This window comes from Equus quagga, chromosome 10 (genome assembly GCF_021613505.1).
Source record: "Equus quagga isolate Etosha38 chromosome 10, UCLA_HA_Equagga_1.0, whole genome shotgun sequence".
NCBI lineage: Eukaryota > Metazoa > Chordata > Mammalia > Perissodactyla > Equidae > Equus > Equus quagga.
This window is the reverse complement of record NC_060276.1, coordinates 83,730,905-83,802,235: the sequence shown is the minus strand read 5'-3', so window position 1 is coordinate 83,802,235 and position 71,331 is coordinate 83,730,905. Positions and strand designations below refer to the sequence as shown.

Here is a 71,331-nt window from a genome sequence, read left to right as displayed (position 1 = left end):
TTATAACCATAAGATTTAGGAGCTGAAGAAATACAACTCTATAGGTAAGTGATGTAAATCCCCAATTGGAAACCACTGGCCTAATATGTACTGGATTTTAAAGAGTAAAATTGTGACCAAGTTAACATTTTAAGAGTAATCTAAATTATGACTGACAAAATTGTACTGTTACTGCCTAATATAAGGCAAAGCAACACGAGAACTTGAATAATAGAAACATATCATGGACAGGGAGGGCAATGAAAAACCTCTAGGAATTTTATATAATTTTTGAAATATTTATATTAATAAAATTTTACCCAAACAACTTTAATCTAGAGAAGTTTAAGTATTTGTTGACAACACTTCCCATACAATTTATATAATAATTTATACAATATTAAATAAACCTAATTATTTTTAGCACCTATTTTTACAAGGTGAAAGAACAAGTCTTTTGTGATTTTCCAGTAGCCTTCTGGGAAATCCCAAAGTCAGTTTTAGGTGTAAAAGATATTACTTAGGATTAGATTTGGGAAAGGCAAGATGTCAAAAGTTGTCAAGATATTTGAATAATTTGGTAATACCATCTGAAGTTAGGAATATATCACACATACATAACATACTTACATAAACACACAGATGCAAATAAAGCTTTATTCTAAAGTTTTAGCCATGATTCAGGCATAAACACAGAAAAAACTCCCTGGTTTATAAAACAGAGTTGGCCCCTGTCTTTGCCCCACTTTATATTTTTATCAGGATTGTGTTTCTGGCAGATGTGACTAGTTATCTGTTCAATATGAGGGTTAAAGTTTCCCATCATATTCTCTGACATCTTACAAAGGCTGTGGAATAAATTTGGGATGAGGGACCAAAGAGACCCCAAGCAGCAATCTGGGTGTCTCCAAAGAGATCGGAGTAGATAAAATCTCCAGGCTGTTTCCAGTTAGCTTTTTCAACCTCAGGGGGTTGATTTTGGGGTCCCTGAGCCCCTCAAGAGTCCCCCAGTGGAGGAAGGAGGCGTAAAGCTCTAGTGACTATAGGAAGTTGAGAAGCTGGAGTGGGAAGGGAAAGGTCTGGCAGGGATGTTGCAGGGAGAAAGATCAAAGGATTTAAGGGAGCTGAAGGGAAGATTGAAGGTAGTCAAAGGATGAAGGAGTCAAAGAGATGAGAAGGGACAGGTCCTAGATGAGCCACTTTGGGAAGACCTCAAGTTTCCAAAGAGGTCATTAAGGTTCCTAATTGCCTTTGGTAAACTTTTACTATTTATGAAGATATTAAACTAAGTAAGTGCAGCGGTGGCAAAGCATGTAGTAAGCAGGGAAGGAGAGGAGCAAAGTCACCTGAAAGAATGAGTTGCCCAGGGAATTAACAGATAGTTAAACTGAGATTGGAGAGCTGAGGGAACCCTTGACACAGTCTCCAGGGCAGAGAGCCAAGGGAACCTTCGTGCACAATTTCTGGAGTGAAGAGTCAAGTGAACCCCCACATGTAGTCTCCAGGGATTGGGGAGCTAAGGAAATTCCCACACCAAATCCACGGGTTTGGGGAGCTGAGGAAATTCCCATGCACAATCCCCAGTCGGGGGGACCCAAGGGAAAACAGAAGAGACCTCACAGAGAAACAAAGAAACATCTCTTTGCCAGAAAGAAAAGTAACTCCTTACTGTCGTGCTGCAACAGACAAATGTCCAGAGCACCGGACTAAATGAGGAGGTGTGACTCACCACCATGGAACCCTATTTTCCAGAAAGAAAAGGACACGAAGGGTCCAAGAAACCAGCGTGAACACCTGAATGAAGACAGCAGGATCTGACAGTAAATACAGCCATATTACTAGTGGTCAAAATAGCCCACTAGTTCGGTATCCATGTAACCCTACCCCATATGAATGGGAATAGACTGAGGGGGGAGGCGTTGCTAGACTGGTATTGCTGTTGGAATCTGGACCAGCACAGTGGCTGACCTTAATATTCCTTCCAAAGGTGGAAAAGTTTGGGCTAAAATAAATGACAAATGGGGAGAAAGAGAAATAGTAGCTGAGGGAAAAGGAATGGATAAATGCTTTTTACAATGAGGGAAATTCAATATTACATTATTGCCTTAAGGGAGGCTCAGAGCGAAAGAATGATATTGTCTCTTAGTACAATTATACCAAATGCCTGAAAAGGTGAAGCCATATGTTTGCGGAGACCACCCCCGATTCTGGAAGCTGACAAGGTCAAATAGAAGCCTGCAAGCTGAGTGGCATCACTCTGGGATACATTTTGATCAAACTATCTGATGATGAGCTGGACCAATTGTTGATGCAGTCAATTCTATGTGCCAGTCTCTTTTGACTCTTGTTTTTAAGGATACGTCTACTACAAAATATATCATTTGAGAAGGAATTTCAGGGAACTACTCCCTACCAGGCCATCAAATTGTGTGCTGTACAGCTCCTGGCAGACTGATTTCTGTGTCATTATAAACCTTGATGATAGAATGCTTAGAAAAATCCCTGATCATAATGGACAAAATATAGCAGTGGCCTGCCTGACATGCTACAGTGTGTTGTGCACAAATATACATCACCCTTGTTTCTGTGGAGGAAAGCTATTAAATGGAATAGAAAAAGCAATGGGTTTCAGATGAGATTAAAGCAGTAGGCACTACATGGTAGGTTCAAATTCCCTGGAGGATAGCCCCATCCTGAGATGAGGAACACTATGGGAGGCCTAATGGCATACTTAGACTAAATTACATCTAGGTGTGCCTACCACTCATCTAACACTGGAGTAAGTCCCAAAATTTTTGTGTACAAAACATGTATGCACTCAGGCCATTAGTACACAATGGCAACAATATGCATGGTGGATTAAACAACATTGGCCCACAAGACAGAAAAAAGCTTTAGGGGAGAAAAGTGCTAGTCTAGGTATCATGGAACAAGTTGAACTCGCTTTTAGCGAGGAGCAGCATTCAGAGGAAAAGAATTTGTTAACTAGAATAAGCAGAGTACAGGGATTCTCTTCCAAGAGGAAGACAAAGGATGGGAATCAGCCCTTTAGTGAAGTAGATCAGGCCGACTCAACAAATAATGCTGGATGATGCTAGGTTCAGTATGGGAAAAGTGCTCATACTTTAACCTGACAGGACCTCGTGACTGTTTTAATACAAATGGAGGCTAAAATAGCCATGGGGCAATAGCCCTTCATCCAGCTGCTGAGGCTCAAGGAGCACACCTATGTGAATCTTATGGACCTTCAAACCTATAAAAGGTCTCTGGGGACCCTTGTAACATATATCAATTTACCATGACTGCCAATGCCACAGGAAGAGATCAGAATGAGATATTTCCTGTAGTACAGTTAGCAGAGATAGGAACCTATCCTTGAATACTACCTGTGTCCTCCCCATAGAAGGGAGGTGGGCCCTGCTATGTAACAGCATACAAAGCAGCATATAACAGCATACAAAGGAAACCAGTCCCAGTCCCATGAAATAAGATGACTAGTTTTGTCCCTGAATAACTTGAAACTCAGAAATAACCGAATAATGACAAATTGTAATGATGCCTGTCAAGAATAATATCTGGTATATGGACAAGAGCCGATTCTGTTTAGAAAGCCTAGCAAATACCTCTGTAATTCTTCCTGACTTGAAATGAATTGTACCCTGACCATACCGTGATATGGTGTAACACTGGCACTATTGGTAAGATTCAACTGCCTTATGTAAATAACTCATGTACCAATATTGATGATCAAATGTATTGGGAGATCGAGTTAAAGCCTCTTCAGGATGTAAGACTGATAGAGAATGACTAACCTGAGGAAAAACTGAATTTAGCTAACCATCAGCTAATTTCTATGCCAGATAGTTCTGTACAAGTTTATCATAAGGTACAAATAGCAGTAGATTGAGAGGATAAATAAGGAACCAAATTAATTTTAAAAATGTAATAGCTTTATAGAATGAATGAGTTGTTTCTTTAAATCTACCCCTACCCCATACTGTCTCCTCCAAATGTTAGGAATATTCATACTGATGCTACTGCTGTGCCTGGTATATGCTCTGTTAAATACTACACTAATTGTAGATGCTCGGACAAATATGATCATTTTGCTGTGAGAGAGCCTAGGCCAAGGTCCAGGAGGATGGACTATGCAGTAAATAGTTAACTCAGCAGGCCTGGGCTGACCGAACCCTGCGTATTCCAAATGTCTTCAGGGCTGGCTCTTGACCAGTTCCTGGGAGACAACCTCTGAGCTCTTGGAATATCTTGCCTGAGAAGAGCGTCGTTGTATACCTGAGATCTTAGGTCGTGCCAGATAGTTTATGCTAATGATGTGATTTATGTGAAAGCCTGTTTTTGTATGCTTGGGGCTTTGAGCTACACTGTATCAGCTAGGCCTCTGGGGAGCTGGAGACTGAGTAGCTAAGGTCAGTCACACAGACACTCCATGCCTACGTGACTGACCCCCAATAAAAACCCTGGACATCAAGTCTCAGGTGAGCTTCTCTGGTTAGCTACACTTCTTACATGATGTCACACATCATTGCTGGGAGAATTACACGCAATCTATGTAACTCTGCTCAGAGAAGGTAACTGGAAGCTTGCTTCTGGTTTTTCCTGGACTCTGCCCTATACATCGTTTTCCTTTGCTGATTTTAATCTGTATCTTTTGCTATGATAAACCATAACCATAAGTATAACAGCTTTTCTGAGTTCTCTGAGTCCTTCTAGTGAATTATCAAACCTGAGAGTGGTCTTGGGGACCCCCAACACAGTATCCCCCACTTATTTTTCCACACAACAAAATTGGAAAAGGGAAAACAACTGAAAAACGAGATGAGAGAAATTTGGAGAGAATAAAGAGATGATATGTAAACTGCACACTTGTCTGTGAACTTCCTGTCAACCACAGGGAAAAGGGAAAACATGATCAGCTACATGATTTGCATTCTCCTTTTAGAGAAAACAAATCAGCTCCTAAGGAAGTAAAGATTTCCAGGCACTTAGCCCTGTGAAATTTTATTGTTGGTTCTTTCTAAAGGTCAGTGATTTTCAGCTCAGAATTCTCCCAACGAGGTCATTTTTAGTAAAAACTGTCTAGCACATGCTTGCAGGGTAGATGGTGGGCTTTCTTAATTTTCCATGGCTTCTTTGCTGCCATCTCTGTTTGTGAGTTCATGACCTAACTCAAGGCAAGTTCCTTCTCCTATGCTCTTCCACTTGAGAAGTATTGTTTTTTCCTCCCCACAAATATAATCTATACATGGAGCAAAAAATGTTAACAATATAAATAGATGAACGTTAAGAAAGGAAAAGTCTCTGTAAAAGGAAAAGGAGGGGCTGGCCCAGTGGTGCAGTGGTTAAGTTCGCGCATTCTGCTTCTTGGCAGCCTGCGGTTCACCGGTTCGGATCCCAGGTGCGGACATGGCACTGCTTGGCAAGCCATGCTGTGGTAGGCGTCCCACATATAAAGTAGAGGAAGATGGGCATGGATGTTAGCTCAGGGTCAGTATTCCTCAGCAAAAAGAGGAGGATTGGCAGTAGTTAGCTCAGAGCTAATCTTCCTCAAAAAAAAAAAGGGGAAAAGGAAAATCCTCCATAATACATTTCCTGACCCCCAACCCAACATAACCACAATTATCTGAAGAAAATCTGACCAGATTTTGTTTAATACACATATAAATCCACCTATCTGTGTGTAGCTTTGCATAAAGTGAACGTGTTGCTTATTGTATTCTGTATTGTCCTTGACAAAAGGTCTACTCTATGTTCTGTCCTGCTATTTTCTTTATGGTAGATTTTGGCATAATTTTAAAAAACTGTTAATAGAGAAAAACTCACAAATCTTGTCCTTCATGTTATGTAGGTTTTATGTTTTTGTTTTCGTTTTGTTTTTTTGGTGAGAAAGATTGACCCTGAGCTAACATCCATGCCAATCTTCCTCTGTTTTGCATGTGGAGCACCACCACAGCATGGCTTGATGAGTGACATACATGTAGGTCTGTGCCAGGATCCAAACCTGTGAACCCCAGGCCACAGAAGCAGAGCACACGAACTTAACCACTATGCCACCAGGCTGGCCACTATGTAATGTTTTAAAAGGACTTCTCCACTAAGAATTTATAAACAAAAATTCTCTTGATTCTCCTGTATTTATTATTGTTTTTCTCTGTGTTTTATGGTTTCGATATTTTATATTTAAATTTTTGTCACATGTGGAATTATTGTTATGTAAGGTGTGAGGTAAGGGTCTGACTAGATATTTTTTCTCATGGCTACTCGGTTTTAAATAATCTACCTTTCCTCCATGTATGTGGAATGCCATTATATCATATTATTAAATTCCCATTTGTATTTGGGTCTCTTTCTGGACTCCATTCTGTTTCAATTACTAGTCTGATGATGGCAGGATTTTACACTGTTTCTCTTATAAAGTACAACCAAAATCCATGTGCATAGTACACATTCTACACACTTTAATATGGCAATAATGATGAGAATGACCAATTCAGTCTGAACAGGTATGTGCTGTACAGGGATCAGTGACATTCAAGAACAGGACTGTGAACTTCTCCCAAAATGAGTGGCAGAAACTGGGCCTTGCTCAGAGGGCCCTGAATGAGGAAGTGAATTGTAGATTTACAACCACCTGGTCTCTGTGGGTAAGGATGGCCACCCTCTGTAATTTAATAGACCTTATCCTTTTCTCTGTCCTTCAGAGCTGTCAATGCCAAGATCTTTATGTTTTTCCCATGAAAGAGTGTTTCTTCTTTTATTAATTTTATGGGGTTTTTTTAATGTTTACCTTTTTGTTACATCTGGAATTTACCTTTGTGTATGGTGTGAGTTAGGGATCCATTTCTGATGAGAGGCTAGTGGGCAGCTTCCTTGTGGGGTCCCTGAGACTGTTCCTTCTCTTCATAAATTTTTGAACTGTCAAGGCAAAGACCTTTATGATTTTCTTTTAACAGGGTTTCTTGTTTATTAATAGAAACATTTTGGGCTATTGAATTTCATTTAAGTACTACTTTAACTATTTGTGATCCAATCTGATGGTATTCTGGTTTTTAATAGGTAAATTTGGTCATATTATATTTATAGATCTATCTAGTCTTATACATGTTAGACATACCTTATTACTTATATTATTTAATTCTTCTCTGTTTTTGTTTCTGCAGTCAATCTGTTATAGATCAATAGATGAAGTCTCCTATTTTTAACATGTTTTGAGTATTTCTCTTATTTCTTGTATTTTTTGTTTTGTTTTCTTATAAACATTGATGCTATGTTATTTGGGGCACATACATTTACTGCTACTTAGATCTTCATTCTGAATTTCATACTTTATAATTGAAAACTGCCTGTTTTCTCGTTTGTTGCTTATTGCCCTAAACTCAACATTTTCAGATGTTAAAATCCTCTTTCCACCTCCTTTTGTTTGCAATTGTCAGGTATGATTTTATACTTGTATTTCCATTTCTAATCTTTTAAAATTGTCTCTTATGTATTGGGATTTTCTTTGTAGTTCAAACTGAGCAAACATGATCTTTCACTAGACAAGTTTACCCTGATTTTGTTGGTACATATGACAGATCTATTTGGTCTTAGATGTCCCAGCATATTTTCTGTTGTGCACCCTATTTTCATGTTTTTATGTCTTTTAATCTTTTGTCACGTGGTCCTGGTTTCCTTTATATTATTGTGGGCATGTTTCTTCTCTTCCAGGGCATAACAAAGGGAGGGACACCTCCAAAGGGTTTTTCAGGGAGCTAGGATAATTCTAACACACAAATCTGAACAATATGGACAAAAAAGCAAACTACAAATCAATTTTATTTGTGAATATCAATGCAAAAGTACTAATTAAAATATCAGCCAAGTGTCATCTGCTGCACTCTGGTTCACACCATAAACAAACAGAGTTTGCTTCACTAATGCAAGAATGGTTCAATATAAGGACGTTTATTAATATAATTCATCGTATTAATGGATCAAAATGAACAGTCATATGATCATCTCCACAGATGCTGAGAAGGTAATTTGATAAAATTCAACATACATTCTTGATTCAAAAAAAGAACTCCAATAAAATAGCAGCAAATGGATACTTCTTTAACAAGATATGTTATCTCTCAACTAAAAACCTACATAATGTTTTGTGGGGAAACAATATATGCTGACTCTGAACAATATGAGGAGCCAAGGGAGAAAAAGCACTATTGTTTAATGCTGTTCTGAAAATACTTGGCAATGTCTTTACACTTTAAGCGTGTCTTTTGAAACAGCATGTAGCTGGATTTTATGTTATATAGTCTGACAATTTTGTCGTATAACTGGTGGGTACAGTCATTCATATTTATATGATTGGTGATATATTTTTATTTATTTCTACAGTCTTATTTTGTGCCTTTCATTTGTAACATTTTTCCATATTTATTTTTGTCTCCCTTCTTGTCTTCTTTTGGGTTGATTGGCTTTTTATAATCTACCTGTGACAGGCAGAATAATGGCCACCAAAGATTTTCATGCCCTAATCCTCAGAACCTGTGAATATGTTACCTTACATGGAAAAGGGATCTTTGCAGATATGGTTAAGGTTACAGACCTTGAGATGGGGAGATTATCCTGGATTAGCAAAGCAGGCCTAATCTATTACATGAGTCCTTAAAGGGGGAAAAACTCTCCCAGCTATAGTCAGAGAGCATGTGACAACATAAGAAGGGTAAGAGAGATGCAACATCGCTGGCTTTGAAGATGGAGGAAGGAGACCACGAGCCAAAGAATTCAGATGGCCCCTAGAAGCTGGAAAAGGCAAGGAAATGGATTCTCCCTGAAAGCCTCAAGAAATGTAGCCCTGTCAACACTTTTATTTAGCCCAGTGAAACTTGTGCTAGACTTCTGATCTACTGTAAGGTAAACTGGAGTTGTATTAAGCCACAAAGTTTGTCAACTTGTTACAGCAAGAATAGAAAACTAATATACCACCTATTTCTTAACTGTATTAATTTGGAAGTTGTACACTTTTAAAATTATTTTAGGGGCCGGCTCCATGGCCGAGTGGTTAAGTTCACACGCTCCACTGCAGCGGCCCAGGGTTCAGATCCTGGGCGCGGACATGGCACCGTTCGTCAGGCCATGTTGAGATGGCGTCACACATCCCACAACTAGAAGGACATGCAACTAAGATATACAACTGTGTACGGGGGGGGGGGGGGGGGGGGGGTGGGGGAGATAAAGCAGGAAAAAGAAAAAAAAATTTGCAACAGTTGTTAGCCCAGGTGCCAATCCTTAAAAAAAAAGGGGGGGGGGGGGGGGGATTGGCAACAGTTGTTAGCCCAGGTGCCAATCTTTAAAGAAAAAAAATTATTTTAGTGGTTACTCTAGAAATTTTGGAATTCACTTTAACTTACTAAAGCCTAAACTTAGCCAATATATTCCTTATTAAGTGTCAACTCCCCCTTTCATTCCTATCTTGCTCTTATCCCCATGATTTATCATTACTGGCTTTTTGTCCTTAGTGTTCATTTAGATTTACCCACATATTTATCACTTTCTTTTCTCATCGTTCTTGCATCTCAGACTGTTCATTTAGGATCAGTTTCTTTCTGTTTGAGATACATCTTTTAGAATTCCCCTTAGTGAGGATATGCTGGCAGCAAGCTTCCTAAATGTTGATATATCTGAAAATGTCTTTATTTTCACCTTGCTCTTGAAAGATATTTTTGCTGGCTATGTAATTCCATGTTGACAGTTCTTTTCTCTCAGCATATTGAAGACATGAATCCACTGTCTTCTGGCTTTCAGTGCTGATTGTTGGGAAGTCACTTGAGAGTCTAATTGTCACTGTGGATTGATGTCTTATCAATTTTGGAAAACTCTTAGCTATTATCTTTTTTAATATTGCCACTGCCCCATTTTCTCTCTCATCTTCTACTAAGATTCTGATTAAGACATATGCTAGACCTGCTTATTCTATCACTCTATCTCTTAACTTCTTTAGAATTTCCATGGCCTTGGCTCTTGGTCTTGCATTCTCAGTTATCTCTTCAGAGCAGTCTTCTAATTCATGAATTCTATCTTCAGCCAACTCTCATCTGCTGTTAAACTCACCTCTTAAGTATTTATTTCCAATTACTATATTTTTAATTTCTAGAAGTTCTTTTTTTTTTTAAAGATTGGCGCCTGAGCTAAAATCTGTTGCCAATCTTTATTTATTTATTTTTGTTTTCTTTTTCTGCTCACCAAAGCCCCCAGTACATAGTTGTATATTCTAGTTGTGAGTGCCTCTGGTTGTGCTACGTGAGATGCCGCCTCAGCATGGCTTGATGAATGGTGCCATGTCCGCACCCAGGATCTGAACCGGTGAAACCCCCAGCCACTGAAGCAGAGTGCATGAACTTAACCACTTGGCCACGGGGCTGGCCCCTCTAGAAGTTCTATTAGAGTCTTTTTAAAATCTGCTTTGTCATTTTGGATTTTCTTGCTCTTTACTTATATTATATTAAAATTTTTATATATTTATATAATATATAATGATCTATATTATATATATATATATATATATATAATATATATAACCCTTTTGTCATCCATCTCTCCATGAAGGCAGGGACATTTTTGTCTGCTTTGTTAAATGCAGAATCTTCAGAATAGTGCCTGCCACGCAGCACATGCTCAATAAAGATTTGCCGAACATGAAGAAACAACATTCACCCATACTCTGGGACATTTTTAGGAAATTTCCCATTCTTGCTATGGCTTGCTGTAAGTCACTGACTCCACAGGAGACCAGACTCCAAAAGCTTGGCCACAACAACCTCAGCAAACACAGACACTCCACTATTGCCTGCCCTTCACTTCCAGTGCATCCAGCAAACCAAAGTTACTCATGCTGCAGTTTTCAAGAACATGTCCTGCTCAAGGTGAGCAAAGACTGCTGACACAAATCTGGGAACAAAGAAGCTTCACTCTCAGTCAAAGAATGAGCTAAATATAAAACCACCTTGGCCCAAGGGACTATGGGAAATTATCTATCTTAAATCTTGGCATTAAGTAGAAAGGTAAAAAAGTCCTCTGAACATTTATAGCCATAGGCCCACCATCATGCTTCTTTGTAGCCTCAAATCCCAACTCCCAGGTATTATGGACTATCAAGATTATGGATATCAGGATTATGCTAGCTTCCTGAAAACTCTTTGGAAGTGTCCCTTCATTTGCTATGCTCTGGAACACAAGTAACATATCCAAAACAGTACAAAGGAAATCAGGACCACATGATGAAAAATTAAAAGACATAAAAGCAATGAAAACAGGATGCACAACAGGAAATATGCTGGGAGACCTAAAACTAAATAGATCTGTCATACCTACAAACAAAATTGGGCTAAACAATAGAATTTACCTACTGAAAAACAGAATACTCTCAGATTGGACCACAAATGGCTAAAGTAGTTCTCAGACTAATATATAGCTCAAAATACAACTATAAATAAACCAGAAAGGGTGAGATTAATTGACTTGAACATTCAACTAAAGAAGTTAGAAAAAGAAAAAACAGAAAAGCAGATAGAAGGACTTTAATGAAATAAAAGCACAAATGAATGAATCAGAAAACAGAAAAATGATATAAATGCAAGAACTGGTCTTCAAGTGGGTGGGGGACATAAAACAAATAAAACATCACCATTAGTTTACCTAACTGAGAAAAAAGAAATCACAAATACACTCTGTGAGAAATGATACTGGAGAAAATTAAATGAATCATCAGAAACTACTTTGCTCAATTTTTTACAAATATATTAAGACTCATGAGGAAATGGATGATTTTTACAAAAATTACAAGGACTGCAGATATCTATATCTACATATTTATGGATACATCAATATAAATACATATAGAATCTAAACTGAGAAAACATGAGGGAAGAAATAAAGAAAGATGACAAAGAGGTATCATATCTTCAAATAATCCACCATGCCCAAATAAATTCAAAGGAAAATTCTACAAAACCTTTAAAAACCAAACAACACCAAAGTGGTGCTCATTGTTCCAGATGCATTTAGTCTGCGAAGTGGGCTGAGATACTCTGAGGGTGAGCAAATCCACTCCATATTTACAGTGTTGAAAAGCCTCTGTGGGCCTGGCCAGATTATTCTGTGGAGAGGTTATCAGACATAATTAGGAACATATGAGTCTACTCTACAGTTGAGGAGTTGCCACATTTTTTCATGTCCAACATATCCATAGGATTTCTATTCATTGTGAGTTCTCACACACAATGAGGTCTTACTTCTGGGAAAAGATGTTCCCACAATCAGTACATATGTAAGGTTTCTCTCCTATGTGGATTCTGATGTCCTGTGAGGTATATATGCTGGCAGAAGACCTTCCCACAGTCACTACATTTGGAGGGTTTCTCCTCTGTGTATGTCCTCTGATATGTGATCATCTGTGATTTCCAGGAAAAGTTCATCCCATACTCAGCACATTCAGGGGATTTCTCCCTAGTAAGGCTTCTCTGATGGACAACTAGTGGAGACTTCTCACAGAAGGCCTTCCCACATTTGCTGTATTCATATGGTTTCTCTCCAGTATGAGCTCTCTGATGTATAATGAGATGTGACCTCAGGGAAAAGGCCCTCCCACACTCAGTACATGCATAGGGTTTCTCCCCTGTATGAATTCTCTGATGAATAATAAGGGGTGATTTCTGGGAGAAGGTTTTGCCACATTCACTACACTCATAGGGTTTCTCCCCTGTATGAATTCTCTGGTGTATAATAAGAGGTGATTTCTGAGAGAAGGCTTTTCCACATTCTGTACATATATAAGGTTTCTCTCCAGTATGAAGCCTTTGATGTCCAGTGAGGTGTGACTTCTGGGAAAAGGCCTTCCCACAGTCAGTACATACATAAGGTTTCTCTCCTGTATGAATTCTTTGATGTCCTATGAGGTGGGACTGCTGGCAAAAGGTTTTCCCACATTCATTACACTTATAGGGTTTCTCTCCAGTATGCGTTCTCTGATGGATGATGAGCTGTGTTTTCCGAGGGAAGGTCTTCCCACATTCAGTACATTCATAAGGCTTCTCCCCAGTATGAGTTATTTGGTGTATAGAAAGGTGAGACTTCTCACAGAAGGCTTTCCCACATTCACTGCATTCAAAAGGCTTCTTCCTGATATGAACTCTCTGATGTATAGTAAGATGTGACTTCTGGGAGAAGGTTTTTTGGCACTCAAAACATTCATAGGGTTTCTCTCCAGTATGGACTCTCTGATGAACGATGAAGGGTGACTTCTGGGAGAAGGCCCTCCCACACTCAGCACATTCATAAGGTTTCTCCCCAGTATGAATCCTCTGATGCACGCTGAGGTGTGATTTCTCACTGAAGGCTTTTCCACAATCTCCACATACATACGGTTTCTCTCCAGTATGAATTCTCTGATGTATAATAAGCTGTGACTTCTTATGAAAGCCCTTCCCACACACACTACAAAAATTGGGTTTCTCCCCAGCTTGAAGCTTCTCATACTGAATATGGGTTTGCTTATGATTGAGAACTTTCTCACATTGACTATGTTCACAGAGTTTCATTCCAGAGTGAATTTTCTCAGGCACAGAACAAAAAGCACTATAGCTAGGTGGCCTCCCATATCCTGATCTGTCAATGGGGCTCTTTCTTGCATAGCTCCTATTACAAGCCAGTGAGTCTAAATTAGATTTCAAGTTCTTTTCACATGAATCAAAATTATGGAGTTTTTTACTTGAATGATCAAAGTCTATGCATCCACTGAATATTTTTCCAAATGTATTATATTTGGGGCTTCTCTTTTTTGTCAATGTTTCATGACTGATGACTGTGATCTGCCTCAAAACTCTGTCTTGTCTTCCTTGATATCTATCTATTTGACCATCAATATGCCAGACTTTTAAGACAGAGCACAATGAAGTATCCTTTGGGGCTCTTTCTGATATCTCCTTTTGAAATGAAAGTTCTCCAGAAATGGTCTGCTGGGAAGAGTCAAGGCTTTTGTCCCTGTCTGAAAGACGAAGAAAAAGGTAAAATCAAATAGACACCAAAAAGAAAACAGCAGTGGACAGAAGTGTCAGGAAGCTGGCTGATGTAGGATGGATGTTATAAAGGGGGCCTGATGAATTTTAAGGAAAAGGAGGCTGTTGATGTCAGGGAAGAAGAAAACGCCTTCTCAGCCATCTACCCAAGTCTCACTTACCTGAGTTGGACCTTGACAACTCACTCTCTATGATCCACGAGTCCTCTCCATGTTGCAACTTGAAGATTACATCTGGTTTTATACCCAAAAACCCTGTTAAGGGAACAGTATAATGGCCTTAGCCTTGGCAGCTCAGAAATTCATGAAGAGAAGAAGTTTCAGGGGCCTCCCAGCAAAGATGGATCCTTAACTCACAAAAATAAATTCCAGATATAACAAAAATATAAATGTAAAAAACCAAAACTATAAAAGAAAACACTCTGTCAATGGAAAATCATAAAGATCACAGTCTTGACAGCTCTGAAGGATGAGGAAGATTTAATTCATTGTTACACAGGGAATTTGCCCTTACCCACAGAGACCAAGTGGCTATAAATCTCCAGCATCACCTCCCTGTGCAGGGTCCTCTGAGCAGGATACAGCTGCTGCCACTCTTCCTGGGTGAAGTCCACAGTCACATCCTCAAATGTCACTGGTTCCTATAATAGCACATTCCTGTACAGTCCGCTCATTCTGATCATTTTTAACACAGCAATACCTGTAGGATGCGTACTTTTCACTTTGTTTAGGATACTTAATGAGAAAAATAATGTAAAATCCCACCACTAGCAAGAATAGTTAGTGGAAAAGAATAGACAGTCTAAAAATAGATGAAAATAAAAATGGGAAATTTAATGTATAATAAAGGTGGCGTTTTAAATAAGTGCAGAAAAGATGGATTATTCAAAACTGGGTAGCAGGGCCATCCAAGTGGTGCTAAGTTTGCATGTTCCACTTTGGTGGCCTGGGGTTCGCTGGTTCGGATCCCAGGTGCAGACATGGCACCGCTTGGCATGCCATGCTGTGGCAGGCGTCCCACATATAAAGTAGAGGAAGATGGGCATGGATGTTAGCTCAGGGCCAGTCTTCCTCAGCAAAAAGAGGAACATTGGCAGCAGATGTTAGCTCAGGGCTAGATCTTCCTCATTAAAAAAAAAACCTGGGTATCAAAAAATGTAAATTGGATTCACTATTTCACACTATACACAAAAATAAATTTGATATATAACAAAAATTTAAACAAAGAAAAAGAGAAGCCATAAAGACAGAAGAGGTTTTTTTATTTCTTTTTTAAAATAATTTTAGAGACTCTTCTAACTAAGCATGTTACCAAACCCAGACACCACAAAGGAAAACACTGATTAATTTGGCTACTTTATGTATTGCGTGGCAAATGCGTCATAAACAAACTCAATGGACAAGCAACTAACTGGGGAGAAGATATATGCACAACACATATAATGGGCAAACAGCTAATTTCCACACTATAGAGAGAGAGCTCCTACAAAGCAAGAAGAAAAAGACCAACAACTTAACTTTTTAAAAAATAATCAAAGGATATGACTATCGATTCACAGAAAAGAAAATGCAAATAGCTTCTAAACATGTAAAACAATGCTCAATGATGCAATCTACACAGAAACTGACCTATAATAATGTACTCCTGAAATTACACACTGTTATAAACTAATATGACCTCAATAAAATGTTTTAAAAATTTAAAAGTCAAAAAAATAAAACAATGCTCAACATCACTTAGATGAAGAGAAATGCAAGTTAAAACAAGACATCTTGTTTCCCTTAGATATTATCAAAGATTAGAGCTTGATAAATCACTGTGAGTTGGTGAAGATGTCAAGAAAGGAGCACGCTCAAATTTACACTGGTACTTTCTATTTTGAGGGCAATTAATTTGGCAATATCCCTCAAAATGTTAAATGTACATATCCTCTAACTAGCAATTCCATTTCTAGAAATTATTCTACATAAATACTCATATATGTGAGTAAAACAACACGTGAAGATACCGCACTACAGTACTGTTTATAATAGCAAAAGAATGAAAACAACCTCATGGCGGATTGCAGGAACCAAGGATGCTTCAGTTCCCATAGGGAATATCATATGCAACCATAAAAAGCAACAAGGAAGCTCTACATGGATTGATGTGCAACAATCTCTCAGATATACTGTTAAGTGCAAAAAGGCATTCATCCACTCAGCAAGCAGTTATTGAGCATCTGCTGAATACCACGCACTGTCCTAGGGACTGGGGATGCAGCAGGAAAGAAACTTGGCAAAAACACCTTCCCTCAAGGATCCTATATTCTAGTGAGGGGAGACGGACAACAAGGTGGAAAGACAAATCACCACCCAGCCCCCCCAAAAAAGAGTTTGCAATATGTACTTCAAAATTCGTATCACTCATATACGGAAAGCTCCTAGAAAGCAATAAGCAAAAGACAAAGAAGGAAAGAGGGATTTACAGAGAAATACAAAATGGCAAATAAATACATGAAAAGATGCTGGTGCTCATTTAATCATTAAAGAAAAGCAAATGAAAATAAGATATAATGCTCACCCATAAAAATAGCAAGAATGAAAAATACTGATGCTATTTGGTAGTGAGAAAAATAATGGGAAATGGGCCTCCTTGTAAATGATTTGTAGTCGCATGTGGAAGCTGATTACACAATATCAAAAGACAATTTGAGAAATATCCTTTAAATTTTAAACATGCTTCTTTCTGACCTAGCACATGAATGTCTAAGAATGTGGCCGACATAAATACTTGACAAATATACAAAGATGTATTTATAAGGTTGTTTCCTTATTTGTGACTTCACTGCTTTAGAGTCCCGGCTAGACAATGTACCAGCTGTGCCTCGGTTTCCTCATCTGAAAAATGGGGACAATAATAGTACCTAGCACAGTGTTCCTGGGTAAATTAAATGAGTTAATTCCACTATAATTTATTATAATGGTGCCTGGCACACCGTAAGCATTCAATAAACAGTAGCTGTAATTTTTCTTATTATTATTGCTATTATATATCAGAGAAAAAACTAGAAACAATAAAAAGGCTCATCAACAAGGGGCTGGTATCCTACAAACATTAAAAGGATAATAAAAGGATACTATGAACAATTTTATGACAAGAAATTTGACAATGTAGATCAGGGCACTGCAAAGTATGGTCCGTAGGCCAAATCTGGCCCACAAGCTAAGAATGGTTTTTACACGTTTAATGGTTGAACAAAAAGTCAAAAAAAGAACATTTTCTAAGACATGAAAATTATATGAAATTCAGTGTCCATAAATAAAGTTTTATTGGAACACGGCAATGCTCTTTGGTTTATATATTATCTACAGCTGCTTTAAACCTACAATAGCAGATTTGAGTAGTTGCAACAGAGACCATAAGGCCTACAAAGCTTCAAATATTTCTATCTGGCCCTCTACAAAGTTTGCTGTCCTCCAACTTAGACAAACTGGACAAATTCCTTGAAAATCACAAGTTACCAAACCCGACATAAAAAGAAACAGAAAATATGAATGGTACTATATCTTTTAAATAAATCAAATTCATAATTAAAAATCTATCCACAAAGGACAGTCCACATCCTAGTGACTTCACTGGGGAATTCTTCCAAACATTTAAGCAGGGAATAACACCAATCTTACCCAAACACTTCCAGATAATTCTTCCCAAATTGCTACGGGAGGCCAACATAACTGTGATGCCAAAACATGACAAGAATAATACAAGAAAGGAAAATTACAGGTCAATTATGTCTCATGAACATAGTAGGAAAAACCCTAAACAAATAATCAGTAAAGCACTGGTCAGATGATGATGATGACAGGAGTGGGTGAGGATAAATGATAGCTAAAACAAGATTGGCCACCAGTTGATAATATTTGCAGCTGGCTGATAAGTATAAAAGGATTCACTAAAATCTATCTTTGCGTGTGCTCAAAATGGAAATTTCCATAATAAAAGGTATAAAAAGGACATTTGGGTCCAGCCCCATGGCCGAGTGGTTAAGTTCGCGCACTCCACTTTAGCAGCCCAGGGTTTTGCCAGTTCGGATCCTGGGCGCAGACATAGCACTGCTCATCAAGCCATGCTGAGGCAGCATTCCACATGCCACAACTAGAAGGACCTACAACTAGAATATACAACTATGTACTGGGGGGCTTTGGGGAGAAGAAGGAAAAAAAAGAAGACTGGCAACAGATGTTAGCTCGGTGCCAATCTTTAGGAAAAAAAGTACATTTATTGGATACATTTTATTGACAGGTAAAAAAGAAAGTTGCAGAACAGAAGATATAGTGTGTATACTTTTGTGTATGGTAAAGAAAAATGCATGAAAATAATAAGATCAATTTACACCTACGTGCATAGATGGGGTTATATGTATAGTCTGGAGGGATCATCCCCAAACTACATAATACTATTTATGCCAAGGAAGAAGGCAGAAGTTAGATTACAGAGATGATATTTCATTTTCTAATTTTCACTTGGCTATATTGTTTACATTCTTTGTCCCATGTATCCTTGCAAGGAGAAAAAAATACAGACTAGAAATGGAAGGGCAGAGGAGATGGCCTTGAGTTGGCCCATGACCCCACAAACTCTGGGATGACAGCAAAGGAGCCATAGGAAACCGGGAAACCACCCACGCTCCAAGTCTCTGCGAGAAAATTTGAACTAAAAGCTGCCTCTTTGGAACAACTTTGATAATATCACACTGAGCTAAAAACGACTGGCCTTTAGGAAAACTCAACAAAAAATGTCTTAAGCTAAAGGCCCAGAAATCTTGACTTGCTGAGGAGCTGGACCGATGAACTGATTTCTCTTGATGGAGAATGCAAATCATCTCACTGATCATCTTTGCCCTTTTCACTGTAGCTCCCAGGAAGCTCGCAGATAAAATGTGTAGCCCAGTTGATATGAAGTAAGGCCAGATGATATGTGTATCTTCACAGCAACATTATCTGCATCTTGATCTTCTGTTCTCTAAATTGTTCTAACTCATTTTCAGCTAATTGCCCTTTCCCATTTGCTTTTGGGAAAACCAAATGGAAAGCAAACAACTTACTTGGGGCTCAATCATTTTCTGTTTCTCTTTGGAAAGCAATTGGGGGTGGGGTGGGGTACAGAGGAGTCTTCAGAGACCAGGCTGGGTTAACCACTCTTCAGTGGCTGGAAATGTGCTGCTTGTTAATTCACTGATAACTTGCATTTCTCATCTGACCACTAACTCCATTTCTAGAATTTTATCCTAAGGTAATAATCATGGATGTGTGCAGAGATTTAACTTCAAGAAGCTTTATCACAGCTTTGTCTTTAACACCATAATACTGAAAATAACCTAAATGCCCAATCACTGAGGACTGAGAAAATTAGTTATGGAACCTCCAAAGGATGGAAGGGCAGGCGACCATGGGAAATAACACTGTACATGATGAAGAGGCTGAAAAAACACAGCAACCACATGTACAGTATGGGCCTTGTCTGGATCTTCATTTGAACAGCCAAAAAGTCTTTGAGATAATCATTAAAGTTTGAGCCCTGACTAGATATTTGATGATATTAAGGAATTTAACCACTGGTGATCTGAAGATATCATTGTTAATTATTTTACCTTGAATAACAGTATTGGCCTTTAAGTCTTTCTCTTTTACAGATACCTTATATAATAGAGCATTTACGAATAAAATGATATGTCTGGAATTTGTTTCAAAATAAGGACTACATATGTAAAAATTCAATGAGCTTTATACTTAATATTTGTGCATTTTATGTTATACCTCAATAAAGAAAGAAGAAAAAAGAATCTGGAAGGAAGAAATAAATGGATGGTTTAGATTAGGGTTGGTAACCTCTTTCTTAAAGGGCCAGACAGCAAAATTTTAACTTTGTGCAGCCTGTGGTCTCTGCCGCAGCTACCCAGCTTCGCCGTTGCAGGCCGAAAGCAGTCACAGACAGTATACAAACCAACCATGTTCATCGGCTATGTTCTAATAAAACCTCATTCGTGGGCACTATAATTTGAATTTTATATCATTTTCACATATCACAAAATATTCTTCTTTTGATTCTTTTCCAACTATTAAAAAATGTGAAAACCATTCTTAGCTCACAGCTGTATAAAAACAGCAGCAGGCCAGATTGGCCCACTGCCTGCAGTTTCCCACCCCCTGGCCTAGAGGAAACCAGACTGACCATGAGTTGATGATTAAAGAGCCTGGGTGATGTGCATAATGGGGGTTCATTACACAGTTCCCTCTATTTTTGCGAATGTTTGAAAATTTCCATAGAAATAGACTAAGTAGTACTATGGAAATAAAGTTAATGGCATGGAGAGAGAGCCACGAAATGAAGAAGAGGCAGACCACAGGATCACGCTCCCAACTGTTTAATAACCAATAAACATCTGCGCGCCAACATATTACACTAGTCTGTGGCCCTCCAAAGCTCAACTCTACCTGACAAACTCTTATTCTTGGGGATTTAATTTCTTTCATTGGAGTTTCTTGGGTATCATACAAGTAGCACTGACCTTGAGTTCACCTTAGATCCATGAAATACATACAAGATCAGTGCTACAAAACCGTGGTGAATAGATAACAATCAGGTATTGACTCCCTTAGCTATCATCCCAAGGCTCACAGGATAGGCCCTGCTATTGTCCTGATTTCACAGTGAGGAAACTGAGGTCCACAAAATTAAGTGACTCCTCCAAGATCACACAGCCAGGGAGGAGAGGGTGAGGTGGTAGGAAAAAAAGCAGAGAACTCCTCCCTAGCAGCCATGGCATGAAGGTTGCCAAGGATACAACTCTCCGTCCACTTCTGGATGCCCTAAAAAATTAACTCTCTTCCTAAATTACACAGGACATTGTTTTCTAACTCAAGAATAACAAAATATTAAATTTACATTGTGCTTTACAGTTTAAAATTAACTTGAAATCTTAATATTCAAAACCATGATAAGGAAGAGAAGCCAAGAATTAAGGAGCTATTTGCAAAACACATATCACTGATAAAGGAGTGGTATTAGAACATATACAAACAATTCCTACAAATCAATAAGGAAAAGGCAGACAACCCAATAGAAAAATGAGCAAAAGATCTGAACAGGCATCTCACACAAGAGGATCTCCAAGTGGTCAATACATACATGAAAGGTCGTCATCAGGGAATACAAATTAAAACCTCACTGCCTGACTCCTCCATTGGACTGTTGACACCACAAGAACAGGGATTTTTGTTTATTCATGGATGTATTATGATCTCAAAGAGCCACCCATCATGGACCCCAGAGAATCCCAGCACTGACTCTACACAGCTCCATTCGCGTTCCCACGGACCCGCATCACTCCCCCTAAAGGACTCTCATTGCTCACCCCACAGATCTCCCAAGACTCACCCAACAGACTTTCCATCACTCACCCCAGACTCCCTTCATTCACCCCACAGATGCCCTTCGCTCACCCGCTTGTAACCCCATCATTCATCCTACAGACACCATCGCTCAGGGCACAGACTCCCCATCACTCATCCGCATAAACTCCCCATCGCCTATCTCACATACAGTTATCCCTGATCCTACAGACTCGGCTATCACTGTTCTCCACACCATTCAGTCCAAAGGGCCCCTCGTTAGTGCTTCCACATGTCCCAGTCACTGACCACACAGACCCGCATCACTCAGCAGGCCCCTCACCCTGGCTCTGCTCTCAGGACTCAAAAGCTCCTTCTCAAGCCGAGCTTGGCTCCCCGTTTGCACAAATGGGCTCAACATCCCCCGAAATTCCCTTTCCCTTCCTTCCAGCCCTCCTTGGTGGGTCTGGACGCCGCCTTGGCTGCTCTCTCGCGTGCTCAGAAGCAGCCGCCCAGCCGAGCTCCACCAGTAGCAAAAATGGCGCTCTGTGCCGGGGACTCTGCGGCCGGCCGGGAGACTGGCCGGGGCCTCCCCCTGCTTCTTGAGGCTCCCATTCCAGCCAGAGGAGATAGGCGTTTGGGAGCCCGGGGGGCGCCCGTGATACTTCCGAGGCAGGCTATTCGGAACTGATGCTTGAAAAAGCTGTGCGAGACTCGGAAGCGCCGCGACTGTCCCGGTGGGTGAATGGGCGTTCCCGGCCTTCGGCAGAGGCCCGGCCCGAGCAAAGGCGTGGCGGCGCGGCCGGCGCGGGGCTTCGCTGGGAAGCGGGAGAGCGGTCAGGCGGGACGGTGGACGCACCGCCCGGGAGATTGCTCTGCGGAAGCCGCGTTTCTAAAGCATATAGAGAAAGTGAAAAGTCCTTTGACATACTGTATTCACTTAGGAGCTCATGCACACCCCCCGCCCGCCACTCGCAGGCTAGCACCATCGCCCTCCAGCCCTCCTACCGTTCTTTCAAGTGGGGCGGGGCCCGCCCCGTCTGTCACTCACAGCCCTGGCTTCTCCGAGCTCCTGGTCTTTCATTGGCTCCTTCAAACATGGAAGAGCCCGCCCTCTCCTGTCATTCACAGCCTGGACTTTCTGCCCGTGTCGCTTAAAGTGGGCAGATGTGGCCTTCTGCCGCCCATTAAAAACGCTAAAAGAATTGATAGAGTCAGAGGTTCGAGGTAAAACCTAAGGGGCATCGATTTTAGAAGACTTAACAAAGAACTAGATTGGAGTGAGCCCAGAATGGGATTGAATAGTTAACAAAGGCTCGGGTTCTAGATGTACAAAATAAACGAGCTCTGATGGTGCAATAGTTAAGAAAGTGCTAGGCATAAGGACCTCTACCAGGGTGTATGGATGGAGAAAACTTAACAAAACTCTCGCTTCAAGGTCAAGCCAGAAGGGCACTGATGGTGGAATAGTGGCCCATTTCCAAAGGCATTCCACAGAAGCTTTGAAAAATGGAAATGTTAACTTAGACCCAGATCCGAGAGATAGACCAGAGGAGCATTAATGGTGGTATAATTAACAAAGGCCCACAATTTACAACCTATCCCAAAGGGGCGATGATGGTGGAAGAGTTAACCAAGACCTGACTTCAAGGTCAGACCAAATGGGCATTCAGGATAGAAGCATTAACTGGGGGCTAAGGTTGATGCACATAGGAGAAGGAGCACTAACTGCGGAAGGTTTGATTGTCTGCACACACCAAAGGAGCATCGATGGGGAGGGCTTAACTGAGGCCCGCAGCCAATGTGCAGACCTGAGAGGCAATGACGGGGAAGGAGTTAATAGATGCGAGAAAAGATTCACATGTAAATTGTCCTGATAGTGGAAAAGCGAACAGACCTCCAAATGCAGTACAGAGATACAAAGGGACTGTTAACTTTCTACCCTCAAAACTCTAGATTCTATACCTAGATCAGAACCCATTAATGGTGGAATAGACAACAGATGCCTGAGTTCAGAGTAAAATCAGAGGTTGATTCAGGTTGGAAAGGTAACAGAGGCCCAGGCAGGAGGACATACATAAGATTCATTATTACTTCGTGTTCAGGCTCAGGATGAAAGTGTTGGGCCTGGGGGAGGGGTTCTCTGTGATTCTATGCTCCAGTTCCCTTCTGTAGTAAATGTCGCCAAAATCCTGACTGCAAATGTCCCTGCCCTTTGGACTCCCTGGGTGCGATGTGTTGAAGGATGGTGGGATTCACCCAAGCTCTTGGTTGTGGAATCATTCAGTCTGAAGACCCCGAAATTGAGGAGTTTCACTATTTTATTTAATTTAGGTTTAAAAAAGATAAAGTTGGTCCTGTATGCCACTGTGGCCAATATATAGTAATTATCTCTAGAGTCATTGCTACAATGGTAGGAAATAAAAGTTTACAGAAAATTGTTTTTCTGACTAAGAAACACGAATTAAAGTTATTCTCTAAAGACAATCTAGTTAATTATGCAAAATAAACTTTAAAATTTTTGTTTTGCAAAAGAAGCTTGTAGGTATCAGTAAAGGCAAAAAACCCATCGTTATGAAAAGCTGCAGAATGGGGAGAGGGGAGAGCTGAGCAGATGGGCCCTTTCCAGTTCAAGATTCATGATCCAAAGTGGAAAGATGATGCTGAGAGTTCCTCATCTTCCCCTTACTGCCTTCCCTGTGGCTGACGCCATATCTTCAGGGGTGGTTTGCAGTGAATTGTTTCATTCAAGGCTAGGAGTGGACAGTGTACTGGTAACCTCAGTAGGATGTCGGGATCCTGCTGGGGTTCCCCAAGATGTGACAGCAACAGGTGTTTAGTGCTTAAAGGCGATGTCACTGGCCCTGTTTGTGCTTGTGTGAGGACTTGGACATCAGCTAGAGATACTGCAGCCAACACCTTTAGTCAAGAGATGAAGAGGAGAGATAGACAGAAGAAAAGGGAGGGTGTGGGAGAGGGAGAGAGGAGTCTGAGTAGCTGTGTGAGAGAGAGAGAGAGTAGAGAGATGGAGATGAAAAGAAAGAGAAAGAGATAAGATAAACGGCAGAGACAGAGTGGGTGACTTGGTGAGGCAAGGAGGGAGGGTCTCCTGCCCTAGGAACACCCACTCAACTCACAGGCCAAACTGGAAGGGAATCAATGGGAATCTAAGTCAAGGATCTGGCTACCCTAGCCTCTCTCTCTAAAGGAGCCCTTGCCCTGTCATCCGTCCCACTGAGACCCCACTGTCCCCCTCCTGGATAAATTCACACGTCTAGTGGAATCTATGCAGAACACTCCCAAGGAAAAAGATCGGGAGCTGCGGGCTGATGCCTTCCTCTCACCAGACAGGCCTAAAGAGGGCCTTGGGAGGGAATAAAGGAAGCAGAGAAACTGCCCTTCTTCCCAGGAGCAGCCAGGGTATCCTCAGGGCAGGAGTGAGGGACTCACATCTGACATCCTTGGGACCAGGCTGCAGAAAGTGTCCCCTCTCTGTACTGTTTGCACCCCAGCAGGTCATTTTGTCCAACCCTCTGCCTCCAGATAGCCAGGTACCAGGACATACCAGCAGCACCAGCAGATTCAAAGGCCTCAGGGTAGGACCCTGTGTCCCAGGTTTCTCAGCAGATGGCCTAAGCTGCTTTGCTTTGCAGCTCCACAGATTGAAAGGAATTAGGGTCCAGGGGCAAATGGGGCCCTGAGAACTTCTGGGCCAGAGGAGAAAGAACACCTGATGAACTATTCAGGGTTTGATGAGCATTGGCATTTGGATTTTGCTACCCAGAAGCAGCGTGGATCTCAGCATCCACCTGGAAGAACATTGGCACTACCCTTCAAGGGGACTGTGCTTGGGTTGCTGTTGTAGGAATCCAGGTTACACAGCCCCATTAACACATAAGTTCCACTGGGAGGTTCAGACCACAGGGCTGGGCCAGCACCTGAACATTGAGCTACCAGGTGCAGAGGAAGCTGCTGCTGCAGCGAAAGGAGGGACAAGGTCATTGCAAGTAGAGAGTGATTCAGCCATGGCTGCTTGTGAATTGGGGCCTTCACTCAGCTTACCCTGCCCACCCTTCAGAGGCTTAGCTGAGAAGCTCATCACCTCCACTCTCATGCCACCAGTTTCTGGACCAGTCTAGTTACCCAGAAACACACATCAAAACGGAGAATCTGATTCCATTGCATGAATTCGTTCTAGCTAGATCAGCCCAGTAGCACCAGAAACAAACCTGTAGTCCAACAATGTCAAGTTTATTGACCCTTTGCCAAGAGGAAACTGCACACCAGAAGAACCATGGGACATCTCACTACACAAAGGAAAAGATAGAGTTATTTGTATGAAATTTAAGTGAACCCTGCACATCTGTCCACACTGTGTTGTCTGCATAAGTACATTTATTGTGGGGCTCACATCTGTGTATGCACCTACTTCTAATGTGGAATTTCTCAACCCCAGCACGGTTGACATTTGGGGTTGGATCATTGTGCATTGTTGTAGGAGGCTGCCTCATGCATTGTAAGATGTTCAGCATCATCCCTAGCCTCTACACTAGATGCCAGGAGTCCTCTCATCCCAGTTGTGACAAATAAAATTTTCCAGATGTTGTCAAATGCCCTTTGGAGAGCAAAATCATCCCTGGTCGAGAGCCACTGTCCTAATGATTTATCGATAGTGAGCATGGTAGTGAATACTCAGTAAAATGTTTTGTGTAATGGCTTCTGTTTTCACTTTTCTATACTATATTTTACGAAGAAGTATTAAGTGAAGGGCACGTTAAAATGACACATTTGTGGTTAAAGGCAAGTTCATTGTTAAAAACAAAAATATCAGAGACGATGTGATCATCTGTGTAGGAAATCCGACAGAATTTATTTAAAAGCTACTAGATCTAATAAGTGAGTTTAACAAGGTTGCAAGATATAAGATCCATATAAAAAAACAATTATATTCCTGTATTCTAGCAACAATCAGAAATTGAAATTAAAAAACCAATACCATTTATAATTTCATAAAAAATATGAAATATTTAGGGATACATTGGACAAAGGATGTGAGAGACCTGTACACTGAAAATTACAAAATATTACTGAAAGAAACTAAATAAGATCTAAATAAATGGAGAGATACACCTTGTTCATAAAGCAGAAGAGTAAATATTGTTAAAATGTTAATTCTCCCCCAAATTTATTTACAGATCTAATGTGATCTCAATTCGAACCCCAGCAAGATTTTTGGTAGAAACTGATGAGCTGATTCTAAAATTCATACGGAAATGCAAAGGATCTAGAACAGCCAAAACAACTCTTAAAAAAGAAAAACAAAGTTGGAGGGTTTAACACTACCCGGCTCAAGAATTATTATAAAGCTGCATTAATTGACACCATGTGGTATTGGTGTAAAACTCAAACGATTAATGGAGCCAAGTAGGCTCCAGACATAAACCCACACACATACACGGACAATTGATTTTTTTTAAGGTACAAAGGCAATGTAGTGGAGAAAGGATAACCTTTTCTACAAATGTTGCTGGAACAATTGGATATCCATATGCAAAAGAATGTGCTTGGATCCATACCTTGCAATATATTCAAAAATTAACTCAAAATGGATCATAGACCTACATGTAAAACCTAAAAGTATAAAACTTCTGGAATAAACCACAGGAAAAAAATTTTGACATGGGGTTATGCAAATATTTCTTAGATTTGATAACAAAAGCACAATTCACAAAAGAACAAATTGATAAATTGGATTTCATCAAAACTAAAAAATCCATTCTTTAAAGGACTCAGTTAAGATAATGAAAAAACAAGCCACAGACTGGGGAAAGTCTTTGCAAAAATATATATCTGAATTTAGAAAATTCTTGCAAAACTCAACAATAAGAAAATAGAATAGCCCAATAAAAAATGGGCAAAAGATTTGAGCAGAAAATATACAGCTGTCAAATACATACATGAAAGGGTGCTCAGCATCATTGTCATTAGGGAAATATAAATTTAGAACATAAAGACATACCACCACACACTTATTAGAATGGCTAAAATTAACATGACCGACTGTAGCAAGTGTCAGCATGGATGTGGAGGAGCTGGAACTCTCACACACTGCTGGTGGGAATGTAAAATGGTACAACCTATTTGGAAAACGGTTTTGTAGTTTCTTTAAAATCTAACCATATGCCTACCATATGATCCAGCCATTCTACTCCTGGGTTTTTACCCAGGAGAAAAGAAAATATATGTCCACACAACGACTTGTACAAGATTTGCGTGGCAACTTTATTTGCAATAGTCAAAAACTGAAAACAATCCAAATGTCCATCAACAGGTGAATGAATAAACAAATTGAAGTATATCCATACAACACAACATGGGTGAAGTTCAAAATAATTATACTGAGTGAAGGAAGCCATACAAATAAGGGTGTGTAGTGTATGTTTCTATTTCTTTTGCCAATTTTTTTTTTTTGCTTCTTCTCCCCAAAGCCCCCCAGTACACAGTTGTATATCCTAGTTGTAGGTCCTTCTAGTTCTGCTATGTGGGACGCCGCCTCAGCATGGCCTGATGAGCAGTGCTAGGTCTGTGCCCAGGATCTGAACCAGCAAACCCTGGGCCGCTGAAGGGGAGCATGCGAACTTAACCACTCAGCCATGGGGCCAGCCCCCTGTATGTTTCTATTTCCATAACACTGTATAAAATGCAAACTAATCTTTAGTGACAGACAGCAGGTCAGTGGTTGCTTGGGTATGTTAGAGTGGGGATGAGAGAATGATGACTATGTTTACTATCTTGATTACCGTGAATATATATATGTATATATATGTTATATATAAACTTAAATTGTATAATTTTAATGTATGCAATTTATTGTAGGTCAATTATATCTCAATAAAGCTGTTTATTTTATTTATTTATTTATTTTGCTGAGGAAGATTAGCCCTGAACTAACATCTCTTGCCAGTCTTCCTCTTTTTTTTTTTTTTTTTGCTTGAGGAAGATTAGCCCTGAACTAACATCTGTGCCAATCTTCCTCTACTTTATACGTGGGTCACTGCCACAGCATGGCTGATGAGTGATGTGGGTCTGCGCCCAGGATCTGAACCCACGAATTTGGGCCACCAAAGCAGAGCTCACTGAACTTAACCACTAGGCCACAGGGCCAGCCCCTAAAGCTGTTTTTTAAAAAAAAAATCATAGATAACATCAGTCTGTATGGTTAATCACGCCAGAAATACATGCAGGAAAGTCTAAGTTGTTGAACCATAAAATTGGCAGATATATTTTTCTGATCTCATACTCAACAGCAATGATTTACCTTGAGGCAAATAATGCTAACTCTCAAATCCTGAGTTCCCACATTTCTCTCAAGTGATGTAGTTATGATTTGTGCAAAATTCCACCTTTATGCTATACTTCAATATAAAGTTTACTTTTTTAAAAACAATAAGTGGAAATACACCATGAAGCAAAAGAATTTCGAGCTCAATGAACAATATTCTTGAGGAATCACAGGAAATTCCCAGAGCCAGCTAATGCTGGCCTTTTCATCTGTCCATCCTGGAATCAGTAGGTCCACAGCATCCTGGGTCCTGGTGCAGGCCTTGCTCTCACACTGGGGTCTGTCACCACCACCACCAGCGCAGAGAGTCTCTTATTCTCTTTGTGGAATAGCGCTGAGCACAGAGACTGTCACCATCCTGGTTTCCCACACCACAGTCTGCAGCCCTGACAGTCGGCAAGTCCTTCCACGCAACTGGCCCCAGACTTTCCTGTTTTCAGATGTGTCTGTCATTTACACGTGCTCTCCGCAGGTGCTGGGGTTTACAGTCTCCTCCTGTGGTGGAGACTAACAATGTGGGGAAGGATCAACCAGACATGGTCTTCATTCCTTCCTCTACTATTTGTTAACTGATTTGGGCAAATCCTGGCCTCTGGAATCTATGTCTGTGACACGGGGCAATAAGACCATCTATATCACATGCTCCTGGGAGGGTATGTTAAGATACCTTGCCTATACAGAAGCTGAAATACAATGATGTACACCTGAAATTTACACAACGTTATAAACCACTGTGACCTCAATAAGATAATAATAATAAAAAGATTCCTTGTGAACCCAGAACTGAGTAAGCACAGAATAAATGCACGGTATTATTATTACCATGTTCATGATTTAATAATAACAACAGCTAATGTTTGTTGATCACTCACTGTGCCTAGCCCTGTGCTAGGTGCTTTATAAGCACAAGTTACAATAGCCCTGTGAGGGAGGGGCAGTTATTACCTCATTTCACAGAGGAGGAAATGGAGAGTCAGGGAGGTTGAGTGACTTGCCCAAGGTCACTCAGTCATCAGGTGTTGGGGCTGGGAAGTGAGCTCAGGTCTGTCTGACTACAGAGCCCACATCGCTCCCACCAAGCTGCACTGCCTTCCACCCCATGTAGTCCCAAAGAGCTCCAGTCACTCCTTTGCAAACCCTGTGACCCCAGAACTTCAGAACAAGCTGTCTGACTTATTGCTTGTAGTACGCTGAATAATGGCCCCCAAAGATATTAGGTCATGCTCCCTGGAACCTATAAATGTTACCTTATTTGGAAAAGCGTTCTTTGCAAATATGATTAAGTTAAGGCTGTTGAGATGGGGAGATTATCCTGGATTATCTGAGTGAGCTCCAAATGCAACCACATGTATCCTTATAAGAAAGAAGCAGGCCAAGTTGTTGCTGAGAGCCAGGAGCGAGAGGAGCCCAAGCCAGAGTTGGAGTCGAAGCTGCTTTCGCTAAAGGAGCAGCAACTAAAGAAGTTGAAAAGATGCTGATTATCTTGGGACTGCTCACCTCCATCCTTTCTTTCCTGTACGTGATAGCTCCATCCATCAGGAAGTTCTTTGCTGGTAGGGTTTGGAAAACACATGTGCAGCTTCCAGAGCCAACATGGGCATAGACAAGGAGACGGTCAGGGTGCAGAGGAGTATGCATTGCCTGCTGAGATGTACTGAAGTGGGAGTCTGCTGCCAGTGAAATCCAAGCTGATACAAAGAACTCTCAGGTGATGGTGCTGAAACTGGACCTGTCCGATAGCAAATCCATCCAAGTCTTTGCTGAAGGCTTTGTGGCAGAGGAAAAGCAGCTCCGTATTCTGATCAACAATGCAAGAGTGATGATGTGTCCATATTCCAAGACAACCAATGGCTTTGAAACCCACCTGGGAGTCAACCACCTGGGCCACTTCCTTCTCACCCACTTGCTCCTGGAGTGGCTGAAGGAGTCTGCTCCTGCCGGGTGGTGGACCTGTCATCGGTGGCCCACCATGCTGGCAAGATTCGTTTCTACAACCTCTAGAGTGAGAACTGCTACAGCCGGAATTTTGCTTACTTCCACAGCAAGCTGGCCAATGCGCTTTTTACTCAGGAGCTGGCCAAGAAGCTCCAAGGCACAGGGGTCACCACCTACTCAGTGCACCCAGGCATCATCCACTCTGAGCTGGTCTGGCACTTCTTCCTGCGTGCCTGCTATGGTGGCTCTTCTTCCCCTTCGTCAAGTCGGCCTAGGAGGGGGCACAGACCAGCTTGCACTGCACCCTGGCTGAGGGCCTGGAGTCCCTGAGTGGCGAGCACTTCAGTAACTGCGAGAGGACCTGAGTGTCTCCAAAGGCCTGAAATAACAAAATAGCTGAGTGCCTGCGGATCGCCAGCTGTGAGCTTCTAGGAATCCAGGGAGAGTAGAGCTGGTGGAAGAGCCTCGGCTTTATCATGTCCAGTCCATGCCATAAGGAAAGGGGACCAAGGAGAAGGTCCAGCCTGAAGGATTGTCCTTCTGGCTGGCTACTGTTGCAAATCCTTCCCTGCTCTGATTCTCCTGACCCTTCTGGAAGCCTTTGTACAGCCAATTTTCTTGTAAAGCTGGCTCATGGCACAAGACATTCATACCTACAAAGCATTCTTCTCCGAGACTTGCAAGAGTCAGCTGTCCTCTTGAGGCAAGAGGACTGGACAGATCCCAGGCTGGCCATGGGGAAGGCAGAAGAGCCTGGGAAATTGGGGCAATTTCCTCGCCAATATCAGAAATGCCAGCCAGCATGTTCAGCTGAGGTGAGAGGAGCATCAGCGTTACACATTTCCAGGGACTATGAGACTTTGGTTCCTTCCTCTGAGCATCCTGGAGCCACTGCATGAAGCCAGACCTTCCCATTTTCTTTTTCCAGTTCTTTTTTAAGATTAAAATTTTTTTCCAGCTTTATTGAGATATAATTGACATATAACATTGTGTAAGTTAGGACCTTCCCATTTTCAATCATGCAGATGGTTTCTTTTTCCAAAGAATTCCTTTACCTCAATTTTTAGAGGAAATAAAGACTGCACACTCAAAACAAGAGGAAAAGAAAGAGGCAGAGGGAAATTTGAAGAGATACACAGAGGAGAAGGTGGTGTGAAGATGGAATAGAGAGATCTAAAGATGCTGGCCTTCAAGATTGGAGTAATGCCACCAGAAGCCAAGGAATTGTAGCCACCAGCAGCTGGAAGAGGCAAGGAATGGATTCTCCCTAGAGCCTTGGAGGGAACACAGCCCTTCTGACACCTTGATTTCGGCCAGTAATACTGATTTCGGCCTTCTGGCCTCAAGAACTGTGAGAGAATAAATTTCTGTTGTTTTATGCCACAAAGTTTTTGGTAATTTGTTACAGTAGCCACAGGAAACTATGGGTAATTATAGGAATTATGCAGATTATGTCAAAGGTCCTTTGTAGTTTTAAGATGCATTCATTCATTCATTCAACCAACAAACAAATATTTGAGGAAACATAGAAGCATGATTGAAAGTACAGACTTTGGACTCCATCCAACTTGGGGGTGAATTTCGGCTCTGCTACCTGCTGATTGTGTGACTTTGATCAGGTTGCTTAACTCTCTGAACCTCAGTCTCAACACCTGCACAATGGAGATGATAACAGTGCTTAACTCAAGGGGAGTTCATAAAAATTAAATGGGATGGCGCACATAAAGGGCTTTGTGCTGGGTACAGAAGTCATTGCACTGTCCCTGCCCTAAGAAAGCTCTCTGTCATTCTAGGAGGAGCGACTTAGAGAGATCAGGGCTGTGGATGGGAAGCCCAGGGGGTATTGGGGACCCATTAGGGGCACTGGGGTGGGGGCAGGAAATTCTTTTTTTTTTTTTTTTTTTTTAAAGATTGGCACCTGGGCTAACATCTGTTGCCAATCATTTTTTTGTCCTTTTTCTTCTTCTCTCCAAAATCCCCCAGTACATAGTTGTATATTCTAGTCATAGGTCTCTCTGGTTGTGCTATGTGGGACGCCACCTCAGCACGGCCCAATGAGTGGTGCTAGGTCCGTGCCCAGGATCCGAAACGGTGAAACCCCAGGCAGCAGAAGCAGAGCACGAACTTAACTACTCGGCCACGCAGCAGTCCCAGGAGATACTTTCTAGAGAAAGTGACCTCTGAGCCCCCTGAGGGACACAGCAAGCCCTAATTACATAGATACTCTTTTTAATACTATTGTTGTAAATATCAGTATTAAAGGGTATAACACGTTTCTGATTATTCGGTCTTCCTGAAAAAGCGCATGTCAAAAAAGCACATTTCTAAAACCTTTTTAAAAAGTTCAAAATTCTTAAGTTACCAGGGAGGTCCTAGGAAAGCCCTCCTATCTAAGGAACCAGGAGACTGATAGGAAGGATTTGAAATGGCAGCCTGCGTCACACATACCATTTATTAAAAAAGAAACAACAAATACACAGCAGCGGGTAGGAAGATCTGAGCATGCGTGCCTACAGAACCCGGAGCGGCCAGTTCTCGCAGAGAGCAACCTCGCTTCAAGCGGGAAAATTAGAGTCTCCACCCAGTTTGAGAAGCATTCCTGTCCCTGGAAACTGGACTGATAGACCCCACTCCTGCCTCACTTGCCCCGCCCACTTTCCTACCTCCGATTGGCCAGATCAAATTTACTAACCGTTCTGGTTGGTCGATTGTTCTTGGGCAGTTGCGCTGCAGGATTTCGCGTCGTCGTGGACCTGCTGTTCGCCGCCGCCTCGCTGCTGAGGTAGGTTTTTTCTGCGGCTCTCCCTGGACAGGTTAAGGGGTTCAGGTAGAAAAGCTGGCAGGCTCTTCACAGCGCTCAAGCGGTTGGGTCTTTGCTTTGCGTCCCCCCCGCCCCTCATCTTCAACATCCTTAGGGCTAAGAGACAACTGAAAGCCTTTCGGAGCGATCCTCATCAGGCAGAGATAAAACTAAAACTATCTTCAGTCTCTGAGACTCCCTAATTGCTGTTCCTGAGGGAAGCAAAACTCCCGTCAGCCTGAGAAACCTCCAAATCAGCCAGACTCCCCTAGGTTTCCTCAACCAGAGATGATAGCCTCTGCCTAAGGAGCTGCTTTCTTGCTTCCTCTGGGATAAAGCAGCAATCTTCTGGGCCTCAGAGACCCCTAAGTTTCCTCTCCCTGAGAGACTCCCAATGCCGTCAGTTTGGGGAGCACCAGATTGCCGCGTTGAAACTCCCCACATTCTCAGCCTGAGTGGTGGCTGGTCCTGTAGTCTCCAAGATTCCAGCTCTCTTCACTCCAATAATTTTCAAATGACCTAGTAATAGCTTCTAAATCCGCTGATATTAATGATCCTCTTTTCTTTTCAACAGAGCGAAGCCCCGCATCCTTCTGCCTGAAAACTCAAACCCATCAGTCAGAGACACCATATGATCTCTGGGACTAACCTCCCCCCTCCTTTCCCTCAAAACACCACCCCCCCAAATAAAACTATACACTCACGTCACTGATTCCCCAACAAGGGTCTTTATATCTTTCCTTCAGGATAAGCCAAACTCCGGGCAAACTACTAACAACAGTAACCAACCCCCTTCAAAGGCTCAAGGCTGCCTTGATCATGCTCACAGAAAACCTGTCATCCCTAATCAATACTTTTCCCAGAGGCCTCCAGCCCCCTATTCTCATCTGACTTCCCTCCATGTCCTTACTCAAGGACAAATATGCCCAGGATGAAGAAAAGTAGAACCTTGATTCCAGGTGACTGAGTATGGCCTTCCCTCAGTGCTTTCTCTCTCTACAGGACCTTTGCCCTTGTGGTTGGAGAAACACAGGCTGCGTCTCTTTGAGATCAGACCGTTCCCAGTGCCATGAACAGAGACAGTTCCTTTGCAAAGAGCCTTAAGAAGGGTACCTGGAAATCGGAGAAGGAATGCAAGGTGAGGTGATCTAGAGAAGGTCAGAGGAGAGGCCCAAGGGACAGGGTAGGGTGACTAGATTTCTGAGGAGGTGAGGTCAGAGGTACTGGGGACAAGGAGCAGGGTGTCAGGCGGCCATCTGGAGCCTCGGGAGCTCCCCACCCTCACTCGGTCCTTGCCTGACATCCCTGGAGACGGCAAGGTCTGTGAATGTCAGCCGTGTTTAGCTGAGTTGCTGCCCGGATTTAATTTTCTTTGTTTTCTAGGCCTTCGAGGATATTTCCAAATACATCTCTAAGGAAGAGTGGGCAAAGCTGGGATACTCCGAGAAAATCACCTATGTGTATATGAAGAGAAACTATGACACCATGACTAGTCTAGGTAACAGGAAATTCTGAGTCCAGACAAGCCTGGGAACATATGACCATGCCCCATTCCCTTGCCATGCCATGGCTGCTGCTTAGGCTGCAGCAAGGGTCCCCACTTTCCTTTTAAGGGGGGAGAAATCTCAGGGCAGCTTCTGGGCATTCTGCTCTTTTATATCCTGTGCAGGGCTGAAGGCAGCAGTGGCCACAGAGATTCTCAGATCTAGATCCTGCACGTTTCTCTCCCACCGGCCCTTGTTTGCATCCCCCTGGCTGATGAGCTTTACTGTCCGTGCTGCCTCCCAGCATCCCACCCTCCTCTCAGGCTGTCTCTTACGGAACAAATATTTTGCTTCTTTCTAGGTCTCAGGGCCAAACTCCCAGCTTTCATGTGTCCTAAAAAAGGGAACACAAAATCCCGTGGGCGTAATTCTGGTAAAGGTCGGAACCCCAGGAATCAAGGTGAGTGACAGGAAGGGCCTGGAAAGAATCTCCTGAAGCCTGACTGCTTTGGGGTCCAGCTGCTTGGGAAAGATTCTCCGGAGTTTGTTCTCCCAAAAGCATCATGGCTGAGTGAAAAAGTTGGATGCAGAAGGTCAAGTACAGTCAGAGGTCATTCATATAAAATCCTAAAACATGAATATATAGTTTATGGATAATAAGTAAATAGCAGATGTATAAAAACCTTAATGAGAATAAAACCCATCAAATTCAGGAGTGGGGAAGTGGAGAAGGAGGGAGGGCAGGGGTCGGTGAGGGCTGCACAGATGCCTTCAGCTGTGACTTGTTTATAGTGTTTTCTTATATTTTGAGTAAAGATCTCAAGGTGATCTGAAGCAGTTGTGGCATAATGTTGAGATCATGCTAGACTCAGCAGTGCATGCACACGTGTTTCCAATATTATTCTCCATAATTTTCTGTATGTTTGAAACATTTCTTTTTAAGGGAGTTATTGTTCTTGCTAAACACCCTTAATGAATCACCGCACAATTGAGAAAAATGTAATGAAAGTCCAAATCCACCAAAAACTTCCAGAGTCAATTTCATAACAGCGCATAGGTGTTGGATAAATGTCTTAAGAGAGAAAGTGATTAGCACAGTATGTAAGGGCATACAGCTCTTTCCCTGTGTTTTATCAAAACCGAATAGTCTTCTCCCTCCTAATCAAACCTGATTCTGTGCTGAGCTTGGGAGAGAGTTTGAGAGAGCAGCTCTCACACACACCCTGAGCTTTCCCACTTGTCGGTGAGCAGAGGCAACATAGGGTGAAAAAAAGCAACGGGTTCCAGAACTCTTTGTGCATCTGAGCAGTGTGTGTACTCACTTTAAAGGGGACGGGATGTGTTCACCTGCTTTTCCGCTCTGAAAGTACAGTTGTAAGAAGACAGGGTCAGAATGTTCAAACTGACTCCAATAGACCTCTGACTCCCCGGCTAAGGGAGCTGGATTCCACAGGCTCCCAAACTGCGAGAGCACTGAAAATCCAGGGCTGGGGTGTCTACAATGTTTTTGACATTAAAGGAATGCCTTTATAGTGGAAACATTCCAGAACTGCTGGACTAAATCATCCATGGTTCATCACACACCGAACAGCTTCACTGAGGTATAATTGACCTACTGTAAAATTCACCCATTGTAAGTATACCGTGGTTTTTAGTTGCCACACATCTTTAAGGGAATACAGTTCAAATTCCCAACCAATCAATTTAATTCTTGGGGGGAAAAAAGTAAGAAATATGGAATGGAATAGGATGAGGTGGGGATGGGGCTTCATTCACATTTTGTAAAGCGTCAGAAGGAAAATTATGAATTGATGCTGCAAGTAAACTCATAAACCATTACTAAAGATAATGCAGAAGCCCAGCTCACAATAACTCCTTGACAGTGAGTGGGCTCGACCCTCTGCTGCAGAATTCCCTGGTACCGCAGGAGTCTTTCTGGAGTTTGGGAATATTTACAAAGAAAAGAAAAGAAAAACCTTCTGATTTATCACCTTCTTTTAGATGAACCTCCTCAGAAGGCTTCCAGTGTGCAACAGAGAAAACGCCAGAAGGTGAGTATCTCCCAAATCTACAAGACCAGGGACCCTTTCTCCCTCCACGGATGTGAATATTGGGAAGAGTGGGAGAATATCAAAAGTGGCCTGGCCCTCACTGCCTCCCTGTCCTGATCTCTTTATCACAATGCCCGATGGAGCATCAATAGCTTTATAGTAATTCATAACACTTGTGGTAGCTGATACTTCTTTTATTTTCATAGTGATGCCAGATATTTTAAGCAATTCACATGGATTAATGCGTTTAAGCCTTAAGCAAACCTCTGTAGCGTTGTTACTATCATTATCCAGAAATAATAATGAGGATATTATTATATGATATAAATAATAGTGAAGAGGAGGATATTGTGGCACAGCAATGTTAAATGAGCTGCCTGATTCGCAATGGCAGTGGCAGTAGTCTAACCCAAAACCCCACACCATTCCCAAGCTCATAAACTGTTTCATATGTTTATGAAGTTCCGGCGTTCCCCCCAGGGCTTTATCTCACAGCTGCTGCTGCTGCTTCCATTTAGACACCCAATCTCGCAACAGGAAGTATCAGTTCCTCTCTGCTCTGTCTCGGGGCCACTGTCATCTGGTTTAGGAGTCACTTAAACTGTGGGCCCCTCCCTACCGTGAGCTCCTTCGGGGCCTCATCTGCACCTGAGACATCTCTGAAGCCTCAGTCCCAGCCCAGGGGGACGCTCAGAGGTGCCTGCGTGTTTATTGAAGAAGCGATTCCACAACTACAGATTAAACTCTAGTTTAGAGGGCAAAGGGGTCTGGGAATTGGAGACTGGAGGAGAGAATTCAAAGAAGGAGCATGAGAGGAAGTATTCGTTTTTATTATTGCCACATTTAAACAGTGTTCACAAGCTCAGAAAGTACTTTCCCTTTGCTTGGTTTACATTTATCGTTCACTGTTTCATAAATGTGGGAGCTGAATGAAAGGTAGCTTAAGGTTGTTGGTCAATGACACCCTCTGGCACAAGCAGAATTGGTACGGGAACCACCTCGCCTGTTTCCACATTAAACATTCTTGCCAGGGTAGGACAGTCTGTCATGCCTGGCGCTGCTTGCTTTGCCATGTACAGTCATTTCTGGGAACCATTCCTTTCCTCTCCCCTCCCTCATTCATCTCCTCCACACCATTTTCCAGCAGTGTTTTGTCCTCTCTGTGCGTTTTCACATCTACTCTCCCAGCAGCTGTCTACTAGCTTATATGTGATCCCTTATATTTGATAGAAGCCCCTCCTTTCTTTCACAGACCTCGTGGATTCTTAGAATGCCGTTCTTCCCCAAATCTTCTGTATCCCACACTCCCACTTACATGGAGGCTTTTGCTGTTTACAAGAGTGTTGGTCTGGAAAGAGCGTGAAGACAAACGTTCTAGTCCTGGAAACACCCCTCATTTAGGCCATTCCTTTTCCTTCTAACCTCCCAGGTTCCTCACAATTTAAGTATGAGTAATGTAACGAGCTCCCAGAGTTGTTGAGGATGTTAAGATACTGTATGTGAAGATAGCTTGTAAGCTTTAAAGCACTAGAGAAATATTATATTGTTTATATATGACCTTCACATTAAAAAGGTGATGCGCAAGAAGCCAGCAAAGGAAAAGAATGATTCAAAGCCAGTACCAGTAACACCCGGCTCAAAGCAGGCTCACGAACAGCTGTGCCCCCTGGGAGAAGCGAGTACCTCTGGTCAACAGAGTGAGAAGACACCAGGTAAGAGAAAACTATGTGGGAACGACTCCTCTGGCTTCCCTGGCTACATTCGAGTGTGTGGTCTAGGCGTGGGCGATGGATCCTGGGTAGGCCTCGGTCCAGGCTGGACTGAGGAGCTCGCCCAGCTCCAGCTGAGATGTTAGAACATGACTTCCAGTGTCACAGACTTGAATTGTCATCGATATAAAAGCCGTTTAACTGTGGACAAGTCTTCGAAATTCTCTGAAGTCTAGATTCTAGTCCACAAAATGGAAATAAAGAATCAGATTCACAAATTGTTCAAAGGCCTTGAATTAAATCTAGAAGGCCCGACAACATGAAAGGTGCTGGAGTAATTCCATCTGTGATAAGCTGGGAACGTATCTTCCTCAGAGTTGCAGTCCTAGCCCTCAGCTCAATGCCTGATGCACAACATGCCCTTGATTATACGCTGCATGAGAGAAGGTCTGAATGAATGTTCCGGTAATGAAAGAGGTCGAGGATCTAAACCTGACCATGGGAGGAGCCAGAAGCTAAGACACTAACTGACATTTTGTGTGTGTTGGTGCGGGTCTAAGTCTCTGAGTCAGAAGATGTGGCACAGACTATGTAGAAGGCCCACGGGCACTTGGGAGGGAGGAGGCATCTCCTTATCTGACAAAACAGAGCCTAACACTCCCCAACCCACCCAAGCTCCAGTTACCAGCTCTTCTCCACCACAGGACCCGGGGAGGGCAAGACTAATGTCTGGGCCCACAGATTGCGAGAAAGAACCCAGTAGCATATGAAGAGATCAGTCATCCTGAGGAAGATGACTAACTCTGTAAGTGACCCTTCAATCCATCCTCACACCCCTGCAAGATGCACTGTTCCGTTATGGTACTGGTATCCCAGCTTGTCACTTGTTCCCCAAGTCATTCTTTTCTCCTAGTCCCTTGGGGTGCAGCAATGAGGCTAAGCGTTGAGGTTTCCCATGCTCTTCCTACTCCCTGCTCTGTATATTCAGGGATCTTCCCCTCCCAGGATGCTGTGGGCTCCAAACCCCAGGTCAGCTCTTGATGTGTAGGCCACACTTTCATCTAGCCCAAGAACTCATAGGACAGGTGAGGGAGTCACTTTGGCCTGCGCAGAAGGTTCGCTTTGAGGAACAGTGGGAGATGCGTGCAGACCATGAGGAAGGGTGGAGTCGCAGTGCTCAAGCTCCTGCAGGGCGGGTTGAGGAGGGGGGGATTGATTTCTCAGGCAGTGGGAGCTCACTGCCACTTATATTCTCTGCTTTCTCCTTGCCTCAGCCTCAGGGATGTGACAAGTGCCCATGATAAGAAGCAGAACCTGGCGGCCTTTCACGAACATGGGTGTGGCTGTGAACTCCTGGCCATTAAGTGTATAGCAAGTGAAAAAAAGTGTTCACGGCAGTGAAAAGTTCAGCACGATTTTCCTTACTACGTGCCAAACATTCTGTTAGATGTTAGAGGTTTGTTAATGAGTAAGCCATATACCTAATGCGTATTTCTGTCTGTGTGTCCATGCACCTACCTTAGAAAACAAGTATCGTTAGATGTTCTCTGCATAGAACAGCACTACCCTCCCCTTCCCCGGGGAGAGGACTACTGAGGGCAGTTCTGGGCATTTGATTCCAGACGTTTTTCTCTGCATTTACACACACACACGCACACGCACACACACACGGGGTACCACTATGCGCATCTCCCACCTGCTTTCTCCCACTACCAGCGTGTCCTGGACAAGTCCCCCTCATTCTATTTCCTCTTCAGCGGATGCTTCATGCTGCAAACTTCCATTATTCTTTACCCTGCATTAGTCACTGACAATTAATAAACATTGACAAGGTTTTCCCAGTTGTTTGCTCCTCTCGTTCTTGCACACACAGCCCTGTGCACCTGTGTGAGCGTTTCTTTAGCACACATTCTTAGAAGTAGAATTGCTGGGTCAAAGGGTTCATGCATTCAGCAAGCACCTGATGAGGGCATACTGTTACCAAGCAGTATTCTAGGTGCTGAAGAGACATCAGGGAGCAAGACAGACAAAAGTTCCTGCCCATGTGGAGCTGACATTCTAGTGGGGGATGTTTCCAGTTGTTTTTTTGATGGACACTCTACAGCCCAGTCCTGGGGCAGGATTCTGCAGCTGGTGGTTGAATGCCTTAGCTATACCAACCTGTAAGATCCTTAGAGTCAAGGGCTGGGATGGTCCATTTAGGAGTGTGTGGGAGGAGACAGAGATGACACCATCAACCGGGGAACGCGGAGGAATAGGCAAGGAGCGCTCCCTGTGGGACATGTGGACAGAAATGGAAGAATCCACTTAGTCGTGATTCAGGAGAGCAACAGGTGGGAAAGTCCACTGGACAAAGGCATGAAACTGCCCATCAGGGGTCTCACGACCAAGGGCTTGGGGGCTGGGGTAGGGATGAAGAGTCAAAAATGGGACAGTTCTCTTCCCCACTAACATTGCAGGCTACAGAGATGGGACAGTCAGCTCTGGGGAAGGGAAGAGGGGAGTCTATTTTAGAACAAACCATTGTATGTGGTGAAGGACGTTAAGGCCACCAGCAGAGGTCACCAAGGTGATTTGCATGCGACATCAAACACCAGCCCTAGATGGATGGAGGATTGCACTGTTTTGACCATCCACTGCCCGTCACCTTGGCCTTCTGGCTCCCATCCAGCCTTGGAAGGTCTCCCCTCTCCTACTGAGGCTTCCATCTCCCCTACCTCTACCTTCATCCCGCCTCTGGACCTGTCCTCTCCTCCCAGTAGCTTTGGATCAAAGGCAGAGCGCAACAGTAAATGAGCAGATGATTGGTTCCTGGAGAAGAAGGGTGGGAATCAAGTCTCTCCTTGTTCTCTGACTGGTCATCATGACTCCAGGCTGGAGCCACAGTTGCTGGGCTGGAATTGGGTTTCCCCCTCCCATGCACACAGTGTAATAGCTGCAAGGTGGCAGGATCACTGTCCACACAGCAACCCTGGCATTGAGCCTGGGTCTGGGTCTCCTGAAGCCCTCAGAGATGGGTGACTGCACCCAGGAGGAGCTTGTTCTAGGAAACTGAGAAAAGCCTCAGAGAATCGACACTCTGTGGAGCTCTAGACCTGGGAGTTGGTGTAGGCCGTGACAGATGCGTGGGGAATGGGGCATGGCTGAGGGTCTGGACAGATGTGGACACACACTTAAACCCTCTCTGGCAAGCATGTTCCCCGAAGCACATCCTTCCTCACAGGGGTGACCCTCTCTGCAGAGCCAGCATCTCCTGGGGGCTGCAAAGTGAGGGCATCCAAGTTTACCTGAGTCTTCACCTGCTCCTCTGAGAATAATAATGTCTTGTCACTTGAGGTCACACCTCTGTGTGGGACAGGTCCCAAGTCCAGGAGTCTGCATCCCAGGCAAGGAACGTCTGCAGGAATGGGGAGGTCTGGTTCACTTGGATCTCCCCCCCTCTCAGCCCACCTTCCACAATAACCATAGAAAGGGCAGCTAATATCCATCTTGTGTTTGCAAAGTGCCTGGACTGATGCTAAGCATCTCATATGGATTCTCTCATTTATCCTCACAACCAACCTCTGAAGGCAGACACTATCATCATGATGATATTATAGATGTTATATAGAGATTTATAGAGAGAGAGAGACAGCTTATGGATGAGAGATGGAGACAGACAGATGTCAGGCTTCTTGCCAGAGTTCCTACAGCTGGCATGTGCAGGAAGGGCTGGGTTTAGAACTCACTGTGACTTCAGAGACATTAAAGAGGACAAGTGTGTATTGGTGGGGGATGACTTCAATGAGCTCTGGGTTCTGTCCCAAATCTCAGGGTGGAGGGCATGGGATCACTTTTCCAAACAGAGAGCGCCCAGGGAGAGAGCGTGCAGGGAGGCAGCGGCAGGGTCTTCGTGGTAGAGGGGGCAGGGGAAGACAAAGATACACAGGGTGGGTAGAAGAGGGGCTGGCCAAGAGGAAATTACAAGGGTTTTAGGAGCTCTGTGCCAGAAACTGGGGGTAGAGACCTATATATATATATATATTTTTTTTTTTTTCTATTATTTCCCGCCGCGGTTCATCCTCCTGGTGGGGGTGGATATAGGCTCAGAGCAGACTGGGTTATGGTGAAATGACAGACAACCACAGCTTATTTCTCACTCATGCTACTTGTCCACCTCAGGTAGACTGGGGTTCTTCTCCACATTATCAACACCGTCACGGAACCCAGGGACACAGAACAGCCACATGGGTGGCCTGACAGAGAGAAAGGAGAGTGTGGCTAAGCATGAACTGGCTCATCCAATGGCTGAGTCTGACCTTGGCGAGGGTGAGAGACTGCAGTTCTCAATGAACGCAGAGAGTGAACCTTCTAAAATCTGCCATAAGGAGGGTGTGGCATCATAAGAGAAGGCAGTGTAGGGGACTGCCTAACCCAGTGGTTCTCAATGGAGACAGTGAGGAGGGGGCGGGTTTTGTCCCCCCAAGGGACATTCCACAATGCCTGGAGACATTTTTGGTTGTCACAACTTGGAGTGGGGGAGGTTACTGGCGTCTCATGGGTAGAGGCCAAGGTGCATGTTACAATGCACGGGACAGTGCCCCCCCAAACAAAGAATTATCCGACCCCAAATGTAACTGTTGCCAAAGTTGAAAACCCTGACTAAAAGAATGGTGTTTAAATGGAGAGATTTTAGGCATCAGACAGAGGAGATCTCTCAGTGAGGGTAAGCATATAGAAGGATGGTATTGTTTCTAAGTCAGTCAATTTATTACAAGGCACTTATTAAGCCCTGACTGTGTGCAGAACTCTGTGGGAGAGGCTGGCAAGGTGAAAGACTGGGTTCCTGTAGTAGTCTTAAGGGTGACAGTTGATGGTGCATGGGTGCTCTTGTCCCCACTGCTCTGAGGGCCACCTCAGCTCCGTGTCAAGGGTACCTGTGTATGGGTCTCTCCGCTTTCTCTTCTGTCCCACCGTCAAGCTGCCAAGCCCTGTGCCAGCACCACCCTATGTCAGGGACCATAGCTCCGCAATACGACTGGCTGTCTGGAGGGCAAGTCCTCTCACTTTGTCCTTCTTTAGGCCCTCTGCACATCCAGGTACAGTACATTTTAGAATCTGCTGGTCAAGTTCCATGATTTAAAAAATCCCTGTTGGGATTCTGACGGGACTTCCTTTGAATTCATAGATCAATTCGGGGGGATAATGACATCTTTACACTGTGGAGTCTTCCTATCCAAGAACTTGGGCTATGTCTCCATTTTCAAGGCCTTTTTTATGTCTTTATAAAGTTTTATAATTTATTGCATCCATAGTTTGCACGTTTTTTGTTAGATTTATTTCTAAGTCTCTGCTGTTACTTTCTCACGAGAACATATGGGGGGGCGGGGGGGGCCTGAAGTTCAGAGAGTGCCCAGCCCCTGCTTTCCCGCTCACACCTGAAGGAACTGCAAGAGGAGACGATCTACACTCCGTTAGAGGCAGAGGGCTTGAGGTGCGCTGCTGGAGGCGGACACCATTTGCGCTGCAAGTCAGCCAAGCAACCACGCTGTAGAAGAAATTGTTATACGGGAACCACGGTCATTATAACGTTTCTACTTCTGAGGGAACACTAGAATTTTGAAATCAGGAAGGTATTGGGTAGGGGACAGAGGCTGAAAGGAGACTGGGAGACAGTGAGAACACCGCACTGGCTCCGTAATATTGCCTGGCAGGCTTAGGTCCTCTGAGACCTGCTGTTTCCCCAGACTCTGCTCTGCAGGACTTATACCAATTCTGGCCCAGGACTCAATCTGTTTCACTCCTCCAAAAGAAAATTCATTTCACAAGGCGATTGTTATTAAAGGATGATTTATTGAAGATTTCATAGAGGAGACTGATGGAGGTGAAGGAAGTATATCTTTTATAGAGCGGAGCAATTCATTCCCAAAATCACCTGAACTGCCTTTTTTTCTTCAAAAATATCGCCCTTAAGCTGTTCTCCTACTGGTTCTTCTATTCCTTCTGTCTATCCCCAATCCTCAAATTTTCCCTTATTGGGACAATATTACTCTGCTCAGACTTGGGTCCTCCACAATCAACGCTTAATACTGTCTTCAAGTGTTTGAATGTCAGTTGTTTTGGCCCAGGTTCCCAAGGAAACAGACTTTGGGCCATACAGGACATCTCCAGAGAGACTATATAGAGAAACCATTCTTTTTTTTTTAATTTATTTTTTTATTTTTTGGTGAGGAAGATTGTCACTGAGCTAGCATCTGTGCCAGTCTTCCTCTATTTTATGTGGGATGCCACCACAGCATGGCTTGATGAGTGGTGCTAGGTCGGCGCGGCATCCAGGCCTGTGAACCCCAGGCAGCGAAGCAGAGTGCATGAACTTAACCACTGTGCCACTGGGCTGGCCCCTAGAGAAACCGTTCTTGGAACAGTGCATAAGTGGGAGGAAGGAGGGGGAATTTGTCTACCTGGCTCACTCTGTTCCTTTTCTTATTGATCAAAATGTACCCTACAGGCATGAACTGCCCCCACACTTCTAGATTGCATCCTCTGGCCCCTTGGGCAGCTGTTTGGAAAGCCAAATCCCACACTTTGAGGTGTAGTGTTTCATACAACCCAAAATTGGTGGGCATAGCCAGAAAATCCAGGTGTGCAGCTCATCCAGGTGTGCAGGATCCAAGGGTGACAGCTAAATCCATACTCCTAGGCTAAGTCCTAAATTAACCAGGCAGTTGGAGTAGCCATCTGTGATAGCTAACTGCCTTTATCCGGAGGAAAAATTAAACTCTTATCTCTATGATAAGGGGTACTTACAGCTTGGAGGCAGGCGCCTAGGCTAAACTCCCAGGCAACGGGAGAGGGGCCCTTATCTTCCTCGACATCCACATTTCAAAGAGATGGCTCAAGGCTCTTAAGAAAGACATTCCTGGATTATAGGCAGGCAAGAGGCTTATTTAGCTTTTAAAAAGATGTACATAGAAATCAAAGTGGCAGAGGAAGGATTCACACGTCCAGGTTTCTTGAGGAAATGCTGGAAGAAGAGGGAAAGTCTCTTTCCCTTTGGGCAACAGGGAAAATTCCACGTGATGCATATTTACCCTAATGATTTTCCCCTTTGGTTACTCTTGTACTTACACTACCATTTTTTGATTGTTTACATTGCCATTTCTGCCTTTCTCTGGGTAGTTGGTATCTGCCTAAATATCCAGTAAGTCCATAGTAAGATGCAAAGTGAAGCAATCATCAGAATTACAGTAGAATGAATTTAAAAGTTCAATATAACACTTATCTTGGGGGAAAAAACTTTAAATCTGTCATACCAATGATTAAAGCAGATTCTTGCTTAGCAATGAGCAAAAATTCTCCATCACACATTCATTTTACTGCTGTGTTATCTTTACTGCTTGTGCTTTCTCTCTGTCTTGAACCTTCTCAGAACCTATATGCCTGAGACTGTCTTTATTCCACCCCATATAAATGTTCCTTTCTTTCAACACTTTGGAGTTATTACACTCTTGTCTCCTTGCCTCCAGTGTGGTGTTTGAGAAATCTGAGGTCAGTTTAATTATTCTTCCTCTGTAAGTAAACTGCTATTTCTCTCTGGGCGTTTTAAAAATAATTTTTGCTTATCTTTCATAATCTTAAATTTCACTGTGTTTATGCGTATATGTATGTGTGTCTTATCTGTTCTATTCAGCACACTATGATCCCTTTAAATCTGAAGTCGTCTGTCTAAATCTGAGAAATTCTCATCATTATTTATTTAACTATTCCCTCCTTTCTGATCACTGTATTCTCTTCTTGTGCGTCTACTGTCAGATGGACTTTCACATTTATGCTTCTATCCTCCCTATTAATTAACTTTTCTTTCATTTACTCCATCTCTATCCATTCCTAATGACTTTTATTGCTTTTTCAAAGCATCTACTTTAATATCCAACCTATTCCACTGAATTACTTATTTGAGCAATTGCTATGCAGTATCTCCAGTAGTTCTTCTATATAACTGTTCGTTCCAGGGAAGCTGTGTAGCCTGGACAGCCAACGTGAGTTTCAGGGTTTGGAGGGTGGTGTCTTAGGGTAGAGACCGTCTAGAGCTGCCCTCTGGACTCAGCCAATCCTTCTTTCCCTTCCCCAGCCTGTGACTTCCCAAGGAAGCTTCCAGGACGTCTGCCTTAGCCACCAAGCAAGAACATGGAAGGGATACAGTGATAGGGGTGTTATTTGTTGAAATTGCCTAGCCCAGAGAGTGGAGGGGGCCCCAGGAAGAAACGCCTAGTTACTAGCCAGCCTGACTACACTTTTTCTTTGAGCTTTCCCACTCCACTATGCCTTGCTGTGACCATGCCACTGTAGGGGAGGAAGACGTTTCCTCTACCCACTCTGGGTCCTTCTGGCTGGACAACGGATTAAATTCACATGAGACAGAATAACAGGAGAAAATTAAACAAAGCTTTATAACATGTATACATGGGAGAGGCTCAGGGAAACTGAGCAACTCACCAAAATGGCGGAAGCTCTCACCTTAAATACCATCCTCAGCTAAAGACAAAGGAGGATGTTGGGGGTGGGGGGAGTCAGTTATGGGAGATTACCAGAAAAGCACAGTTAACAAGAGTAAGGTTATTATGCAGATTTAAATCCTTGCCTTCTGCATTGAAAAGAGTTTCTAGAGATAAGGTCATCCCCTCTTCTTCCTGGTACAGAGAGGGAGACACCTTTACAGATGGAGATTTCCTTTACAATGTAAATGACTCTTAACAAAGGGTAACTTCTACTTTTCAGAGTTTCTGTCATGTCTGCAATTTTTCAAAGTAACCAGCCCAAGATAATCCTCATGCCAAAGAGATCTATCTTGGGATGGCCGATTCCAGTCCCCCACGCCACCTCAGACTGGCACCAGGCCAGCCCTGCCACTTTTCTGCTCTGTAGTATTTACAGGACAGATAATGAGCCTTCCAGAAAATATGAGGAGAGAAAAGGATGCAGTTAGAAAGCTCCACCTCAGCTCATCCTCCATCTGTGGCTTCTGACCTTTTCCCACTCTAGGCCATCTCATCCCCCAATGGGGAGCAAACCCTCAGGAGTTTTGCTGCTGGGAACTGTTCCAAAATTCAACCACCTCCTTATATCTTCTGTGGCATCTGCAGGGTTGGGTTTGGGGAAGGCAGCCAACAGCTCTTGCTGGCTCACCATCCTCTAGAACCAAATATGCCTTTACATTTTAAGAGATACTTTAGGTCATTACTAACAACAACAATAATGATAACTAAAATATATATAGCACTTACCACATGACAGGTGCTAAGTACTTTATATATATTAACTCATTTAATGATCATAGCAAACCAATGAGTTAGATACTCTAGTTATCCCCAGTTTACTCTTGAATAGACTAGGGCACAGAAAGGTTATGTGACTTATACAAGGTCACACAGCCAGTAAGTTGAGAAGCCAGAATTTGAACCCATGCAATCTGGCTCGAGAGTTTGCAATCTAAAAGGCTAGTGCTCTTAACTATTCTACAGTTCTACCATTAATCAGCATCTATATCCATCCCTTAACCAACAGAAGAACTTCTCTTTCCTTTCCTGTTCTTCCCCTCGTCTCGCATGTTTATATTACCCAGAATTTTAGTTCAAGATTGTAGTTTTTTAAATTTACGATCAAAACATATTTAGGCTTTTCAATAAATTTTACAATTTTTCCCCTCATCATTGTTTGTTGCAACCCCCTCCTTCCTCCTAAATCCATTTTTTCTTCTTGCTGGATCACATACACTAATAATCCTTTCAGAAAAGGTATGTGTGTAATGAATTTTCTGAAGGATTTTTGCTGTCACCTGGATTCTCTTGGCTAGGTATAGAAATCTAGGTTCAAAGTTATTTCTCATTAGCTCTTTGAAGAACCTCTTCTTTGTATTCTGTCTTCTTTCTTTTCTCTTTAGGACCTTTCAGGATTTTCTCTTTATCCTTTAGGATTTTATCTTTAACCTAGAAATTTTATTTCTAGGGTATGTGTGTGTATGTGTTTGTGTGTGTGTGTTTTAATCATGCTCAGAACTTAGTGGCTCTTTTCAGTTTGAAGATTCATGTCTTTCTTTAGCTCAGACAATTCTAGAACATTATTTCTTCAACTATTGCCTTATCTCCAGTCTTTCTATTCTCTATGTCTGGAACTCCTGTTGGATGAATGTTGAAACTTCTGGGATCTATCTTCCATTTTCTTTATTTTTTTCCTTCTATATACTTTCTACTTTTTTTCCAGATTTTATTTTTCCTTTTTCTCCCAAAGCCCCCTGGTACATAGTTGTGTATTTTTAGTTGTGGGTCCTTCTAGTTGTGGCATGTGGGATGCTGCCTCAGCATGGCTTGATGAACGGTGCCATGTCCGCACCCAGGATTCAAACTGGTGAAACCCTGGGCCACCGAAGCAGAGCACGCGAACTTAACCACCTAGCCATGGGGCTGGCCCCTACTTTCTACTTCTTAATCCCTTTGTGCTATACTGTGAAGTAATGCTGTTGCCTAAATATGTGTTTTCATTGGGTTGCTCCAGTTTCTCTTATTGATTTGCAAAAGCTTTCTTATATATTACGATAGTTCCTTTTAATTTGTTGCATAGTGTAGGAGACCAGATATGCCACCCCAAAATATGCCTCTTTGGCATAAGAATTATTTTGAGAAACAGTAGACATGGGAGAAGCTCTGGAAACAGAGTAGAAGTTACTTTTTTGTGAGGGAAATTTACATTTATAAAGGAAATCTCCATTTGTAAGAGTGTCACCCTCTCTGTACCAGGAAGAGTAGGGTGACTCTAAATTACAAGAAACTCTCATCAGTGGAGAAAGCACTGACATAAATCCGCATAACAAATCTTATCCTTGCTTACCTTACTTTCCCTGGTCACCTTCCCATAACTTGCCTCCCTTACCTGGAAGCCCAAAACCCCTTTTGCCTTTGTTTTAGCCCAAGTTGCTATATAAATCCAAGCTGTAGCCATCCCTTTGAGTTACTCATCCCTGAGTCTCTCCCATATATATATGAGATACACATGTCAATAAACTTCTATTTGTTTTTCTCTTATTCATCTGTCTTTTGTTACAGAGCCTCAGCCAAGGACCTAGAAGTGTAGAAAGAAAATATTTTTGTCTTCTCTACAATATATTTCAACATTTTCCCTCAAATATGACCTTTCAAATGGTTGTTTATGGTGTCTTTTCACTTAGATGATACTTTTTTATGTCTTTAAATATGTCATTTATTGCTCATATTCTTGGTCTAATGCCAAGAAATGCGTATGCCACCTCAAGATTTATTATAATATTTTCCTAATTTTCCTTCTAGCTCTTTATGAGGTCACATTTCTACATTTAAACCTCTGATTTTTATTGAATTTATTATTTTATGTGATATAAGGTAAGAATTTAATCTTTATTTTTTGCAAATGGATAGACTCTTGTCAAACCATTACTTGTTACACAATCCATCAAAAGCCTACTGTTGGAGGCGGCCCCGTGGCTGAGTGGGTAAGTTCTCAGGCTCCACTTCGGCGGCCCAGGGTTTCACTGGTTCAAATCCTGGGTGTGGACATGGCACCACTCATCAGGCCATGTTGAGGTGGCGTCCCACATGCCACAACTAGAAGGACCCACAACTATAATATACAACTATGTACTGGGGGGATTTGGGGAGAAAAAGCAATAAAATAAATAAATAAATAAATAAGATTGGCAAGAGTTGTTAGCTCAGGTGCCAATCTTTTTTTTTAAAAAAAAGTCCACTGTTTGGAAATGCATGATGAGGTTTTATATATAGGTCAGTCTGCTTCTCATCTTTCTATTTTGTTTCATTAATTGATCTGTTTCTGTATTAGTTTTCTATTTCTATTATAACAAATTGTCACATACTTGGTGGCTTAAAACAACACAAGTTTATTATCTTATAGTTCTGTAGGTAGGAAACCCAAAATGAGTCTCATTGGACTAAAATCAAGGTGTTCACAAGGGTGTTTTCCTTTCTGGAGGCTCCAAAGGAAAAACCATTTCCTTGCCTTTTCCAGCTTCTAGAGGCTGCCCACATCCCTTGGCTCATGGCCCCCTTTCCTCCATCCTCAAAGCCAACACATAGCATTTCTCTGGCCCTGCTTCTGTCATCACATCTCTTCCTCTGGCTCCTCTTCTGCTCCCTCTTTCACTTATAAGGGCCCTTGTGATTACACTGGACCCACCCAGACAATCCAGGATGATCCACATTAAGGTTTAGCAACCTTAGTCCCACCTGCAGCTTTAATCCCTCTTTACATGGAACAATATATCCACAGGTCCCAGGGGTTAGGATGTGGATGCCTTTGTTGGGGGCACTTATACCGCCTACCACACTATTTCAGCCCCCTTACTGATTTTAAAGTACATTTCAGTATTTGTTAGGGCAAAAACACCTTAGTATTCTTTAGTTTTCAAAAAATTCTTAGTTATAAAATCAATAAGTCCTGGGGATGTAATGTACAGCATGGTGATTGCAGTCAATAATACTATATTGTATATTTGAAAGTTGCTGAGAGAAGATCTTAAAAGCTCTAATCACAAGAAAAAAAATTTCTCAGGGCCTGCCCCGTGGCCGAGTGGTTAATTTCGCACACTCCGCTTTGGTGGCCCAGGGTTTTGCTGGTTTGGATCCCAGGCATGGACGTGGCACCACTCATCAGGCCACGCTGAGGCGGCGTCCCGCATAGCACAACCAGAGGCACTCACAACTAGAAAATACATCTATGTACTGGGGGTGCTTTGGGGAGAAGAAGGAAGGAAAAGAAAAAAACGATCAGCAACAGATATTAGCTCAGGGGCCAATCTTTAAAAAAAAAGAAAAGAAAAAAGATTTTCTGTAATTATGTGTGACCATTTTGTCATATATACAAATATCGAATCATTATGTTGTACACCTGAAACTAATATAAAGTTATATGTCAACTACACCTCAATAAAAAAAAGAACTCAGGTTTGTACATCTGAGTATTTTCTCCAAAGAATAAATAAAATGTTTTCTAATTGTCTAAACTTCAAATAGTTCATAAAACTAAAAAAAAAAAAATTCTTGGCTACTCTCATATATTTATTCCACTGCCACTTAGTTTTCCACTGGCAAACTTTAGAATCAATATCATAGTCCAAAGAAAATCTCACCTGGATTTTGTCCAGAAATTGCAGCAAAGAGAAAATTGCAGCAAACAGAAACTGTATAAAATAAATATCAGAAATGACATCTGGACAACACTGAGTCTTCTCACCCAGGAATAGAGCATTTCTGCAAGTTTATTCCCATCTTCTTTTATGTTCTTGAATTCAGTTTTATAGTTTTGTTGTTATGATCATGCATATTTCTGATTCAGTTTATTCTTAGTGAGTTTTTTTTTTTTTACCATTTTGTTGTCATTGTAAATGGGATATTTTCTCCATTATAATTTCTATCTGATTATTGCTGAGGGGAGGAATACAAACTGAGTTTGGGATATTTGTGTCCATGACAACTTACTGAATTTTTTTATAATTCTAATGCTTTTTGCCGATTTCCTTGGGCCTCCTGAGTAGATAATCTCATCATCTGAAAAAATATTATGTTTCCAATCATTTAAAAATACGTGTACCTCTTATTGCCTTGGGCGTCATGTCCAGATCAATATTGACTAATAGTGGGAATAGTGGGCAATGAACACATGGCAACTGAGATTAAAAACACAATACCATTTACGATTACTGCAGAGAAATGAAATATTGAGGTATAAATTAAATAAAACATGTACAGAACTTATATGTTGAAAACTACAAAACATTGATGAAAGGAATGAGAGAAGATCTAAATAAGTAGAAAAAGAGTGTTCATGGATTAGAAAACTCAATATAGTAAAGATGTCAGTTTGCCACACCTTGATATACAGATTTAATGCAATTCTTACCAAAATCCTAGCAGTATTGTAGATATAGACAAGATTATCTAAAATTTATATAGAAAGGCAAAGGAACTAGAAGAGCTAAAACAATTTTGAAAAAGAAGAATAAAGTGGGAGGAATCACTCGACCCAATTTCAACATTTATATAGCTATAGGAATCAAGATTGTGATATTGAGGAAAAAACAGACACATAGGTCAATGGAACTAAATAGAAAACAGAAATAGTGCCACACTGCTTCTTTTTACAAAAACACAGAAGTAATTCAGTGGAGGAAGGATTGTCTTCTTAAGAAATGATGCTGGTGGGGCCGCCCGGTGGCACAGCAGTTAAGTGTGCATGTTCCGCTTCAGTGGCCCAGGGTTCGCCAGTTCGTATCCCGGGTGTGCACATGGCACTGCTTGTCAACCATGCTGTGGTAGGCGTCCCATGTATAAAATAGAGGAAGATGGGCACAGATGTTAGCTCAGGGCCAGTCTTCCTCAGCAAAAAGAGGAGGATTGGTGGCAGGTGTTAGCTCAGGGTTAATCTTCCTCAAAAAAAAAAAAAAGAAAGAAAAGAAATGATACTGGAACAGTTGAATATCCATAGGCAAAAAAAAAATCAACCTAAACCTCATACCTAATACAAAACTCAATTCAAATGGATCACAGATTTAAATGAAAAATGTAAAATTTAAAAACTTGGGCATGGGGGCCAGCCCAGTGGCATAGTGGTTACATTCACATGCCCTACTTCAGCAGCCCGGGGTTTGCAGGTTCGGATCCTGGGTGTGGACCTGGCACTGTTTGTCAAACCATTCTGTGGCGGCATCCCACATACAAAATAGAGGAAGACTAACACAGATGTTAGCTCAGGGCCAATCCTCCTCAAACACAAAAAAAAACCCCAAAACCCAAAAAACTTTGGCATGGTGAACAGTTCTTAAACATGACACCAAAAGCACAACCCAGAAAAACCAGATAAATTAGATTTCACCAAAATTTAAAAGTTTATTCTGCAGGGGACCCTGTTGAGAGGATGATCTCTTTTTGTGGTGCTTTTTGTTAAACACGAAGACTTGCATTTTTCAGGCCAGGCACTGCAATTCCAAGTTGGCATTATTATTAAAAAAGCAGGCTTGTTGAGCTTAAATTCAGTGGCAGTAAGGAATGAAGAACAGTGAAACAAGGAGCCCAGAGTATTAACTGACTACAGTCAACTGTCCGATTTCTAAATATGGAGAGGAGAACAAAGATTATATATCTGTAGTGGCTTGTATATGCATAAAATTTATCAGGGAAGATAAATGAATATCTCTTAAACATCTGAAAACGTCTTCATAAAAACACGTGAATTTCAATAGCAATACCGTTTTCACCTATCAGGTTGGCAAAAATCCCTAAGTTTCATAACTTGGCCTCCCCACGTCACCCTCTCATAGTGCTCATCTTTATCAGAAATGATTTATCTCATCCTTTCTTCTGCTAGATCAGGGATCAGCAAATTTCTTCTGAAAAGGGCCAGATAATAAATAGCATAGGCTTTGTGGGCCATATGGTCTCTGTTGCAACTGCTCAGCTCCGCTGTTGTAACACTGAAGAACCATAAACAATATAATATGGACATGAACGAGGGTGAATGTGTTTCAGTAAAACTTTTATTAGCAGATGCTGAAATGTGAATTTCATATAATTTTCAAGTGTCACAAACTATTCTTCTTTTGATTTTCTTTTCAATCATCATCCAGAAACGTGTAAACCATTCTTAGCTCTGGGGCCATACAAAACTCGGCAGTGGGCTGAATTTGGCCTGCGGGCCACAGTGTGCCCACTCCTGTGCTAGAACACCAACCCCAGGGAGTCCTGTCGGCTTGCTTCCCTGCTGCACCCCCCGCGCCCAGAACAGTGCCTGGCACCCAGGAGGCTCTCAATATATGTTTCTTGAGTGAGCAAGTGAATAGAATGATGAGTCGGGTAGTGAGCTACTGAAGGAGAGGAGAAGTGAGTGAGTCGGCTCAGTCCTACTCTCAGGGCATCAGTTTACCCTTGTCTGAACCCAAGCAGGCTCCCCCAAGAAGTCTTAGAAAGAGATCAGAAGGCTGAGTCCAGAGTTGCAATTCAGCATCTTTATTCCTCCCCTTTAGCTCGAGGGTGATTCTGACAAACAGCTTCCACCAGGAGGAGGCACAAAGGACTGGGCTGGGCAGGGACTCCCCAAGGATCCGGCCTCCTCCTCCTCCCGTGGGGTTGGGGTTGGGGCCATGATCCAAGCTCAGCATTCCTGGGGAGGAGGGAAGCGGACCACTCTGCAGCCTCTGTGGCCCCCTACCTCTGACGGCCACATTAATGGGCACCAGCCACCTCTACACGCCAGACAGGAGGGACCTGGAAGAGTGACTTCATCTTCCTCCATAAGCACAGGCGCATGATCGCAGGGGCCCGGGAGAGGCAGCGCATGGTCAGTGTCCAGACACATGGCTCTGGCCTGTGGCCCAGTTGGCAAACATAAAGCCTAGACTGATCGCCATGAAGAGGACCCCCAGGACACCAAAACACAGAGCCTGTAGACGAGAGGGATAGAAGATAGAGCTGCTTGGGTCTCCACACCTGAGCTGCTCCTGAGAATGTTCCTCCAGCCCTCCCCTCCCTCCACAGAGTGCCCCATTCTTCCTGACTCTCCTTTGTGCTCCCTCTCCTTCCTTAAAACCAGCCCCTTCCTGTGAAGCCCACTTCCATCTTCCTGGAACCCTTCAGGGAGTACTCTCCTCCATCCTCCTTAAAAGGACTCCCAACCCTCTTCTAATAATGCTCCTTCCATCTGTCTGGAGAAGGCTCCCTCTGTGCCAGCCCCTTCTTGAGTGCTCCCTCTGTCTTCCCAGACTCTGCTGGTGCTCTGCTCAGCCCCTTCCTAAGCCAAGCTCCTTCCTGCTTCCAGACCATCTGCCCCCTCCCTAGATCGATGCTCTCTCTTCCCCGAGTCCCCACTTGAGAATGTTCCTTCTAACTCTAGCCATCCTGGGGTGCTCCCTCCTCAGAATGCTTCCTCTTTCCCCAGCCCTCCCCTGAAATGCTCACCTGGATCTTGGGCCAGGAGTAGATGGGCTCCACCTCAGAGGGTACAATGCGGAGGTAGAAGATGCTGGGAAGGATGAAGATGAGGCTGGGGGCTGAGGTGGACCCTGGAGGACAAGCAGGAGGGACAGGAGTCAATGTAAGTTTGGGGTACAAAGCCCATATTAGGTGGGGTCTGGGACTGGGGTTGGGGGTACTGACCAATAACCCCAAAGATATCCCGGATGGTCGGCACGCAGATGACAAGGACATTGACCAAGACGAGCAGCATCAGGGCTATGGCCACATGCCGTGGCCAGCTGAAGGCCTTGCTTGGGAAGAGCAGCTGCTGCAGGGCCCGGCGGATCTGTGGCCAGAGTAGGGTTGGAGACGGGTCAGGGCCAAGTGTTGCCTCCCCTCCGTGTGGTCATCTGTCTTTAACTCCACCCTCTATCTGAGCATCCCCCTGTGCCTCCACCCTCTGTCTGAGATCCCTGTCTCTCTCTCCATCTACCTCTATCTCCCTCTTCTGTCTAGTCATCCTATCTCCCCATCTGAGAGTCTTGTCCCTCCTACACCTCACTACTTCTGCCTCCACCCTTTTTCTGTCCATCTCTCTTTCTTCATTCTGTCCATCTATCTATGCCTCTACCTCCTGACCATTCCTGCCTCCATCTTTTGTCTAGCCAGATATCTGTGCCTCCTTCCTCCAAGTGACTACCCTGTCCCCATGACTCTCTCTGTCCTGCCATCTATGTCCCCCTTCTGTCCAACCATCTATTTTTGCCTTCTCTGTCCATCTGACAACTCTGCCTTCACTATCCATGCCTGCCTCCTCCATCCATCCTTCCACTCCTATCTCCACCCTCCATCCAAACATCCATGCCTATGCCCTATACCCATCCATCCATGTCCCCCCGCTCCACGGGCCCACCCTTGCCCCCACGCACAGGGAACAGCACGACTGGTACAGTGAGAGTCACCGCGAGCAGCACAGCCAGGCGCACACAGAGGATGAGCAGGTCCTTCTGGCTGTACATGTGCAGCATCTCTGCCTCCACGCTGCCTGGGCCATAGGACATAGGACATGGGATGCAGGATGTGGTGGGAGCACCAGGACCAGTGTCCCAGAAACACACACACACGCATGCATGCACACATGCACGCAGACACAGTGATGAAATCTACATGTGTGATATGTACCCTCCTTTTGGAAACTGATGGGTCTGAGGGCATGGAGGAAAAGTGCTCAGGCTCCTGCCCTAGCAGTCTGCCCAGTCCCCACCCCAGTTCCCACCCAACCCTAGCCCCAGCCCCACTCACTGTAGAAGGTGAGGTATCCAAAGGTCGCTGTGAGCCCATACATGCAGAACATGGCCCCAATGGACACGTTGGCCACAGCCTGCATTCTGCGCTTGGAGGGTCTAAGGTATAGAAGTCACATAGCTGTCATGCCCAGACCCCCGGACTTGGCCCAGGCCCCCTCAAAACCAGCCCCTACCCTCCAGAGTCCCCTTCTCCCAGAGCTGACATCCAGCTGGGACACACTGGGATGCTCATTTCTGCTTCCCCTGTGTGATTAGCCAAGCCTCCCCTCTCTGTCCATCCATATCTCGTCCCATATGACCATCTTTGCCCATCTCCTCTGTCTGACCACCTCTGCCTTTCCCTTCCATCTGACCATCCGTGCCATCCCCCTCTGTCTGATATCCCCCCATCATATCATCCCTGCCCACCTTTTGTTCATCTATACCTGCCTCCATCTGACGATCCTCATCTCCCTATCCCCAATCATGCATGCCACCCCCTCATCTGATCATCTCTGCTTCCCCACTCTGTCCATTCACACTTGTACTGGAGGGTAAAATACTTAAGCCCCAATCAGTAAAGAGTCACTGCCCTGCATCCCCCAAGTCCTCCTGGCCACCTCAAACTCTTGCCCTGGCACAATCTAGCCATGATCAAGCTACAGTACCAGGACTGCTGTAGGGATTATCAGACCTTATGACTACTGCCCCACCTGCTGGCCCATCACACATGCCCACTTGCCTGCCCACTCACCGGTAGAGCTCCGTGTAGATGGGCAGCACCTCAGGGTGGCAGACGAAGGCGAAAGCCATAATGGGCACCGTGTAGAACATCTGGGGGGATGGCCCAAGTACACAAGATTAGAGCCTATGGGCTTCCATCCTCTCCTCCCCATCCCCCAGGCCCTGCCATGGCCCTCCACAGCAGACACATAGAAGCCCCTGACGTCCGAAACCTGGCTCTACTCTGAGCAGAGTGCACTGTGTGACAGGACCAGATGGCCTGAGTGTGGTGCAAGCCCTACACGTATGCCTGCACACCCACCTGTGAGTCAACTGTGAACATGTGGGCCTCACAGCTTCTGTTGAACCCCTGGAGGGGAAGATCCGGGGGGCCCTTGCTCTCCGTGGCTGTCTCATTGCGGCCTATGACACAGCCTAGCTGGAACTTCTTATAGATGACCTGGGGGAGGGCAGGTGAGGAAGCAAGGTCATGGGGAAGGCTATGTCCCAACATTCCAAACTCTCTCCCCACTTTTTCACGTCCTTCTCTCTCAGACTCACCGAAATGAGGAAAAACAGCATACAGGTCAGAGAGAGACCACTAGTATATCCCAGGTAGCCTGCAAGGGGCAATACACAGAGCCTCAGAAACCAAGGGACCCCCATCCCCACAGCAAATATCAAACTCCCAGTCTGGTCTTCAAGGCCCCCTCACCCCAATTATGCCACACTTTTGTACAAGCTTTTATGTTTACCTGGACCAGCCGCCCCTCCATAACAAACTCCTATTCATCTGTTAAAACCCACATCAAACAAACTCTCCCTTGATGTTCCACAGCCCTTGAAAATGGGTGTTTTCTCAATCTGACTCCCCTTCTCTAATTCCACTATCCAATGACCAACACAGGAAGCCTCTTACCCAAGTGTCTCATGAGGGCCAGGGGCAAGATGATTAACACACTGACAATGATGATGAGGAGGTTTCCCTTCAAGAACCAGTCCCTAGGGAGACAGGCAGACAGGGTGACTAGCTGCCAGCCAAAGAAAACTGTCAGGCAGATACTCAGAAGACTGCCAGACAGACAGATTTCTGCCTGCAGTCAGGAGAGATAAGCCAACAGCTCAGCTTCGAGAAGTCACTCGGGTGGCTACAGTGACAAATGGCACAACAGGATTGGCAGAAACAGCCAGAGTGATTATCAGACTGTCAGTTGGACACTCAGAGGGATACAGCTGAGAACACATACACAGCCAGAGAAAACTGCGCCAATAGACTCACAAGTGGACATACAACCAGACGGGCAAACACTCAAAATCAGTCAGACTCACACAGTCCAACACAAGGTGCCAGACAGAGTGAGTCACGACCCTGGCGTGTCTGACAGGTAGAACAGTCTGATGAGCTGGAAGACAGGCAATGAAGCAGAGTCAGACAAAAAGTCAGAAACACACGTCTGGTTGTTTTAACAGCTCAAGGTTTGCTGAACACCTGAAAGTAGCTGGACCAATTTGGCCACACAGTGAAAGACTGAAATAGAGCCAGAATCAGCTAGCTGGCCACACTGCTGGAACCAAGCTCAAAGAAAGAGTGGGATCTGTATAGACGCTGGAAGGAGGTGCCCAGGCAAGAGAGTCAGTCAGTACAGAATTCGCTGAACAATTGCTCATTCGTTGTATTGAGTATCTACATGTTCCAGACATTCACACACTCTCTTTCTATCTCCTACGCACAGGTACACAGAAATAAACCAACAAAGCACCACTGGCCGTATACACAGTGGGAGCTGATTATAACAATTAGACACACTTAGTCACATAAACCGTCAGCTACCTAGATGATTTCAGAATCACACCAAAGATCCAACAGTATACACACAGAATCAGCCATCATATACAAACAACTGAACAAACTCAATCAGCAGACGGATCCAGAATCAAACATACAGCCGGCCGGATGCATACTTAGAACAACAGTCAAACGTACATGGTTGGAACCATAAAACAAAGGATATATACAGTCATAGTCAAGAATCACACAGCCAGAGAGAATTTGCCAGAACAATGGTCACTAAATTAAACACATAAATGGAGTGTACTGGCATATACAGTTGGAGCAAGTCACATATACATAGTTGGCACCACAACACACAAACAAAGACAAACACACACACTGCTGGAGCCAGTGACCATACACTTACAGCTAGACATATTCAGCCAGGTTGATCAACCCAACATCAAGCAGAATCCGCTGGACAGGGAAAGTCAGAGTAAGCAAACGTCAAATACACATGGTCGGAATCACAGTATACAGGACACAGCTGGAGTCAGCTATCATACAGCAGGCCTGAGAATCTGCCAATACAACAGTCACAGAATCAAACCCACAGACAAAGCTTAGGTCTACTGGATATGTACAGTCACATGGTCGGCATCAGAGTACACTGCACATGTGGAGTCAGCCACCAGACAGAATCAGCCAGAACAACAGTCACAAAAATCAACACATGGTCTACTGGACTCATAGTCAGAGCAACAGCCACACATCCTGTTGGCATCACAATGCACAGGAATCACAGTCTGACCAAACTGGCCTGCCCAGCAGTCTCAAAATAGAACACCAGGGAGTCAGCTGGACATAGAGTTGAAGACGGCAGCCAGACCTCACAGGCAGAGTCAGGGGCCTGCGGGCCAGAGCCAAGGGGTGTTGCTCACTCACCCCTCGGGGTCCATGTTCAGGAAGGTGCCGATAACCAGGGGGAGTTCAGATTTAATGATGAACAGGTAACTGGACATGGCTGGTGCAGGGGGAGGAGGTGTAAGCAGAAAGATTCCCCTCATCCTCATACCCCATCTTCCCCGGCCCAGCCTGGGGAAGCCCACCTCACCCCACCCTCTGCTCCCAAGTTGACTCCCCACCTCCCAGAGTCCTCACCCCCAACATTGTGCAGACAGATGACAGCGGCCACCACTACCTTCCCCGCAGGCCCCAGTGCCCTCTGTCCCAGCTGCTCATAGGCTCGGATGCCTGGTGGGGGGGGGGGGGACAGGGAGGAACAGTTTGTGGGTTCAGGAGGCCAGGCCAGGGGTGAGGAGTGCAGGGGTCAGAGGATCTGGAAGCTGGGGCGTTGGGTGTGACTGATGGGAGTGGGAGGTGAGGGTTAAGCAGTCTGGGAGGTGCGATCTGTGGCCAGGGACTGGTGGCCAGGGAGAAGATTAGTGGCTAGATGTGGGTAGTAGGGGTCTTGGGAGCAGGACTGGACTGAGACCATGGTGGGAGTGAAGTCTGAGATCTGCAGTGGGAGCTTGGGAGGCTGAGGAGAGGGGGTCAGAGGTGGAGTGGAGTGGTCTGGGGGCCGGGAGGGTCTGAGCAATGAGGTTTGATGGCCAGACCGAGGGCGAGGGTTGGGGATCTGGGAGCTCAGATAAGGTCTGAGGGCCAGGGTGCAGGGTGGGGTCTTGAGTCCAGGGAGTTAGGTGTGGGATCTGGGGTCCTGGGTCTAGGATCTGGGGTCAGGGTGCTATGTCCAGAGTCTGGAGTTTGGGTTGAGATCTGGGGTCTCAGGTCAGGGTGGGAAGGTTCGGGGTCTGGAGTCCAAGGTCTGGGCTGAGCTCTGGGTCTCACCTACAACACCAGCACAGGTCAGCAGGAGATGGATGGAATATGAAGACAGAAGAGCAATGCATAGCAGCAGGGCCCTATGGCAGATGGCACAGCTCAGACTCAGCCCCCAGGCCTCCCACCTGCCCCACACACCCCCAGCCTCCCCCCCAGGCCGCCTAGGACTCACAAGAAGAAGAGGACCCCTGTGTGGGCCATAGCATAGGCCAGCCCCAGGATGCCGCTGCCCATGATGGCGTTGCTGAGGTTGAACACTGACATTCCAAACGATGTCTTCCCATCGAACTGCGGGTAAGGGGCAAGGCCCAGGCACACATGGGGAAGGGGACCAGGGAAGGAGACCAGTGCTAGGGCCCAGGAAAGACTAGGGAAGAGTGACTGGGGTAGGGAGAAGCCCAGGAAGCATCACTGGAGAAAGGGAGAAGCCAGAAAGGAAAAGGAGTTGAAGATGGGAAGAAACTGGGAGAGGCAGAACCGGGAAGGGAAAACACTAGGAGAAATTTTGGAGGGGAGCAGATGGAAGTGGATAGGAATAGGGGAGGGTGGAGCAGCTACCAGAGGCAAAACAGCTGGGGAGGCGAGTAGCTAGGGATAGGGAGCAGCTGGGGCAGTAAAGAGCTAGGCAGGGGAACCGCTGGGAAGGGGGAGTAGCCAGGAAGAGGGAGCAGTAGGAGAGGAGATGAGCTAGGCAAGGTGCAGCTGGGACAGATCCTGTGGGGTCACTCACATCCATAAACTGGGCTGGCTTCCTCCCAGGAGCAGCACTATGGCTGGGCAGGAAGCCCTCACGTTCCTGCCTGTAGCTGAATAGGGCAGGGAAATCGGGGCTGATGAGAGGGTAATCCTGCCCCTGACCTCGACCCCTTGGGCCCCCGACTCACCCCACAGCACCCGCAGGGAGGGCTCCATTAATCTTTGGATCCTGCAGTTCCATCCTGTGGGCAGAGAAATGGGATAGGGTGTCAGGGATGGAGCAGAGGGGCTACAAAGTGGGGAGAGCTAGACGAAGACAGGTGGGGGTCAGATAGAGACAGACAGAGACACAGAAACAGAGATGAGGTGAGGGGAACAGGAACAGAGGGATGAGAGAGACAGGGAGATGAATGGAGAAAATCTGAGACAAGAGTGAGAGTCCAACAGAGAAAGAGATGGGAGAGAGAGGAGGGGATCAGAGGGGGAGAGACGCCAATAGTTACTGAGAGACAGAGATGAAAAGAGGGCAGTGAAAGAGAAATAGAGGGAGAGAGACACAGAGAGACAGAGCGACCCCATGGCAGATGAGATGGCCATTTGGAGCTAGGATAGCCTCTCCTCCCAGGCCCCAGACTCACACCGTCTCTCTTGCTGTCTCTTTCCTTCCCCGTCCCCTGCGCACCGCCCCCCCTCTTCCCTCCACCCACACCGCATGGCCAGGCCACTCACTCCTTACAGGGACACGTGTCAGCCTGGCTGCCCCACCCCTCCTAATGCCCCCTACCCCCCTCCTCCCTGCCTGGGCCCCACGCCTGAGCTCAGAGCTGATGCAACCTGTTAAAGGTGCCGGGGGTGGGGGGCGGGCTTGGAGACCCCAGACCGACGCCGCAAACGGCTCTCTGCCACAACTCTGAATATCCTCACTAGAGGCCAGAGACAATTCTCCCAACTGAGCCCCCTTCCAGGGAGAGAAGTGACCCATAGTCCCCCATTTAATCCTCCTTCTAGGGACGAGAAGTATTTTCTAGGACCCCTGTCAAGTCTTAAACACTCGTCTCCTGGCAGACGGAACTTTGGAGACACTTCCAGACTTGAGACCCTTCCTGGGATTGGGGTGTCTCAGGAGCCTGCCTTGAGCCCTTATTTCCCCTCCTGAGGATGAGCTATCTGAGACCTTCATCAAAAGCCCCCTCCTAAGGGCTGATGTGTTTCCTGGGGTGGGGGCGTCTGCAACCCCCATGCAAGCCAGGAGCCCCTGTCTTCTGGATGGAGTGTCTCTGAAGAAACCCCAGCCCTGAGCTTACTTCCTGGGAATGCCCAGTATCTCAGAAACCCCTCTTCAAGGTTCCCATCGTTGCTAAACCTGCCTCCAGGAAGCCCCCTCCCCAAGCCCTGAATCTCCTTCCTGGGACGGGGAGGGCTCTCAAGGATCCCCATCCTCAGTCCTGAACACCCTCTGGAGACTCCCACCCACTCCTGAATTCACTTGCTGGGAGCAAGGTACCAAAAGGACTCCCCCTCCCATTCAATTCCCCACTAGTGCTAGAAATGTCTCCGAGGAACCCCTGAGCCCCCTCCAGCGACCTCCCACTTGTGCCTCGGGGTCTTCGGAGCCCCCCCGCCACGGCAAGCGCCCCCTCCTCACCTCGTTGCTCCTCTCAGCTCCGAAGCAGCAGCAACTCAGACTGCAGTTCTGGGACCCCGCCCGGCCCGGACCCTGCCCCCGCCCCGCCCTGCAGCCAATCAGCGCCGCCCCGCTCGCTCCGAGGCTAATCTGCGAGGGCTGAGCCCCATCTGGCCCGCGGATTTTTTTTTTTTTCTGGGAAGAAGTTTTAATTTTAATTCAGTTTCCCTCCTTCTGGCTCTGGGCGGGGGAAGTAGCCTGAGAGGGCGGGGTGGGGGCTGCCTCCCCTCATCTGGACCCACGTGGAGGGAGACAGAGGTTTGTATGGATCTTGGTTGGGGGGTAGGGTTGATGGACAGAAAGACTGAGGAAGTAGATCGACACCTAGACAGAGGGACAGGCAGACAGAGGGGACTGACTCAGGGGTCGGGCACACAGTGGGATGGGATGGATGACCGGATGACAGCAGAAAGGAGAGACCAGAGATAGAAAGAGAAACAGTGACAAATAGAGACAGGCAGGCAGGCAGGCAGGAGAAACAACACAAGGACAGACAACAGAGGGGACAGAAAGACAGACAGGGTGTGGGGTAGTGGTAGACAGGCAGAAGGGCAGTCACAGGGAGAAAGACGGACAGACAGACACAGAAACAGATGGGTGGCAGGGATAGGCTCATGTAAGCACCTGGAGGAAGGCAACAGGCAGTGGGGCCCAGTAATACACAGGAGACACAAGTGGCAGATAGACAGGTGGACACAGCCAGACATATTCCCAAACAGAGATTGGGAGCGGACACACCGGCCCAGAGAGACAAGGGGACAGAGGGAGTAGTTGAGGCAGAGAGACACCTGGAGGGACAGATGACAACAGGCAGAGAAAGGTTCAGGCAGAGGGGCTGACAGGGATGATGGACAGACCTGGGGACAGCAGTGGAACAGGTGCAAGGATAAACACAGCCAGGCCACTAGAGGCTGACCTCAGACAGACAACCGAGCCGAGAGAGAACCCTAGATCTCAGGGGTCCCCAGAGGGAAGCAAGGAGGGCATTTGTGGTTGGGTGGGGAGTGTGGACATGCACTGTCTATAAACTAGGCACACCCTGCAGGCCTGGATCCACCCAGGCATTGGGTGGGGCCTGTCTACACCCTAACTGAGCTCCACTGTCTTCTGTCTGACTGTCTTATATGGGGGTCTGTCTGTTCATTCTCATCCAGGCATGTGACAGGCATGTCTGTCCCCCGTTAGGCTTGTGTCTCCTGCAGGGAGTCAGGCGGGGTGGACTTGGGGTCCAAACCCAACTGGACTGGGCTGCTTGAGGCCCAGGTGGACTAGAGGCCTCTGTCTGGGCCCCTCCACCCGCCTGCCCACCCCCCACAGGGAGCACAAAATTCCCGGAAAGGCCAGGGGCTGGCTGGGGCTTCAAAGCTAGCCTAGATGCCCCCACCCCACCCGCAGCTGGAAGAGGACGAGGGATGGGGCGTTTACTTCCCCACAGCGGGAGAGAGACTCTTGCATACTCTGAGTCCATCCAGAGGCTCAGAGATGGAGGCACACTCACCGTCACCCACAAAAGTACAAACTTGCACGCAGACTCACAGCCATGCATGGAGAATACAGGCTGACATATGAACACACACAGACTGCACACGGATAGCCCAGGCCAGGGTACAATTACATACTCACGGCCACACAGAGTGACTTAGTCTTACAGGTATCATCACCCACAGCCTCAGAGCTGCACCCAGAGAGCACAGATTGACACGGGGATAGGCTCACACCGATTTACAGCCGCTATAGACTCATGGACATCATCGCTCACAGACTCAACAGCCAGACCCAAGAGAACCATCAGGCAAATCACACACAGACTCACAGCCACACACACAGTGCACAAGTGTGATTTCATACAGCCGACACCATCACCCCGGGCCCAGTGTCTCCCACACGCAATTCCAGTCTCAGACAGCTCTGGAGGCCAATGTCCAGATTTAGGCTCTCTAAGGATACCTCTGTGCACGTGAACTCGTGTGTGAACTTGTGACCACGTGTGACCACATACAGCTCTGGTCACAGAGAGAGAGGCACTCACAGGCAGGCACAATTGTACAGAGAAACCACAGTCACAGACATACATACAAGCACATTCAAGCAGATGGCTACACACAGCCTTGTACACACACAGCTACTCACAAATCAAGTCTACAAAGAAATGCACAGGGAAGGTGTAGACAGGTGCACAAGCCAGGAATGCAAGGATGCCGAGGGTCTGCTTACAATGGTTACAAAGAGGAAATCCCAAAACTGCCCCTAAAGCTGCATGGAGAGGAAAAAGGGAACCAGAGAGGACACATACAGTGGCACCAAAAGAAACATCCATAGGGCACACCCACCTCCAGCCACTCAGCAAGGAGAGACACAACGTGCGGTGGCAGAGAAGACACACATACATAGGAGACACACGCACAGGAGAGACAAATAAACACACTCATCACCCACAAGCATTACCAACGAGACACATACACACCCAAGGAATACACACACAACCCCATATAGATGAATTTCACAAGCAGCCAGTACCAACACACACAGTCGCTGAAAAGGAAACACACGAGTTGGACAGGCAGCCAAAGACACAAGACACAACCAGGCCAGTTACATGGGAAGACACACGTGGAACTCACATCCATGTGTTTGTGGCTGAGAACACGTACAGGCAGGTGAGATGCACTCAGGGCCTCCACACACATACACACTCCCCTGTCTATCCCGGCCCTTCTCATGTCTCTCTCCTCCATACTCCTCCCCCCAGAGCCATTACACCATCTGTGCTACAGGCTGGCCAGGGAAAGAGACACCTGTCAGCAGAGGCCTTAGCCCAGATGGCTAAGGTAGCAGGGGTGGTGGGTGGCGGGGAGGGTGTTGGCAGATGCCTAGATTTCAAGAAAAGTCTGAAGTGTCCTGGCCCAAGAACTAGTGTACCTTGGACAAAAACAGACGCCCCCAGCCACCACCTCCAGGCAGCAGCTTCCTGCTCTCATCTCTGATCATTCCCCTCCCTTCCCAGGGCCTTCCCTGGCCCTTCACCATTGCCCAGCACAGCAGGTACTCAATAAATGCCAGGCACACAGCAGGTGCTCAATAAATGCCACTTATCAAGTGTCATATTATCATCATTAGTATTTTTATTTCTGCCAAGTGAATGCTTCTAGAGGAGGGATGCACCCCATAGCTCAGCTAGGTTTCAGGGCACTACAAACAGCAGGTGCTCAACATATGCTGGTAGGAGGAAAAACAGAGGGAAAGAGAAATCTGGCTGCAGAAGGCAGCCTGCTTTAGAGGGAACAGATGTCTTGAAGCATGACCGAGGCCTTGAGGCCATGCCAGGGATAAAAACGCTTTGTTAGTTCATCAAAGTGGGGCCCTTTCTCAGGGTCATTTAAGGCTTTTGTTGGTTCAGCAAAGCAGACCCTTGTGTGACATTTGGAATTCCTATCGAGTCTATTAAACGTCAGTTTGGGTTCTTGTCAGTTCTTCTAAGCAGACCCCTGCTTTTCATTAAAACAGGTCACTGCTCAGCAGCCTTCGGGGGAGGGAGCCACAGAGCAAAGCAGTTCACAGCACGAGCTCGGCCGCTTACTAGCTGTATGGCCAGGAGCGAGTTCCGAAACCTCACCGTCTCAGCTTCCCCCAGGGCATAATAACACCTAACTCCTGGGGCCATTGGGAAGATTGAAGGAATTAATACAAGCAAAGCCCTTAGAACAATGCTCGCTGGACACTCAGTAATTGCTCAATAAGATTTGTGAAAGGAATTAATGAATTCTTCTCGCCGGTGAAAGCAGCGCCCCACCAGGCTGCATTTCGGATTCTAATCTCTCCTTTCATGCAGGCTCCCCACTGAGTAACTCTTCCGTCCCTCAAAGCAGCCCCTGGGCAGCAAGGCTTTCTGAGTCAGTGTCTAGTCCCCTGCGCCTGGACCACCCCGTCTTTCCCTCACGTGATAAGATGCCCTCCGGTACAGAGCTGGCCTGGCAGTTCCCCCTTCCTTGACCTCTTCAGGAGGCTGAGGGGAGGACACCTTTACACTCAGTGGGGTGCCGGGTGGGAGCTGCAGGCCGACACCCTATTTCGGGAACAGCCTGCGGAGTTCAGAGCCTGGATCCTGTCCCCCAGTCCCCCGGCCCTGCTGGAGGAAGCAAATTTCTTTGCGAAAAATTAAACATCCTCTTTGTGAGAGGCAAGAAAACAGGACGTGGGAAGTGTCCCACAGGGTGAACATGGGCCCCCAATGCCTGGCACCAGCGGGGGCCTGGTGGCTTGAACCCTGGCTTTCTCACACTTGCTCACCTCCGCAGGGGAGCGTGTTCCCACCGCCCCCACAAGGCTCTGGAGCTCTGCTGACAAGCTCTTGCTTCCTCTCTGGCTATGGAGACTCCCCCAGGAGGTGCTCTCTGTGTCTCTGCGCGTCTGTCTACGCCTCCCCGGGCCCCGCATAGATGCAGAACACACCACTGAGGAAAGAATGAAGGAACAAAGCGACAAAAGGGTGGATTCGACAAACATCTACTGAACACCAACTGTGTGCTGGGCCCTATTCTAGGTGCCTGGGAAACAGCAGTGAACAAGACAGAACAGAAATCCCTGCCTAGTGAAGCTCACATTTCTAAGGAATATGAATCAATTGTTCAGTTCTTTGAATACTCGCCAAGCTTGTTCCCGTGTCAGGGGCTTTGCACTTGGTGTTCTCTCTGCCTGGAATGCTCTTCCTCCAAATATTCCTAGGGGGTGCTCCCCTTCAGCTCTCAGCCCAAATGTCACCTCCTCAGAGAAGCCCTCCCTGATCACGCTAAAATAGCAACTCAACCCCTCTGTTAGCCTCCATCTCTTTCACCCTACCTTATTATTCTTCATAATAACATAACATTATATATTTACATACTTAATGGTATATTTATATTTAGTACAGTTACTTCAGTAAACAAATATACATGGATATTAGCATATTTATACATATCAGCATACATATTTATATATTATATGTATAAGATGACACATAGTGGGCTGGCCCTGTGGCCGAGTGGTTAAGTTCGCCCACTCTGCTTTGGCGGCCCAGGGTTTTGCTGGTTCGGATCCTGGGCAGACATGGCACCGCTCATCAAGCCATGCTGAGGCGGCGTCCCACATGCCACAACTAGAAGGACCCACAACTAAAAATACACAACTATGTACCAGGGGGCTTTGGGGAGAAAAAGGAAAAATAAAATCTTAAAAAAAAATGATACATATGTTATATATACACTAAAAAACATCCATAAATATATACTTCCTTAAATTTACATATAATAGCATATTGTATTTATTATATTTGTTTACTAATACATAACATAATTTATATACTAGTAAATATTACGCATCACTGTATTTCTATATAATCACATACATATTAAAAGGCATATATGTTTATAGACCTAACATAGTAATTTATATCTTCCCTCATCTGTTTCCTCATCTATAAACTGGGGGAAATTACAGTGACTACCTCATGTTGTTGTCATAAGGATTTAAAATGAGTTCAAGGAAGAACTCAGCAGTGTGCTGGAGCCTACTTGGCACGTTTGCAGATCGCTTGTTTAATTTTCAGGAATTTTGCGAAGTGGTTGTTAAACACAGTTATTATTAAAAATGAAATGATATAAACTTACAATTAAATAAATTAGATGTTTTAAACGTAATAAATACTAGAAACTCCTCACTTTCTTACTATTTTACTACATTTCACTATTCTCTATGCTCTTGAGGGCATTTACCCCTATTTTAACTGTATGGTAGAAATATGACATAATGGTGCACTACTGCATGTCTTCTGAACTCTGTGTTCCGTGACTACACGTTGATAACTTGAAATCTAACAAGATGATAGTATGTGAATCATGTAAACCATGGAAAATAGAAATGTTAGAAATCAAGCCTTCCTCCTTCGCTACCTCCAAAGAGCCTGTTGTTAACCATTTACCAGCACACCACCCAGGAGCACTTAGACTAGTGCCTGGCACATAGTAAACGCTATAATAAATGTTTCCATGATCATATTTGCTCGTGTACTGGGTCGCCATGTATAGTCTTTTTGTGGGTCGGAGTTAAAAATTTTTGAAGAACACAGAATTACGAAAGGCCAGGCAATGTTCTGAACTACACCTATTCAATCCCCCGAATAACTCTGTGAAGTCTGTACTACTTATCATCCCCATTTTACAGATAGAGAAACTGCCAAGTTCTAAAACGGTACAATTCAGGAAGCGCTATCAACTAGCGGAAGTGGATTCGAAATTGGCGCAAAACAGCTTCCGCGCGCCCGCGCATTTCATTAACGCACTTTCCTCACTCTCACGTTAATGACCCCAGCGGTAATTTCACCTCGCACCACGCCTAAAATGAATGGGTGCCGTCGTGCTCGTTGCATCTTGGGAAATGTAGTCCACAGACTCAATGACTACCACTGTCCAAGAAGGGAGGGGCGGGGATTAAGTCGATTTTAAACCTTGGAACAAAAGAAGAGAGTCAGTTCTTGTGCCTCGCGGCGTTTCAGCTACGCAGTGCGCGAGTTCAGCAGCGCCGGTCGTGGCCGTTGCATTCTGGGAACGGTAGTTCGCAAGACCAGCTACGTCGACACAAGATGACGGGACTCACGCTGTACGTTCCTGTCCGGACCTCGCCGGAGCCTCCACGTTCGACGATGACAGGCTTGCCACGCTGCCGTAGCCCTTAGGCATGCGCGACGGGCATTGGGAGCCACTAAGAAACGAACTGTAGCCCTACGATTTCCCCCGGGTTTGCGCGCTCGCCGAAGCTCGGACTGCTCGCGGACCGGCCTCCGTCGTCCGACTTCTCCCTACTCGGAAAGTTCAGGTAGGCCCTGGGGTGCGGAGGACGTGGGTCCAGGCCGAGACGGTTGAGGCACGCCTGCGCTATCCCGCGGCCAGGGAAGGAGGGGAGCTCGCCCTCGGCGCCGCGGCTGTGCAGTCCGCGCGGCTGGCGCCACGTGGGCTCCAGACCCGATGTTTGTCTGTAGAAAGGGACCACTGTGCGGGGAGGACTTGGGGGGAGAGGGTCGTAGGGGTCCAGATATCAGCGGAGCCGCCTCGGGGGGACGTCTGGAGGCCCCAATGGGGACATGGTCTTCGAGGTAATGATGAGGAGGGACCGGGGGCGTGGTCAGAGGGCTGTTAATGGGGAGGGCGGTTGGTGGGCTGCGTGAGGGTAATGGGAGTGTTATCAGGGAATCAATGGGAGCTAATAGGAGTGTTTTAGTCGACATGTTCATGGGGGCCGGTGGAGGTGTGTTCATTGATTAATGAAGGGGTGGTAGAGTAGGCAACCGAAAGATAATGGGAGGCGGATGGGGGTGTGACCCCTGAGGGATTGATGGAGGTATCATATTCAAGGAGTTAATGAAGAGCCGTGGGGCATAGTAATTGAAATGATAATCGTGAGGCTGTGGAGGGTATAATAGAGGCCAGTGGGGGTCATGATCAAGGAACTCAAGGGGGCAGTGGTCAAAGAAAAGCGAATGAGAGGCCAAAGGGGTGTTGTAGTCAAAGAGTTTTAGTGGGCGGTCATGGCATGACTCTCGAGGAATTAATGGGAATAAAGTGAGCAAAGAGAGGATAATAG

General features: G+C 44.8%; 4 protein-coding genes and 1 pseudogene across 5 annotated transcripts in view; 3 read left to right on the top strand and 2 right to left on the bottom strand.

Moving 5' to 3' along the window:
- Nucleotides 1-11,942: 11,942 nt before the first annotated feature.
- Nucleotides 11,943-22,339, bottom strand: ZNF630 (zinc finger protein 630). Its single transcript, XM_046672746.1, has 4 exons — nucleotides 21,768-22,339; nucleotides 14,565-14,691; nucleotides 14,213-14,305; nucleotides 11,943-14,020 (listed from the first exon to the last, which is right to left on the bottom strand). Exons 1-4 carry the CDS (start codon nucleotides 21,843-21,845, stop codon nucleotides 12,294-12,296), a joined length of 2,025 nt encoding a protein of 674 aa, XP_046528702.1. The 5' UTR covers nucleotides 21,846-22,339; the 3' UTR covers nucleotides 11,943-12,293.
- LOC124245487 (retinol dehydrogenase 12-like) lies at nucleotides 22,115-31,066 on the top strand (annotated as a pseudogene).
- A 2,383-nt stretch (nucleotides 31,067-33,449) lies between these two features.
- LOC124245486 (protein SSXA1-like) lies at nucleotides 33,450-39,546 on the top strand. Its single transcript, XM_046672875.1, is given in 6 exon segments — nucleotides 33,450-33,483; nucleotides 34,504-34,639; nucleotides 34,885-34,999; nucleotides 35,347-35,445; nucleotides 39,450-39,503; nucleotides 39,506-39,546. Coding segments are annotated over 5 exon segments (378 nt in total). The 5' UTR covers nucleotides 33,450-33,483; nucleotides 34,504-34,570.
- A 15,201-nt stretch (nucleotides 39,547-54,747) lies between these two features.
- SLC38A5 (solute carrier family 38 member 5) lies at nucleotides 54,748-63,742 on the bottom strand. Its single transcript, XM_046672554.1, has 16 exons — nucleotides 63,682-63,742; nucleotides 62,225-62,278; nucleotides 62,071-62,146; nucleotides 61,513-61,628; nucleotides 61,347-61,420; nucleotides 60,657-60,749; nucleotides 60,441-60,519; nucleotides 58,644-58,726; nucleotides 58,286-58,344; nucleotides 58,047-58,184; nucleotides 57,756-57,835; nucleotides 57,018-57,118; nucleotides 56,645-56,760; nucleotides 55,917-56,061; nucleotides 55,719-55,822; nucleotides 54,748-55,204 (listed from the first exon to the last, which is right to left on the bottom strand). Exons 2-16 carry the CDS (start codon nucleotides 62,275-62,277, stop codon nucleotides 55,103-55,105), a joined length of 1,419 nt encoding a protein of 472 aa, XP_046528510.1. The 5' UTR covers nucleotide 62,278; nucleotides 63,682-63,742; the 3' UTR covers nucleotides 54,748-55,102.
- A 6,580-nt stretch (nucleotides 63,743-70,322) lies between these two features.
- The window catches only part of FTSJ1 (FtsJ RNA 2'-O-methyltransferase 1), an 8,583-nt gene continuing 7,574 nt past the window's right edge, over nucleotides 70,323-71,331 (top strand). Inside the window, exon 1 of one of the 2 annotated variants that reach the window (XM_046674020.1) lies at nucleotides 70,323-70,566. The gene's annotated coding sequence lies outside the window, so the exon portion shown is untranslated. The remainder of the gene's footprint in view (nucleotides 70,567-71,331) is intronic. The other variant, XM_046674019.1, reaches the window with a different exon arrangement.

What these genes read in the sequence shown, in the direction of transcription:
- ZNF630 (XM_046672746.1), bottom strand. Translation starts at nt 21,845, where the DNA reads ATGTTGAGCCCATTTGTGCAAACGGGGAGCCAAGCTCGGCTTGAGAAG. An exon ending in GTCCTGAGAGCAGAGCCAGG is followed by an intron (nt 14,692 to 21,767) that starts GTGAGGGGCCTG and finishes GTGCTATTATAG; the next exon opens with GAACCAGTGACATTTGAGGA. An exon ending in TAGCCACTTGGTCTCTGTGG is followed by an intron (nt 14,306 to 14,564) that starts GTAAGGGCAAAT and finishes TTCCCTTAACAG; the next exon opens with GGTTTTTGGGTATAAAACCA.
- SLC38A5 (XM_046672554.1), bottom strand. Translation starts at nt 62,277, where the DNA reads ATGGAACTGCAGGATCCAAAGATTAATGGAGCCCTCCCTGCGGGTGCT. An exon ending in CTGTCTGCACAATGTTGGGG is followed by an intron (nt 60,520 to 60,656) that starts GTGAGGACTCTG and finishes CCCCTGCACCAG; the next exon opens with CCATGTCCAGTTACCTGTTC. An exon ending in ATCTACACGGAGCTCTACCG is followed by an intron (nt 57,119 to 57,755) that starts GTGAGTGGGCAG and finishes TCTATACCTTAG; the next exon opens with ACCCTCCAAGCGCAGAATGC.